General features: G+C 47.4%; 1 protein-coding gene across 1 annotated transcript; it reads right to left on the bottom strand.

Moving 5' to 3' along the window:
- Positions 1-37,721: 37,721 nt before the first annotated feature.
- LOC147666327 (uncharacterized) lies at positions 37,722-40,494 on the bottom strand. The gene has a single exon (XM_086949129.1). It carries the CDS (start codon positions 40,288-40,290, stop codon positions 39,265-39,267), a length of 1,026 nt encoding a protein of 341 aa, XP_086805255.1. The 5' UTR covers positions 40,291-40,494; the 3' UTR covers positions 37,722-39,264.
- Positions 40,495-72,089: the final 31,595 nt, after the last annotated feature.

The following is a 72,089-nucleotide window of genomic DNA, read 5'->3' as shown; positions in this document are numbered from 1 at the left end:
GAAGGGGTTGGTTCTGCTGCAGTCTGCAGCAAATCGCCCAGCACTGCCACTGCCCCAGACTCGACTCATAACTGCCAAGATTTCAGATTGCCATGTGTGACATTTTCATAATTTTAGTGTAATTATGAGAGACATTTCAAGGACTATGAGTAACAGTTTCTCCCGAGCAAAATCAAGCAATGAAGACAAGGGAAACATATAAATATCAGAAATTACTCCCATTTGAGCAAAGAGAAACTCTACCAGCTGCAAAGCACCAGAAAGGAAGGGAACTTAGATGCGCCTGCAGCGGTGGAGAGAAGCAGCGCCACATCTTACGAACATGGTACTAAGGGGCAAATTCACATGCTGAAATGTGGCATTAAACAAACATTGCTAATGCTTCGCTTCGCCATTCTGAAGAGGCAGGGATGCACCGTATTCACAAGAATGCGTTGCACCTCTGGGTTTCCCCTGGCGCTGGTGCTAAATCTAGCTGCCTAGCGCCAACACAGGCAAACTTGAACCATTGTGCAAGGGTGTCTACATTGGTGGGAATGTCTGTTTATGTGCAGGAAGGTGTCCCTTCCTGCACATAAGCAAATCGTGATTTGTAACTTCATTATGCAGCACACAAAGAAGTTGCAAATTGTCATTTTCTTTAAATGATTCGTGGTGTTTTGCAGTTTCTATGTGTGCCGCACAATGCAGTGTGAAATGGGGTCTAATTTACTAGATGGCTTTAAGCCAAGTTCAGTTGTTTAATGCCGCCTCAACTAAGGGTTTATCGCCACAGGAATGTTGGAAAAAGTGACATTCCGGGGCAATAAGGGCTTGTAAATATGCCCCTATGTTCCTCTCTCCCTTTGATGCAGCGCTTGTTACGTAATTTATTTTTTTCATTTTTCCCCTTTGTACATGTTTCTGTCCCGGAAAAAGTTTAATCTTGCAAATGTGTACTTGCCCAGATACCTCCCTGCTGCCAAAGCCATGACTGCTTTATTGCTATGCCATTCTCAGTGCTACGTCAACTCACAGGCGCGTTCTGCACCCACCCCTCCACCTACCACCATCCCCTCCCGTCCCCTCAGCTTGCCTTCCCAGATCTCCCCACACCAGTCGTTATTTCTCGTAGTGCTTGCGGAACGCCAGCTGCTAATATTGTTCAATGAAATCGACACTGCTAATTTAACATTCACAGCCCGAAAGTACAGCAAGCCTGCACCACGAGAGTCCCCTTTTAAAACAAGGAGCAGGTTGAAATTCGCCTTAAATTTGTTTTTCACTAACACTGTTTATCAAGGCAGCTCTGCAGTGTTGCACTGGGAGTAAAATAGACCCAGGCCTGAAAATAAAAAGTTGCCCCTATAGTAAATCAAAAAGCTAAAAAAAAGTCTCAGAAAGTTTGCAAATTGGGACACTTTTAAAGTTGGTAAAACACGCTGTGTGTTCTGCAAGATATGGAAGACTCTTTGTGCTTTCTTAAGACCAAGTTTATGCTACTGTCAGGGAAATCAACATTAAAAACCGGCTCACAAGACAATAAAACAGGACACAAACATAAAAAGACAGCCCACACATGGACCAATCCGACCAGACCATTGGGCACTGCCAGAATGCCCTATAGGCAGGGCCACTGAAATTGGGCTATTGTGCGGCCACAGCAACTTTTTCATATTTTAAATTTGCCATGTTTGCCACACAGTCCATCATCTTCCGCATAATCTGCAGATTTTAACAAAATTTGTTTCTTGCTTAAATTTTTCAAAAGCTACTAAAAATGTTGTGGCGTAGTGAAAGTCCCTTTACAAAGCAGGAGTGGCCACCTTCCTATTGCTTATTGCTATATTTGGGTAGTAAACTGGTACTAATGAGGTGTAACCAATGCCTAGACAGTGTTACCAATTTTAAAAACTATAGAAGTAATACTATTACAAAATGTGCCGCATAAAGCTGTATAATTTGCTTTGCCGCAGAATTTAGTCAACCTTGCTGCATAATTTGGCCCTCTCCTGCCACCCACACAATTTAAGTGGCCCTGCCTATAGGCCAGTCCGATCTTGCAGCTATGAAATATTGACTCAAGTTATGCCTCGGGTAAAGTTGTGTGACCACCCCAGCAGGACTGCCCCTCAGCGTATCCCCTCTTTCAAGGCTCCCTCTTGCAGGGCCCCCCCTCCCAGTATTCTCTCTTCCAGGGCCCCCGCGTACCCTTAATGAATATGCTGGTGGTAAATTACAAAATTGGCCCTGTAGCCAACTGCGCACATTATAAACCCGATTGAGTACACTAAAATAAAAACCTGTTGAACAGCACTTGGGCTTAATGCTTGAAACTTACTGGAATACAGAAGAATAGGCCCTTGCGGACTCACAGTAGCTGAATGGTACTGACTACAGAGAAGTGTTGGTACTTTAATTACTACTGCACCTCGGCCGAGAATTGCAGGTCTTCACACTTGCGAAAGAAAGCCCCGAGGGCACTCGGCACCTGCTTATTTAAGCACTGCTTGTGCAAGTACAACAAGGTGTCTGCCTCGCTGACTGCCCCTCCTGTAGGCGTCTACCCGCACCCAGGACCGAACCTTCCCAGCTCCCTTCACACACCCCCCACCGCCCTCTGGGTAAGTTCCGCTCTTGAGGCAGGATACTTTTCCTCCACCTTCCCCGAGCACTAGTCCAGAATTTTTACCCCACTATCAATAGGCTGGTGGAACTTACTTGGGCAGAGTCCGGAGGAGTGTGGCGGTGGCGCTCCAAGCATTGCCTTACACACCGTCGCTCAAGGCAGTGGCTGCTGCATGCTTTGACAATTGCCGGCCGCCTCGTAACATTTACCCTCCAGGCTTCAAAGGTGCAAGTTTGCCACCCGCCTCCGGTGATAGCCGTGCTGACGGCCGCGCAGCCACGCTCACGAGAGGCAGGGCATGACGCGTCATTGCTGCCGTGCTGCTGCGCTACATTTCAGCGTGAGGGCTGGCCAATTATGCCCAGGGCCGTCATTGGTAGCACTTTGGCGCGCTACAAGACTGACGGCCCTGGCACGAGAACCCTGAGTTTGCTTTCTTTTCACGCATGGGCAGCGGCCTTTATAATTTATTTGGAGACATGGACACTACTGTAGAAACTGACAGTAGTGTCAGTAAGTGTCCAAATAAATTATAAAGGCCGCCGCCATGGGCTGCCAGTGCCACGCGGCCACCGCCCGTGCAATAGTGCCGCCTGGGGCGGACCGCCCCCCGCATCCCGTAGCTACGCCACTGGTTTAACACAAGGAACCTAGGTGTCTGAGCAAAAACAAGAGTACACAACAAAGTATTCAGCAAGCTCCCCATCCTAGAGAACTCACACCAGTTATTCAGCAAGCTCCTTATTTCAGAGAACTCACACTCTTCATCCACACACAAACCCCCCCCCAGACTGGTAAAACAGTTTCTACCGTCCCTGATTTCTCAACCTGACCACCACGTGGCACAGGTACCATTACTCCGTGAACGGGGAATGGGACGTTCACATTCATCCAGCACATCACACATTCATCCCCAAACCCCTCTCAAGACTGGTAAGACAGTTTCTACCGCCCCTGATTTCTCAACCTGACCACCACGTGACACAGGTACCATTACTCCTGGAACGGGACGGGGAACACATGCACTGGACACACTTATGCTGCCACCACTGGATCCCACCCTTCCTGGGAATCCAGAAAACTCACACTGCACTTAGGGGATGATCTAACCTTCCAAGCTAGGGACACCTAACTCACAGTGCACAAGAAACACATTTCCAATGAAATGACATTTAGAACAAACTTAAAAACAATAATTCCCTTCTATGTGACTATCTAAAATGCAGGGTTTTGTAGTGGAGCCAGTTATTGCCGTGGTACTGCGCAAACACAAATCCGGATCCCTTCCGCTGCCACCAATGTTAGAAATGGCGATTTCCGAGTGGCTAAGGCTTGAGCCAAAGCCACTCAGAAACCACCACTCTAGTCAGGGCAAGGAGCTACCCACCAAAGATAACCCCTGCTCACCATCTAGGTAACGTGACACGAGCAGTAAGGCTGATCCCGGAGGCATTGTAGGTTAAGTATTTGCGCACGCACCCACCAGCAACAACATCCCAGGCCCCCCGCAAAAGGAACTCCACACAAGGAATATGTAAAAATAGCCTTTGTATTACAAAATACATTAGATAGTAAACACACACTTTACAATGTGCGATAGGAATGGGCAGAATTTACAGGGGATTATGTACATGGGACAGGGCCACGTGGACCACTGTCATGAATAAGCACTTTAAGAACTAGCTGTTGGTAGAATTAGCACTTTGTAGAAGTAATACTTTTAGAACATAGAACATATAATAACTGAAAACGGGTACGGACCGTGCCTTCCGTTCTGGTGGCGTGGGACAATGCGAGTGACCTCCTCGGCAGACCGGAGCGGGCGAGAAACGCCCACACGCGGGCTTTTTCAGAGGCTGGTGCAACCCAAAGGTGTGCGGCTCAGAGGAGGAGGGGGGCAGGGTGCGGGCGGCCCAGCGAAGTGGGCGGGGCTCAGAGGAGAGCGGCGCGGCTCGAAGCGGGGGCGGCCAGGCACGGGCTGCAAAGGGGGGCGAGCGAGGCACACTTCAGGTGGGGCTCCAGCGGCACCGGGAGGTCAGACAAGTCCCAGCAACTAGGCAGGGAAGGCACAATAGAGTCCACTGGTCCAGGGACTCTGGTCAGGGGGCGAGCTCAGTATCAAGCCCTTGGAGATAGTTTTAAAGCACCAAATAGCAAATGTAGCACACAACCGGTAACCACAGGTAAAAGGTAAGTACCACCTACGCAACCCTACCCACCTTAGGAAAATATTTCACAGGGAACCAAGAACTCACTAGCATAACTATACTAGGAACATCAACTACCTAAGCATAAAAATACATTTAGGGGTATAGGCCAGAAGCTTCACACATGATGCATAAAAACACATTCAGAGGTGTCAGAACACAGGGTGCACAAAACAGACTACACACAGTACATTTCCTAACACTCAAAGCATTAGCGCAGGAATCATAATAGCCCATAAATCACATTTAGCGCAGAATTACATTAAAGTCCAGGTTGCGCCACTGCGCCAAAACCTCAATGTAGTAGCTGCCCACTACTTGCTGGGCAGCTGAGGACAGGGACAGAACAGGGCCTAAACGCTGCAGCTGGCACTAAGTGCTGCGCAGCTGTGGAAGGCCAAGGTAGGGATGATGGAGTTCAACTCACTCCTAAGTCCAAAGTACATGTCCCTAAGAAGGAAAACCTAAACTGTGCAGCTGCCCACTACTTGCTGGGCAGCTGTGAATCAGCAAAACTGTGACAGGGCCCTCACTGGCCCTAGGACCAAACTGCGCCAACTGTTGGAGCCCTCTAGGCTCTGGACATACATATTGCGCAAAAACGATGGAGCCCTTCTAGGCTCTAAAAGTAACTGGGGCCTCTCGGGCCCTTCACAGGCTTTTGAAATAACATGGCCCCCCCCAAGCCCCTCACAGGGACTTCCAAACAAATATGGGCCATCGTTGGAGCCATCTGTGCTCTGGGAACGTGGGAGCGGACCGCTGCCTTCCGGGGCCGCTCGGGAAACTGACACCACTATGGTGCCTGGGCAAGTAGCGGGGCACGGGCCCTGTAAACAATTATGGCCAAAGCGAAACTTGCCCCCGTTGAACTGTGAGGCATATGGGGGCCCCCAGGAGATAACTTCACAACGTTGGAGCGGCCCACTGCTAGCAGGAGTCGCTCTGACTCTGCCTCTCCCCGCGCACGTCACACTCACCGGGCTCTTGATGCTGCCGGTATCCTCTCCTACTTCCGTTGCGGCGGGGACAGGCGCCAGCATCTATCTCTGAGGAGGCTTCTCTGGCGGCATGCGGGGCTCTCCCATCTCACGGGAGCCCCGCTTCAAAAGGTGCCCTGCTTCTCCCGGCCCCCCATCTCCGGGACGGGACTTAGGAATGGAGCCTGCGAGGCTCCGGGCGCAGTTTTTCTCCGGGGCTCCCCCTCGCTCATGGGAGCCCCGCAACTAAGGCAGACAATGGCTTCCCCCAGGCAGGGGGAAGCGGAAACAACGTCCTCCCGGCCCCGCCCACAACCAGGCGGCTGGCCGTACTTCGGCTTCCGGTGCTTCTCCCGGGCCGCGGCGGTAACTAGGGGCACAGATGAGGGGTGGACTCCCTCTGAATTAAAAATAAACAAGGGGGTGGGCACCCGTATTGAAAATAATTAAATAAACCAGTTAGGCACCCGTGATAGCTACAAAGTAGGAACGAAGACGCAGGGTGGGCACCTGCACACTGGGCAATCAACCTACGCGGGCATAATGCAGGGTGGGAACCTGCAAGGAAACAACAACTAGCGGCCATAATGCAGGGTGGGCACCTGCAAAGTACAACGAGGAGGAAAGTAAAATAAAAGCGCCCGTCCAAAAATAGGCGCAGGAAGGCTGTCTCAAGCCTGAGGAAAAATCCACAAAGGAGGAAAGGGGTCCCAGAGGTCCTGGGCATAAGAGATGGAGTACAGCACCTCCTAGCAAGGCAATTCCTCCAGCATCCAGGGGCTGGGCAGTGCCCAGGGAGGCAAGCCTTCCCCTGGGCCCCAGCAGCAGCACGCCCCTGGTAGTTTCAAGTTGGCAAACAAGAACATTTGACAAGAAGTCACAGCCTCTTTTTATACAGAGAAATCCTTTGTCTAAAGGTGCAGGCAAGGGGCGAACCAGATACAACTGGTTCCTGAGCACTTTGTTTTGCTCGGCCCCTCTGCCTATTCACAGGATGGGTCAGGGACATCAGACACACCACAGGGGGTGGAGCCAGCATTGTGGAGGGAAAGCCCAGCCCTATTCAGGTCCCAGGTGCACTCCTCCCCAGCCATCAACATGCAGATCTCCCATTCACCACCGGGGCAGACCCATCCTGACTCCAGTAGCCTGGCACACCAGCCAGCCCCAGCCAATCACAAGCCATCACATTCACTGCACAGACAGGCCAACTTCTAGAAGTGGCATGTCCACACTATACACAATAACGCCACACACATCATCGCGCAGCATTTAATCACACGAGTCAGCACATACCAAACTCGCATCTGTACTCCCCACGCATCAGGAACTACCAGGGACACACATCTCCCCTATGAATTCCTATGGGAGGGCAGGCCATTCTCACACACGCACTCAGGGAGCGCACGCACTTTACACTGCGCCACAGTGTCAAAGTGCGCAAAGACCAGAAATCACTATAATTATTTAATAATACCAGGCAAAAAGTTCAGGGGTGAACCTGCCAGAAGGGCCAAGTCCAACACCCAATGAATAAATCCTGGATGTAAGTGTGGTTATACCATTGTCAACCACATCCAAAGCCTTTTCTCGGTTAACTCTCTCAATTTCATGCAATCTCTTCGCAGATTCTGGTTTGATTTGCAAAACTTTGTTGTAAGTAGCATATAAGAAGCGTTTACGACGTGGTTTCTGGGGACCTAGCAAAAAATTCCTTAAATCCATGCCATCTGACAGTAAGGACAAGTGTTGTTTCACCTGGGACAGTGTTGAGTTTCCCAACCAATATATGCATAACTTCCCAATAATATATGATGTCACCACCCCAGGATGTTCTTGTTGTACATATCATAGGTCAGACCTATGGATACTAAACCCTTCGGTGGTACCCTTGAATCTTGACTGCTACCTATTTGTGTTGATAGGCCAAACTAAGCATCCCTTCCAATTGGGGTCTAATTAATTGTATGAAACCTCATACATGACATCAGTTAGCGTACACTCACCATGTTATAGGTTGCCATCCCTCAAAGTGTGAAAGCAAGGGAATACGAGGTGTGCTGAAGTCCTTGATCTTGGCAAACCCAAGTCAGGATATCTGTTGCATAGTGTTGTTCAAGAAAATAACTTGCTACTATATGAGGTACACTCTAAATAATGCCTCAGTTCCTTAAACCTGCCCTTCTTTAGTCCCCAATACTGATTTTATGTCTATCATGTCTTTTCATAAGTCGAAACCCTGTTCAGACAGTTGAGAAATAAAGGAAGCAGAGTATATGTGTTAGAATTGGGGGTCTCTAGTTGGCACAGGTAGGTACTTGTGACCAGTAGGGACCCTCTCCTCTAGTCAGGGTAAGGGTGCACCCTCCTAAAATAACCCCTGCTCACCTCCTTGGTAGCTTGGCGTTTGCAGACAGGCTTATCTCAGAGGCAGTGTGTAAAGCATTTGTGAACACATACAGTAATCAAGTGACAACACTACAAATGGACACCACACTGGTTGTATATCAAAAATAGTTCGCTTTTATATAAAGACTTAGCACAAGACCAAATAACAACAAAAATAATCCACAATACTATCAGCAATAAAGAGTTCTTGTTAAAATGCTTATTTGTAGAGTTCTGTGCGATTTGTACCCTTTGTCCGGCTCTCACGGTGATGCAAAGAACACAAAGAGTCTAACAAGCACAGTAGACGCTTCGGTCCGATGCATTCAGAATGTTGTGCGAGTCGTACACAGTATCTTTTCTTGATGAGTCCGGCATGGATGGTGAGCCGGATCCGGTGTGCTCTGCGATGTAAAAAGAAAGGGTTGTATGGTGCGTTGTCCTCCAGTCACGGTGCGAGCTACAGCTCGTTCACGTCGTCTTTACGGGTCGTTGAGCTCAGATCCGCATTGATCAAGGGGGACGGTGCTTGGTGAGGTGCGTCCAGCTTAAATTGCGGCGTACGAGCCGTACTTCGGAAGCAGGCTTTCTTGAACGCGGTGCAAGTCGAGCAGTGCGACGCGAACGTGCGAAGCGTACCCAACTCCGGTGTGATCGTAGATGCAAAATCAGCGGCACTGTACTCGTCGTTCCGACCAGTGCAATTCGATGAGGTGAAGTGTTGTATGTCGCGTTTTCTTCCTGTCACGGTGCGAGCTAAGGCTCGTTGATGTCATGGGTACGAGTCATTGGGGGCAGAGCTGGCGTTGATTGAGGTGGACGGGTGGAACCGCTCCTCTCCGCCCGCGTCTAAATTGGTTTGAACAGTGAGAGAGCGGCCTGATTCTGCTGAGCAAGGCCTCAGGGCCTTTGAAACGGCGTTTCTAGCTCTGCTTTTCACGAGGTCTAAACTGCGACACCATGGCATTTCAATTTTAGGCTCTGGTAAACCAAGAATCTATAGTTCACGGAATGTTTCGATTGAACTCGGTGCCTGGCCCAGCCCTGGGAAGTTATTTTCCAATTAGAGCTACTTTCATGCAAAAAGGGAGTTAGATAAAAAGTCTTGATGCAATGCAATGGTGAACGCGCACGCACCATCTGCATTGCATTACACGGGCACTCTGACAGCTCCTAATTAAGATTAATCACTCTGCGTGCTCGTTCGCGCACAGAATATGCCATGAAACTAACATCAATGACGGACGAAAAATAAATATAGCCTATCACGTCAAGGCTACTAAATAGACAGCACAGCGAAGACAAATCACTAGGTAAGGAATGTAAGGAATGTGTCTGGCCAGAGCCCTAGAGATACCTTTTTTTTCTTTAACATTAGGATCTCGGAGCTCCGCCTCCCCTGCTGACGCAGGGTTGACGAAGGCCGAGCCCTAAAAAGGTGTTTTTAATTGATGGATACCCAATTAGCATAAGTTAAATACATATAAGTCCCTAGTATAGGGGTACCTGGGGCCATTAAGTTAAAGTGTCTCTCGTGGACTGCAGCACGTGTGGCACCATGGGTGTGACAGAGTGAAACATGTCTCCCAGCCTCCTACTGCAGACTGGTAGAGCGGTTTGAAACTGCTAAGTCGACTTGCCATTTAAAGCAGCGGCAAAGCCCAAACCTTGCTCTTTAATTTGTATGTCATCCATCGTGAAAGCCTGTCGACTTCTAAGGCAAGGTGCTGCATATTAAAGAGTGGGGCATGTTTTTTACCTGTCCTAACAGTAAAAAACTCACATTGTCATGATTTTTTATTGTAATGAAGCTAGTTGCTTCATTGACCATTACAGGGTTAAATGCTGAAAACTCAGCTGTGCTGGAGCCTGGATGACACGAATAAAGTTGGTACTTGAAGGTATGAAAAGAACCGTTACTTAAGCCGGACTTGATGCCCAAGTTGAATTTAATGTAACTTTTTAGTGTGTAACAATTTTAGAAAGTTACCACTCCGTTACCCAAGTTTCTAGTTGCTGATTACAATTGCTGTCCATGAGCAGCCATCTTCCTCATTCAGGAGACCTATGAATGACACAATAGAGGTGTGCAACTGCAGGACGCCTAATCCCTGACATACCAACGACATAGCTTAGCGCGCTGCAGGGCGAGCTATCTACGAACGCGGCAGCGTTTTTTAAAATGACCCCTGTTGGCTATTTGCTTTCTGTTCATTTCATTTTACCTTGTTTTTAGCTACTACCGCGCTCCCTCACCTGCACTATAATTGGAATTCGCACCGCGCTTTGCGGGTCCCGGTTCCCTTCAGCTTTGGCCGCCATCTTGGGTGAGTGCTCTTACTCGCCGGGCCATTCGTGGGTAGTAGATCAGCTGTCGTAAGGACACGCTGACCAGTATATAAGGGGGCATTCTAGGCGGGCCATTCTATTACATCTATAACGGACGCCTAATCCCTGACATACCAACTACATAGCTTAGCGCGCTGCAGGGCGAGCTATCTACGAACGCGGCAGCGTTTTTTAAAATTACCCCTGTTGGCTATTTGCTTTCTGTTCATTTCATTTTACCTTGTTTTTAGCTACTACCGCGCTCCCTCACCTGCACTATAATTGGAATTCGCACCGCGCTTTGCGGGTCCCGGTTCCCTTCAGCTTTGGCCGCCATCTTGGGTGAGTGCTCTTACTCGCCGGGCCATTCGTGGGTAGTAGATCAGCTGTCGTAAGGACACGCTGATCAGTATATAAGGGGGCATTCTAGGCGGGCCATTCTATTACATCTATAATGGACGCCTAATGCCTGACATACCAACTACATAGCTTAGCGCGCTCCATGGCGAGCTATCTACGAACGCGGCAGCGTTTTTTAAAATTACCCCTGTTGGCTATTTGCTTTCTGTTCATTTCATTTTACCTTGTTTATAGCTACTACCGCGCTCCCTCACCTGCACTATAATTGGAATTCGCACCGCGCTTTGCGGGTCCCGGTTCCCTTCAGCTTTGGCCGCCATCTTGGGTGAGTGCTCTTACTCGCCGGGCCATTCGTGGGTAGTAGATCAGCTGTCGTAAGGACACGCTGATCAGTATATAAAGCAGCCATTCTACGCGCAGCGTTTTCGCGCAGCGTTATCGCCGTAGTGACGCCGGAGTCACGCCAGAGTCTAGCCCGTCTGCGCCCGTCAGCGTCCCAGAGGCGGTCGGAGCGGCGGGAGGGCTGGTTCTGGTGGCTCTAGTCCTTCAAGTGCTATTATGGTCTGCTATACATCCTCACAGCTGCGGTCCTTACAAAAGGTATTGTGTGCTTGTTTTCGGGTGTTCCCTGGACGTTATAGGGGTAAGAGGAGATGCCCGGGCTGCGGCTGGTCGCCAGATCATACGCCCCGGACTCTCCCCATGCGGGAGAGGGTTTCTGTGAAACACTGTTGCATGCTATTAAACACCAGGTCAGTGCGGAGCCATGCCCAGGAGCTCTTTGACCTCTTAACCTCGGAAAAAACGATATGCCTGATGCTCACGGAAACATGGCTGGGAGCCTCCTCTAATCCTGATATAGCCACGGCGATCCCTCCTGACTATAACATTTACAGGCAAGATAGGCTGGAAGGAAGGGGTGGTGGCGTAGCACTCGTAGTGAAGAAATCAGTCGCATGTTCTATTATCCCCATTGAGGCTATTAAAGGGTCTGAATCCCTTGCTTTCCCTCTATCACTGGCACCGCATCAGTCTGTGAAAGGGCTGCTAGTGTACAGACCTCCTGGTCCTGCCGGCTCTTTTTTTGATGAGCTCCAGGCTGTCATGTCATCGTTGGTCCTAAGAGCTGACCATTGTATTCTGGCTGGAGATCTTAACTTTCACATGGATGAGGCCTTGGATCCAGATGTGATTAAACTGTCCGATATCACGGCCCCCCTGGGCCTAGTTCCCTTTCTCTTTGAACCTACACATGATAAAGGTCATACTTTGGATCAGGTCTTCTCTACATCCCCTATAGAGGTGACAGCACTTCTACCGGTCCTGTGGACAGATCATCGGTTGGTCAAGTTTGACATCTTGGGTAACATGAAACCCATGAGTAGCACCCTCAGACAGCAAAGATCAGCGTCGAGGCCATTCCATCGGGTGACCCCAGAACTGCTGGCGCAGGCATTGCGCGAACATCCTTGTCCCATGACAGAGGTTCTGGATAGGGACCTAGAGTCTCTACAGGCTTGGTTTGTGGACAGGCTGAATGACTTGGCCCCTGTGAGGGCTTCGCGCTCACTGCCCAAACGGATGTCTGCTCCCTGGTTCTCTGAAGCGTTGCTTGCCTCTCGTAGGCAATGCAAGGTAGCAGAAAGAGCCTGGCGGGTCCAGTATGATCCGGCTGCCAAACTCGAATATAGAGCCATGGTCAAGGCCTATCATCGAGATATTGTTTGTGAGAAGAAGAGTTACTTTGCCAGGAGGATCGAGGCGGCCTCGAATTCCTGTAAAGAAATCTTTACGATTGTTAGGGAATTCATCGCCCCACGGTCGAACGCGACCCAGACTGCCCCTACCGAGATGTGGGCAGCGGATCTTGCAGGCTTTTTCACTACGAAGATTAAGCTGATTCAGGACTCTTTTCCGTTGAGGCCGGATGCTGTCTCCCCTTATCTCGAGGAAGAACCAGTTTCTTCGGTTCCTCAAGGGCCAGTCCTGACAGACTTTCCGCCTATTTCATCCTCTTCGTCGCTTATACTCTTGGCCAATCTTAAATCGGGATCACCGCTTGATCCTTGCCCGGCCAAAGTCTTGGCGAAGTTGGCGACAGTGGTGAATCCGCTGGTGAATCCCCTTTTGAACCTCTCTCTTAGTCAGGGAGTGGTTCCTCGGGCTTGGAAACAAGCCATGGTTATCCCCCTCATCAAGAAGCCTGACCTGGATCCCGAGGTCTTGGCCAACTACAGGCCCATTTCTCTTCTTCCTGCACTGGCCAAGATCCTGGAGAAGCATGCGCACTCTGTGCTCTCCAATTTTTTGGAAGCCCTGAACCTGCTCCATTCCACCCAATCGGGCTTTCGCCCTAATCTTAGCACTGAGACAGCACTGCTGGAGGTGTCTGAAGCCATCAAGGAGACATTGGACTCGGGGGGCAGAGCTATGCTGATAATGTTGGATCTGTCGGCGGCCTTTGACACCGTCCCTCATGAGGGTCTGCTTGTCAGACTCCGTGAGATCGGTTTGAGGGGGACGGTGCTCAGCTGGTTTTCATCTTTCCTGGCTGGCCGCCGACAAACGGTCTGGGTCTCCTCTAGCTCTGCCGAGATGCCGCCATTGGGAGTCGGAGTCCCGCAGGGCTCTGTGTTGAGCCCGACTCTTTTTAACATCTTCATGACCCCTCTGGCGGCCTTGGCGGAGTCTTTCGGGGCCCAGATTGTTTCCTACGCTGATGACACCCAGCTGCTCTTTACCTGCCGGAAAGGAGAGGATTTTGACGGAGAGAGTATCCGTGAGTGCCTTGGGGCTGTTTTTAAATGGCTCCAACTGAACAGCCTCAAGTGCAACTCAGATAAATCGGAGGTACTCTTCTTCGGTTGTCAGTCCGATCCACACTGGCGGGTATGGTGGCCCGCTGACATGTCTTCTCCGAAGTGCTCGTCTCAGCTGGCTAAGAACTTGGGGATCAAAATAGACAACGGCCTAACCTTAAGATCTCAGGTCCTTGCCCTCACTTGCACCTGTTTTGGTCTCCTTCGTATGCTTAGGAAGTTTCTTCCTATGCTATCTGAGGACCACAGGAGGACTACGGTACAGGCCTTGATCGGTTCAAGACTGGACTATTCTAACGTCCTTTATCTCGGCCTGCCGGAATATCTCCTGCAACGGATGCAGGTGGTCCAGAATGCGGCAGAGAGGGCTATTTTTGGCCTGCATAGGCGAGTCAGAGTCTCTGGCGTGCTGCAGTCCCTTCATTGGCTGCCTATCCGGAAGCGGATAGTTTTTAAAACTCTAACCCTGGCACACAAGGCTCTTTATGCCGCAGGGGCTAAATACCTTCAGAGTAGGCTTGTTTTCTATCGTCCATCACGACCCTTGAGATCCGAGTCGCTGTTTCTCGCTACTGTGCCCCGAGTGAGAAAGGCCCGTATTGGAGGCCTCTCTTTTATGTCCCGGGCTTCACAGCTTTGGAACTCCCTGCCTCTGTCATTGCGTAGTACCTCAAACCTGCTGACCTTCAGGAAGAGCCTGAAAACTTGGCTTTTTGCCCGCTAGACTTTTTCCTTTCCGTTGCTTTAGTCTCTCTTTTAAAATATATGTGTTGTGTTTGTCTTTTCAGGCTGTCAATAAAGCGCCGGGACACTCTTTTGAGTAGCCGAGCGCTATAAAAGACCCTAATAACATAACATAACAGGAACCCGCACAGTGGAACCCCAAAGGTGAGCTTCAAAGGAGAAGACTCGTTTTAATGGCAAATGGTGAACATACACTAAAGGGGCTGCTCTTTTGTTGAGGTAAGAGGGTTGATGTCGGTGAGAGAGAGGGGAGATCAGTTGCCAAACCTTTTTTTCCATCAGCATTTAGTCCTTAGGTAGCCACACATCTAGGGTAGGCTACTAAATTCTACACACCAAGCGAGGGATTTGGCCATCTTGGGAGTGCGCAGAATAGTGCACTCGGGGACGGCTAAATGCCACACTTCACAGGACATTGTGATCAGGCGGGAGGGATCCACGTAGCCCATTGGTTAGTGACTGTGACATCCAGAGGGCTCTTTCTGGGCATAAAGAGGGCACACCCAGCCCCAAGATCTCGACTCCTAGAGAAGAGATCTGAAGAGGGACTACCCTGCTGATCTTGGACTAGGCGTAGGGAGACAGCATGGAGGTTGGAATGCATCTGCTGGTTCTTGGGCTAGCAAAGAGAAGCTTGTGCCTGTGAAGGACAAATAACATGTCATGCCATTGAATCTCAACAATCAAAACCTGATTACTCAAGATACAGGCATTTTATCAATTCTGCACAGTCTTAAAAGGGAAGATGCAATGGAGGACACCGATGATGAATATACATTTTTAGAACGCTCTAAAAAACTCAGATTGGAGCAGGCATGAGTAATATAAAGGAGGAAACTAAATTCTGCCCAAAATTACAAGACAATGTACTAGTCGTGAACTCTTTGGAAATTCACAGAAAGATACCTACCACAATTAAATCTGTTTTTGTGAGTGAGAAAGGTTTCTATGTTGAAAATGGAGTCCTGTAACGCGTTGTAATTCTTCAGTGGGAAATTAACAATATTGCTCCAAAGAAGCTTCCACAGTGAAAGTAAAGTTTTGAAAAAATGTAACTCTTCACTCATCCTTATGCTGTTTTGAGACACTGCAATATTTTTAAAAGCTAATGTTTACCTAACATTGGTACTTTTTCGTACAGCAAATGTGTCTTTGTTCAGTGAACCTTTCACAAAAGTAGGCCTCATGCACAAAGATTCCTGATGAGAAATTTTAAATTGGGACTAATAAGAATGTACGATTTCTTATCAGGAATGCACTACATTTTTTGGGTAGAAGTGTTTGCACTTTGTGCACTTTCTACTGACTGCATTGGTATTTTGAGGACTGACCTATTTATTAATAGATCAGTTCGGAAAGTACCAAATCGTAGTGGGTAGTGAGAGAGCGCAATTTGAATATAAAATATATCGTAGCCATATCTAGACGTATATGTTATAAACGTAGGAATGAAACGCATATCGTAATGTAAAGTTGACAACTATAGCATAAAGGCCAACTAATGTGATAACATGGTATAGGAAATGTGAATATATTTACGTGTTAAAAATGCATTTGATTTAGAAGGCCCGTATACATAATGGGTAAACATAGGAATGTGTAGAAATGCTTAAGAAATGTAGAACGTGCACAGTAGAATTCGTGTACGTGTGTAACTTTAAATAGAGAAACGTGGAGAAATAACGTGGATAAAATGTATAGAGAACTTACATGACGATGTAACCAAGGAGAATGCATAAGTTATACTCTACGCAGCCGTATTCTATGTATTATATATTCGATGAAAAATGTATTCAAGTATAACTAAGACTATTTGCTAAAGTACGAAAATATAAATGTATGCCAAAGGTTATACTGTGTAGAGGTTTCTGTAGGAATGCTGGAAGGGTTTAGGTCATTTGTGATTGTAACCCGACTGACCAGGAGTTCGAAGGAGCATAGTCAAATGTATGTAATTTAGAGGGCTTGTAAAAGTCGTAAATAGCTTGATGTGGACGTGAGAGCCAAGAAGTCTAGCACTTGTTAGATTTAAGGTGACAATGCCGGACGGAGCTTATTGCTCGAACGTGAGGAGAGACACTTTTGAGGTGAACTATGTTTTGACAAGACCATTCACAGGATCTCGAAGGTTAAAGAGTTGTAGGTATAAGTTAAAGTTTTGTCTAAGTTCATATGACATTCGATCTGAAAGAGTCAGTAAAAGTCGACGATGTGATGATGAAGATGACATCTAAGGAGAAGGGTCAACTTAACGAACGACGCAAGGAATGGACCAATGGAAGAAGCAGGAAGTTGACATCATCGGGGAAAGTCCGTGGTGGGCGTCAAGGGGCGTTCCACCCACACTGTGATTGTGTATTTTAGGGACAGCACCCCGGGGAGGAGGTAGCAATGAGCAATTGACAATCAGGAGAGGGCAATCAGAGAAGGGCGAATTGCTCAAAGCGAAGGCAAGGGTAGATGCCTTGAGCAGATGCGCTGAGAGATCAGAGCGCAAGGGAGCAGTAGGCCGAGGACCCTTAGAGAGAGCGGATGGGTAGGCAGATAGGGTACTGCTTCTGAAACTTAATATTTCCTTTAGAGGCTAAGAGAGTTTGAACTTCTTTGGAAGTCAAACTGCTGACACCTTTTTAGGGAAGAAACTTGCAAAGTAGGGATGTCACGTAGAATAGAGTAGGGACAGTTTAACTTGATTATTTTATCTTACTGCAGATGACGCAGAAGGAACCACTTCACATCGAAGCTTAAAGCGGCTGATATTGTAACTGATTTTGTATTTTTGTATACTTTGAAGTTTTATCCCGAGTGGATTGTATTGCATTCAAAATTACTTCATATAAAACTCTTAAAACTTTATCAGTTGTAAGTGGTCCTTCAGAGTGGCGTCAGTTAATGGGGTTTGTCTAACCTATGCGGGGGTTGTCTTTTACTCAATGACAGATACAAATCGGTCCGAATTTGACGAATGAGATAAATTATTAAATTGATCATAATCATAAATTGATATCAAATCTCATTCCCCGCAGTTGGTAGCAGAGTATGATGGTTATCTTCTTGAGGAAGACGACCTAGGCCAGGTTAGTTTACCCCAAGGTCCCTAGTCATCGTCGACCAGAAGAAGAATTGCAGCCGAAGACGGTGCTGACGGTGCGTCGAGAGAAAAGCAGCAGAGTCGGTCGAGAGTGAGTATAAGGGTCATGCGTTGTAAGATTGCGGTGTTTTATGTCGTTCCTGTGTTGTAATGTCAAGCGGAGTTGAATGCCTGTAGTGTGATTGGGGGAAGGTTGTGAGCGCGCGCAACCGGATGAAATCTTATGTCCAGAGGACTTAAGTGGTTCGGGTGTATCGAACACCCAGAGTAATTTGTCTACCATTGAAAGGGGGTCATGAGGTACCATTGATTTCCCGACAGACCGATGATAGGGGGAGCGTATGTGTGAGTGAATGAGTAGCGGACGCTGGTCGTACGTTTACTGTGTGTAAGTAACCTATCAGTTGAGGCAAGTGTCCGACCGTAAGAGGAAAGACGCTGTGCCAGTTGAGGTAGCAATTACAGTTAGACTGTGGCCGTACAGTCAGAGAAAAGTGATCGCTTGGACGGAAGTAGTCATTTTTCAATATATGAATGAAAACGCATGTGAGATCGTGAGACGAGTTGAGAAACGAGGGAAGCTGCTGAAGAAGAGAGAAGTGACGTCAGCGTAGAGCCGCGCTGAGATTGGTCGGTTGGTGTAGAACCGTGCTGGGATAAGCTGATTAGCGAGAGTCGTACAGAGATTGGTGGTTGTTATCAAGACGCAAACAAGGGAAAGAATTAGCAAGGATCAAAATGAAGTGTTTCAAGGGTTTAGGAAAAATCTTTAAAAGAAAAAGGAGAAATTTATATGCCGGAGAAGAAGCTCCACCAGAAGGCACACCAGCATATCATATGGCAGTCAATGTAGGCTTACATTCGATATTATGGATCTCCGAGTGGCATAGGCTAACTGAAGGGCAAAAAGAACTGGCGTTTCCGAGATTCGGAACGTTTAAATTAGATGTGTTGAACCAACTGAAGGCGACGATGCTTTCAATGAGACCTCTACCGAGGCCAACACAATTTGAAGCACTTGGTGTGTGGTTTAGAACAGCACACGAAAGGAGCGTAAAGAGGCGCCAAGAAAGAGTGAGAAGATCGGTAAAGGCAGTGCAGGATGCTAAATGGGACGAGGAAGCTAAGAAATGGAGGGTGCAGAAGATAGAAGCGGACAAACTGTTCACCATGATAGAGGCCACGGGAGAAAGGAAACCTCTAGAACAAGAAGATGAGGAAAGCGAGTCGGAGGAGGATCTAATAGAAAGGTTGTTAACAGATAGACCACCTCCATACAGCGGTGAACTTGCGAGTCCCATATTACCGCAAACAGACGGAGCTAGGTGGGGGGAATATAAGTCGATCCCGGTAACGGAGTGGGACGCTAATAAGACTGAGGAAATACCCCAAACTAGTTCTGAACAGAGAGTAGTGGGAAGATTTGTGGTCCAGAAGGTTCCAGAGACGCAATGCGCAAGGTCGTACCAAATGCCAGACGCCTTGCAAGTTCCGGTTACCATAGGCCCTATTGTGTCAATCTATAACCCAGAAGGGGTCCAGCAGGAGGAACAGGCACGATGGGACAGTGAAGGAGCAGAAGTGGAGAATAGGAATGCCACAATGAATCCCCACAGGCAAATACGAGCACCAATAAGTCGGAGTACCCCATTAGATTCAGCAACGGGTCCCAGGATAGAACAGGGAGGTCAAAGAGGGCCAATGGATTTGAGGGGTCCTAAACCAAAGACTTTTAAAGATTTAAGAGAATATTTGAAGGATTGGGACACTGCCGAAGAGGCTCGGAATAGAAGTTTAGAAACGGGATCCGAGTGGAGAGAGCAGGACAACAGGATTCTCTCTCATTGTGGAGCTGGCGAAAGCAGCCCCGAGTGGGAGAGAGGAAGTCAAGAGAGCAGAAGAGATACTTGTCCTACCAATAGCGGCAATAGGCTAATGTGCGAAGACAGAAGTGCAGGGTGTGGCGAAGTGCCTCGTGTCACCTTCAGTGAAGGGGAACGTAGGACACAGGAGTACCGGAATACCTTTAGGTGCACACACCATGCCCCAGGTGAGGATGTGAGACATTGGAATCACGGAAACACGGAGAGACGCGAAGCGTCTCGACATGCATCCGGTGATAGTGGACGGAGTCATGAGAATCTAGGGAGTCGCGAAACGTCTCGCCATGCATCCGGTGATCACGAAAGAGACCACGGGAACATGGAAGACCGGCGAGGGCCTTTCATTTTACTAAGTGACACCAGACAGCAAGCGAGTTATAGTGGGTTAGAACAGAACGGTGGATCCTATCTCACATCTAGAGAAACCGAGCCGAAAAATCGAAACATAGGGTTGGGGGACGGAGTATTATTCCACCATACCCCACGTGGAGATGGAAAGGCTTGGGATCTAGAGGGGTGGGAACGAAGAGAAGGAAGCAAGGCTCCTCATAACTCACCTGTGCTCAGGCGTAGGGCGCATAGTGGAGGTGAGAGGGATATGAGAGAACAGCACCGGACTGAAATGCTGAAGGCTGAAATAAAAGCAAAACGACTTGACGTGATGAGTTTGAAGTCAGACTTGGATGAAATAATTGATGGCACAGTGTCACTAGAGAGATTAGACTTGTATACACCAGACGAAATACTGTTCCTATCCAAGGATACTACTCGAAGAGCGAGGTCAGCTCATGAGAACTTATCTAATTTGGCAAACAGGTACATGGTAGACCTGTCACGAACTAAGGCTTTACAGAGCAACCATAGGCTAACTTGCACAGATCCGGATCTGGATGAGCGTAGAACGATCGCGCTGAAGGTACACATAAAGGAATTGATTTTAAGCATCAGAATATGGAGAGATCTGGATAGATGGGAGGAAAGATGGTCCAAGAAGGGCTCCGTTAGACGGAGTGTGCTTGGGAAGTCCCAGGACGCAGACTTGATGCGAATGGAAGCCTTCCCTTTGCGAGAAATCGCGAATGGAAGCTACGTTCACGTGCCCAGGAGTAGGGGGGATTTGGCGGCATTTACCAATTCCTTCCCAAAGCTTAGAGATAATCCCGTCGAGTGGTACAAGCAGGTAGAAAGATTTGTGAAGATCTCGAAGGTACTGTGGATCGATTTGAACACGCTGTTTGATATCGTAGTACCCGGAGACTTGTGGACGGCGTGCAAGCTTAGTGTTGAATGGCCTACTTGTGAGCCAACGAGAGACGCTCGGACGAATGGTCCATCACTTAGAGTCATGGAAAAATACGAGAGGGTAATAACATGGCTAAAAGAGAGAGTGCCAGTGCAGGACATAGACTGGGTAAAGATAGATCGAACTACTCAAGAGCCGAAGGAGACAGTTCATGAGTTCTATGAGCGATTGCTGAAAGCATTCAAGCAGTACAGCGGGTTAGATGTAATGGATCCCAAGGACATTGGACAGTTTGTTTCAAAGTTTGTCCTCGGATTAAGGCCAGAAATATGCCTCATGATCCAACAGCATCTGATCTGTTGGCAGAACAAACCTTTAGACGAAATTCTGAGGTATGCAAGGTACTGTAGTGACGAGATAGACTCTAAGGCAAAGAAGCTTAAAGAAAAGTTAATGCTAGTGCAAATGCAAGCTGCTGGAAAGGATAAACAGCGGCAACAGGGAACAGGAATGCAGGCAAAGAAACAGAACAATCAGAGCAGAGATGAGGAAGAAAGACCGAGACCGAGAATGGATATCGCGACACTGAAGAAGACGACGAGATGCCATCAGTGTAACGAGGTGGGACACTGGCGACGCGAGTGTCCTTATAATGTTGAGTCAGGGGAATTAGAGCAGGAGGAGGAAGAGGTTCAGAACAACGTGGTTAAGGGAGCCACAGTCCCGAAGGGTAAGTTTGTCAAAGGGGGGACTCAGACTCCTCGAGCCCCGTTTCCTCAACCACCTCGCATCTCAAACGGAGGGAAAACCTACAGACAGATGCCATTGTTTGTAGGAGGAGAAGAATGCTACTACGTTGATCCACTTACAGGGCAGCGGGCGAATAGGGAGGAAGATTGTACTCTAGGAGCCGCCTTGGAAGTAGATCAGAGAGGACCATACGTAGAGGCTGAAATAGCGGGATGTCCTACAACCTTTTTGGTGGATACGGGGGCCACTCGATCCACGTTGAGATCTGCGGTAGTCCCAGGTCTGCCAATATCAGGAGAAATGGTTCAGGTGGTAGGAGTCGCGAACAAAAGGATGACGAATCCCCTGACCGAACCAGTGTCAGTAAGGATAGGGAATTACAGTGACGAACATCAGTTTGTGATCTGCGATTCTAGTCCTGTGTGCTTACTAGGGAGAGATTTGCTGTGCAAACTGAATTGCACGATACATTGCACACCAGAAGGAGTAGAAGTGCAGACCAATGATGAGGATGCTGATTTTAAAGTCATAAACTCAAAGGAGTGTGTGGAACTATATCCTACCTTAACAGAGGAGGAGCTTCCGCAAGACTTGAGAGAGAAAGTCTCAGCTGAGGTATGGGATTTTACTGGGGAAGAGATAGGATTGATGAAGGGAGTAGAACCGGTAAAAATCTTGGTAAGACCCCATGCTGAGTATCCAAGAACACCACAGTATAAGCTAACGCCAGAGACGATTGCAGGAATAAAGCCTGTGATCGAATCCATGATTAAGCAGGGAATACTGAAGGAGATCGTGGGTAGTCCATGTAACTCCCCGATCATGGGTTTGCAGAAACCTAGTGGAAAATACAGGATAGTGCAGGATCTTCGAAAGATTAATAACATTGTTGTCTCATGTTGTCCAGTGGTACCGAATCCATCAGTGATATTATTTCAGATACCGTTCCAAGCTGAATGGTTTACCGTGATAGATTTGTGCCAGGCTTTCTTTTCGATACCGTTAGACGAAGAGAGCCAGTATCTTTTCGCTTTCAAGCTGGAAGATCGCGTCCTAACATGGTGTCGTATCCCTCAGGGGTATACAGAAAGCCCGTCGATCTTTAACCAGTTATTGAAACGAAATCTTGAGAGTCTAGTACTGCCCAAGAATTCAGTTCTGGTCCAGTACATAGACGACCTCCTGGTTGCGTCAGAAACTGAGGAAGCTTGCAGAGAAGACACCATCACCTTGTTAAATCACTTGGCCGAGAACGGACACAAGGTGTCCCCAAGTAAATTGCAATATTGTAAGACTGAGGTGCAATACTTGGGCCATAGGATCGAAAAGAGAAAGCGGAAGGTGTCTCCAGACAGAATAGAGGCGATTATGAAAATGAACGCGCCTACAACACAAAGAGAAGTCAGGATGTTTCTAGGCATGGTCGGTTATTGTCGACAGTGGATAGCAAACTTTTCACTGAAGGCTAAACCGTTATTACAACTGACGCACAAAGGAGTAAGTGATCCGGTACCATGGGACAAAGAGTGTTTGATGGCATTTTTGCAGCTGAGGGAGGACTTGTGTCGCGCCCCGGCTTTGGGAATGCCAGATTACACCAAACCTTTTTTGCTTTACTGCTGCGAGAGAGAGGGATGCGCTTTAGCGGTTTTAGCTCAGATCCACGGAGATGCGCGCAGGCCAGTGGCGTATTTTTCGGCTACATTAGATCCAGTAGCCGCAGCGTTGCCCGGATGTCTCAAATCCGTAGCTGCAACGGGTGTCAGCATTGAGAGATCGGAGAGTGTAGTAATGGGACACCAGTTAGTGGTGTATGTGCCGCATTCTGTGGAATTGTTAATGACTAGGACCAAGACTCAGCATCTGACGAATAGCAGGCTCACACGCTACGAGCAAGTCATACTGGCTGCCGAGAATGTGACTCTAAAGAGATGCTCTGTCGTGAATCCTGCAACTTTGATGCCACTTCCGAATGAAGTGGACGATGAAAATTGTACAGATCATGACTGCCTCGATGTGACTGAACTATGTACCAAACCGAGACCTGATATCGTAGATGAGCCATTGACAGACCCAGACGAAATTTTCTTTGTTGATGGTTCATGCGTAAGAAACGATGTCGGTCAGCTGAGAGCAGCTTATGCAGTATGCACGATTACCAGAGTTATAGAAGCCGCTTGCCTGGAAGGAGTACACTCCGCACAGGTAGCTGAAATTGTTGCTTTGACTCGTGCTTGCTTAGCAGGCGACAAACTTCGAGTCACCATATACACCGATAGCCAGTATGGTTTCGGGGTAGTTCATGATTATGGGCAGTTATGGTCTCAAAGAGGTTACATGACCTCCTCGGGTTCTCCCATTAGGAATGGAGAATTCGTGAGACTTCTGTTAGAGGCTTTGCAAAAACCTATGGCCATAGCTGTGGTCAAATGTGTTGCGCATACCAAAAATGTTGATTTTGTATCACTAGGAAATAGATATGCAGATGAAGTAGCGCGTTACTGCGCAGAGCAGGGATATTCTCACACTGATGTAAAAGTGGGGGGAATCCAGGAAAGAACTGAATTGACCATGTTACTAGATACTGTAGATACATGGGATGAATTGAGAGCAGTACAGGAAAATGCACCAGATGATGAGAAAAGGAGCTGGGAAACAGCAGGTTGCGGAAAAAGTGAGATGAATTTTTGGGTTTCTGCCGACGGAAGGGCAGTATTACCAAATGAACTTGTTAGTCCAATGGCGAGGAAATTGCATGGATCAGCACACATAGGAAGAGATGCTATGGTGAGAGTATTCAGACAGACGTGGTTCAATCCTAAATTTAGAGTAGCGGCAGAAGCAGTGTGTCAGCGATGTGCGATCTGTCAGCAACTAAATGTGGGTAAGAGAACACCAGTTACATTGAGTCACATTGGGAGGTCTGGGGGGCCTTTCAATAGGATGCAGATTGACTTCATAGAAATGCCTCCATGCAACAGACTCAGATACGTTTTAGTGATTGTCTGCATATTTTCTAGATGGGTTGAGGCTTACCCTACACGTAGGTGCGATACACTTACAGTAGCAAAATTGTTACTTAGAGAGTTGATACCGAGGTTTGGGGTGCCATCCTCCTTGGAATCGGACAGAGGAACTCATTTTAATAGCGAAGTGGTGAAGATGCTGTGTTCAGCTTTGAATATCGATCAGAAGTTACACTGCAGCTATCGACCAGAAGCTTCAGGGATTGTAGAGCAAATTAACAGTACTATCAAGTCCAGACTGGCTAAAGTTTGTTCATCGACATCCCTGAGTTGGCCAGACGCACTTCCAGTAGTTCTTATGAGCATACGTAGCACACCAGATAGAAGAACAGGTCTCTCTCCACACGAAGTGCTAATGGGGAGAGCTATGAGATTGCCATCGGTTCCGACTGCAGCGCTAGTGAACATCACAGACGATTTGATCTTGGACTACTGCAAGGGACTATCTGATGCCGTTAATTCTGTGTCCCTCCAGGTCCAGGCTGCAGAGGTTCCATCAGTACAAGACTTGTGCCATGACCTGAGTCCAGGAGACTGGGTCCTGGTGAAGAAGCATGTCAGGAAGAACTGCTTAGATGTGCGTTGGCGAGGACCGTTTCAAGTCATACTTGTAACGAATACCGCGGTGAAGTGTGGAGGTCTGCCAAACTGGATACATGCCTCACACACCCGAAGAGTGCCAACACCTCCAGAAGAAACAGCTCCTCTCTCGGATGAAAATCCGACGGGAAGCGGAGAAGCCATAGAGAGGGAAAGCCAAGCTGGGGAGGTGATCGAAGAAACTGAAACTGTGTTGGAACAGGACGACGAAGGTCAGGACACTAGTGGGACCGAAGTTGTCTCAGGAGAAGAAAGTAATTGGGAGTCCGACACAGATATCGAGCAGACTGAGAGTGACCAAGAGACAGGTCCTAGAACAAGGAGCGGAAAGACAAAGAGTGACGAAGCCAGTTGGCCGGAGAGAAGGAAAAGGCCAAGTTCGGAAGGAAAGAAAGAAAGAACTCTTGCCCCGATCACTGAAGAATCGGATCAGGAGGAAGAAACGACAGACTCAGGAACGGAGAGTCCACGAAGATCGAGAAGGGTACGTGTGCCCTGTAGAAGGTACGCCACCCCAGAGTGGACTTATCTAGCAGATGTATTGGGGACAGAAATCTGGGAGAGTGAAGAGCGTGAAAGTAATCGATCTCGATCCATTTGTGGCAGTGGAGATATGGATGTTGGCGCCTGGACTCGAGACTGAGGGGTTACTGACTTTCACACTTCCCATACCCCCGCGTTTGAGTCAAATTCAAGATCTAGTGTTAAAAAGATTACAATTTCCAACATTTGGTCAGCAAATGTCAGAAGAAGAAGAAAAAGTTATTCGCTTTGAATTATTGATAATTGTTGTGAAAGCTGCAGGTCCGAAAATAATTGTTGATGCATAAAAGACTTTTGTACGTATGTTATAAAGAAGAAGATAACCTAGCACCGAGTGGAAAGAAGAATAAAATTAGGGATTACATTTAGAGGACGGAGAAGGGCTAGGGTTGTCTGCTGCTAAAAAGAGAAATGACATTTTTGTGAAAGAGAGACTTTGTTGATAAAAAGCACTTTAAAGACTGTGAAAGCAAACAAGCAACCAAAGACTGGAAAGAGACCTTTTGCTAAAGAAACGAGGTACGCTGTTGGATAACATGGAGAACGGCAACCCAAACAGAAAAGCTAGATGTATAGTAGGTACGCTTATAGCAATAGTGATATTTCTCATAATCATAGTAGTAACGATATCTTACATGACAGGATATGAGAATGATAAAGAAATAGCGAATGTAAAAACTGTAACGACTTTGAAACCTGCTCTTGTGGGAAAGAAGGAGGAGAGCACTGTTGTACGTGAAAAGGCGTTACTTGCAGATGAAGCTCGTAGATTACACGTAGACGAGTCACAGGGAAACTTTAGGTCAAATGCGTATGCTAAATTATTGTACGAATATACTGATGCCATGGAGGCCAAAGATTGCTACGTTTGTATGCAATTGCCGGCTTCTGTAGACGAAGGCATTAGATATCACCATCTCCCATTAACTTATGGGATAACATGTAGTTTACTGCTTAGTATATTTTATGGTAGAGAAGGATTTGAGTACTACTTTTCAAATTATGATTCGGTACTGCCTGAAGTTCCGAATTATAAGCAAATGAATAAGTGGGACTATTACAAAAAGGAGGATAGACTAGCTAAATTCTTTCTTCCTTGGGATACATTAGATACATCATATGCACGTAGAAATAATCTGACTTGCAAAGTATCAGAGGTAGAGAAAAGGTTTATAGCACAAGTAGATGACCGATGCAGACGGCAGAGGATTCTAAAAATGTCGGGACAATGGAAAACAGACTGGACAGAAGAAGAGAAGGCACATAAAAAGAAAGGTAGCAATGGTCCAATAGCATTGGATAGAACGCAGAAAGGAAAGCTATGTTTAGCTCGAAGCAAAACGTATTATGGGAGTGAATTTGTAGGTGAAGTTAGTTGCGAGCACTCTTTTAAACTGGAGTACTACACGAAAGATTTTATGAAAGGGATGCAAGCTATTCCGAATGTGTATTTTGTATGTGGGAGAAATGCCTATGTAAAACTACCTGATAATTGGTATGGTTCGTGTTACTTGGCAATTGTCTTCCCCAAAATATATCATGCAAAGGATTTGGCGATAATAGAAGGAAAGGCTTCGACGAGAACGAAAAGGGAAGTAGGAGATGTAGAGGTAGTAGGAGATGTATTTGGAGCGATGTTTCCATTGTTAGGTTTGATTCTTAACGATGTTAAGATTAGAAGGTTAGCGACAGTCGTAGATAGATTGTCTGCCAGTACTGCAAGATCATTAATGTTAGTAGAAGGTGAGATGCAGTCGATTAGAGCTATGGTTTTACAGAACAGACTTGCTTTAGATGTGATATTAGCAAAAGAAGGCGGAGTTTGTAAAGCTTTGAAAGTTCAGGAATGTTGTACTTATATTCCTGATAATTCAAAACCACTTGAGAAAGTCATACGGAACATTACACAGATTCATCAAGAAATCGAAGATTTATCAAAAACAAATGTTTGGGAAAAAGTAGGAAATGGAGTGGGAAAAGTTGGAAGTTGGTTTGCTAATCTTGGCAAAGGTATAATATGGTACATATTAAAGCCTGTATTAATTGTATTAATTTGTATAATTACGTTATTAGGATTAGTAAAATTGTATAAGTGGTATAGGTCGAACCAGTTACAAAGATCGATGAGAGACCAGGAAAGGAGACTGGCTGTTCTACAAGATCAACAGTATAAAAGTCTGAGAGCACTTGAATCGATGAAAAAAGGAACTGATGTAACTAATTCTGTATAAAGGATGTATTCAAATTGCTTTTAGTGATGACTCCTAAAAGTCATCAAAGGGGGGAACTGAGAGAGCGCAATTTGAATATAAAATATATCGTAGCCATATCTAGACGTATATGTTATAAACGTAGGAATGAAACGCATATCGTAATGTAAAGTTGACAACTATAGCATAAAGGCCAACTAATGTGATAACATGGTATAGGAAATGTGAATATATTTACGTGTTAAAAATGCATTTGATTTAGAAGGCCCGTATGCATAATGGGTAAACATAGGAATGTGTAGAAATGCTTAAGAAATGTAGAACGTGCACAGTAGAATTCGTGTACGTGTGTAACTTTAAATAGAGAAACGTGGAGAAATAACGTGGATAAAATGTATAGAGAACTTACATGACGATGTAACCAAGGAGAATGCATAAGTTATACTCTACGCAGCCGTATTCTATGTATTATATATTCGATGAAAAATGTATTCAAGTATAACTAAGACTATTTGCTAAAGTACGAAAATATAAATGTATGCCAAAGGTTATACTGTGTAGAGGTTTCTGTAGGAATGCTGGAAGGGTTTAGGTCATTTGTGATTGTAACCCGACTGACCAGGAGTTCGAAGGAGCATAGTCAAATGTATGTAATTTAGAGGGCTTGTAAAAGTCGTAAATAGCTTGATGTGGACGTGAGAGCCAAGAAGTCTAGCACTTGTTAGATTTAAGGTGACAATGCCGGACGGAGCTTATTGCTCGAACGTGAGGAGAGACACTTTTGAGGTGAACTATGTTTTGACAAGACCATTCACAGGATCTGGAAGGTTAAAGAGTTGTAGGTATAAGTTAAAGTTTTGTCTAAGTTCATATGACATTCGATCTGAAAGAGTCAGTAAAAGTCGACGATGTGATGATGAAGATGACATCTAAGGAGAAGGGTCAACTTAACGAACGACGCAAGGAATGGACCAATGGAAGAAGCAGGAAGTTGACATCATCGGGGAAAGTCCGTGGTGGGCGTCAAGGGGCGTTCCACCCACACTGTGATTGTGTATTTTAGGGACAGCACCCCGGGGAGGAGGTAGCAATGAGCAATTGACAATCAGGAGAGGGCAATCAGAGAAGGGCGAATTGCTCAAAGCGAAGGCAAGGGTAGATGCCTTGAGCAGATGCGCTGAGAGATCAGAGCGCAAGGGAGCAGTAGGCCGAGGACCCTTAGAGAGAGCGGATGGGTAGGCAGATAGGGTACTGCTTCTGAAACTTAAGATTTCCTTTAGAGGCTAAGAGAGTTTGAACTTCTTTGGAAGTCAAACTGCTGACACCTTTTTAGGGAAGAAACTTGCAAAGTAGGGATGTCACGTAGCATAGAGTAGGGACAGTTTAACTTGATTATTTTATCTTACTGCAGATGACGCAGAAGGAACCACTTCACATCGAAGCTTAAAGCGGCTGATATTGTAACTGATTTTGTATTTTTGTATACTTTGAAGTTTTATCCCGAGTGGATTGTATTGCATTCAAAATTACTTCATATAAAACTCTTAAAACTTTATCAGTTGTAAGTGGTCCTTCAGAGTGGCGTCAGTTAATGGGGTTTGTCTAACCTATGCGGGGGTTGTCTTTTACTCAATGACAGATACAAATCGGTCCGAATTTGACGAATGAGATAAATTATTAAATTGATCATAATCATAAATTGATATCAAATCTCATTCCCCGCAGTAGCAATTCGACTTGCATCATTAATATGCATGAGGTAGGTCGTGATTGGCTGTATTCACCGGCATGATGGTCGGTTGAGGCCGGCAGACCAGCATGTCTGTGACTGGTTTCAAATAAAGCAAATTTTCTTTTAAATGCAGTTTTTTTTTAATGTTGAGTTTTTAAACAAAAAGAATAAATGGCTGTTAGACCTGGCAGTGTTAGGGTGGTCTTCCCCCAAATTCTTGGTTGCCTTCCTCCATTTTCTGATCTAGTTTTCCTGGTTTCAGGACTCTGCACACTTGACCAGTGCTGACTGGTGCTAAAGTGCTCCTCATAACTGGTAACATTGGCTTAGCCTCAATTGGCACATTCAATTTATTTATAGGTTCCAGGTACAGTGCACTACATGTGCCCAGGACCTGTAAATTATATTTATGTTTAGGGAATTTGTTAAGCGCTCGTATACCGAAAGGTCTCTTGGCGCTAATTGGAGGTTGGGGCCGTCCAGCGTTAAGATCTAACAATAAGCATGAGTGAACAGCCAAGTTTTCAGTTTTTTCCTGAACTTAATGTAGTCCAGCGTTACTCTAATATCGATGGTGGTGCAGCGCCTTGTGCAGTGGGGTCGGGGCTCAGGAGTGGGGTGTGGCGCAGTGCCTAGTGCAGTGGGGGTCACGGGCTCAGGAGTGGGGTGTAGGGCAGCGCCTTGTGCAGTGGGGGTCGCAGGCTCAGGAGTGGGGTGTGGTGCAGCGCCTTGTGCAGTGGGGGTCGCAGGCTCAGGAGTGGGGTGTGGCGCAGCGCCTTGTGCAGTGGGGTCAAGGGCTCAGTAGTGGGGTGTGGCGCAGCGCCTTGTGCAGTGGGGGTAGCAGGCTCAGGAGTGAAGTGTGGTGCAGCGCCTTGTGCAGTGGGGTCAAGGGCTCAAAAGTGGGGTGTGGCACAGCGCCTTGTGCAGTGGGGGTCGCAGGCTCAGGAGTGGAGTGTGGCGCAGCGCCTTGTGCAGTGGGGGTCGCAGGGTCAGGAGTGGGGTGTGGTGCAGCGCCTTGTGCAGTTGTGGTCTGGGGCGCAGGAGTGGGGCGTGGCACAGCGCCTTGTGCAGTGGGGTCAGGGCTCAGGAGTGGGGTGTGGCGCAGCGCCTTGTGCAGTGGTGTCAAGGGCTCAGGAGTGGGGTGTGGCGCAGCGCCTTGTGCAATGGGGGTCGCAGGCTCAGGAGTGGAGTGTGGTGCAGCAAATTCTGCAGTGGGGTCAAGGGCTCAGGAGTGGGGTGTGGCGCAGCGCCTTGTGCAGTGGGGTCACGGGCTCAGGAGTGGGGTGTGGCGCAGCGCCTTTTGCAGTGGGGGTCGCAGGCTCAGGAGTGGAGTGTGGCGCAGCGCCTTGTGCAATGGAGTCAAGGGCTCAGGAGTGGGGTGTGGCACAGCGCCTTGTGCAGTGGGGTCAGGGCTCAGGAGTGGGGTGTGGCGCAGCGCCTTGTGCAGTGGGGTCAAGGGCTCTGGAGTGGGGTGTGGTGCAGCGCCTTGTGCAGTGGGGTCAAGGGCTCTGGAGTGGGGTGTGGTGCAGCACCTTGTGCAGTGGGGTCAGGGGCTCAGGAGTGGGGTGTGGCGCAGCGCCTTGTGCAGTGGGGGTCGCAGGCTCAGGAGTGGAGTGTGGCGCAGCGCCTTGTGCAATGGAGTCAAGGGCTCAGGAGTGGGGTGTGGCGCGGCGCCTTGTGCAGTGGGGTCAAGGGCTCAGGAGTGGGGTGTGGCGCGGCGCCTTGTGCAGTGGGGTCAAGGGCTCAGGAGTGGGGTGTGGCGCAGCGCCTTGTGCAGTGGGGTCACGGGCTCAGGAGTGGGGTGTGGCGCAGCGCCTTGTGCAGTGGGGGTCGCAGGCTCAGGAGTGGAGTGTGGCGCAGCGCCTTGTGCAATGGAGTCAAGGGCTCAGGAGTGGGGTGTGGCGCAGCGCCTTGTGCAGTGGGGTCAGGGCTCAGGAGTGGGGTGTGGTGCAGCACCTTGTGCAGTGGGGTCAGGGGCTCAGGAGTGAGGTGTGGCGCAGCGCCTTGTGCAGTGGGGTCAGGGGCTCAGGAGTGAGGTGTGGCGCAGCACCTTGTGCAGTGGGGTCAGGGGCTCAGGAGTGAGGTGTGGTGCAGCGCCTTGTGCAGTGGGGTCAGGGGCTCAGGAGTGGGGTGTGGTGCAGCACCTTGTGCAGTGGGGTCAGGGGCTCAGGAGTGAGGTGTGGTGCAGCGCCTTGTGCAGTGGGGTCAGGGCTCAGGAGTGGGGTGTGGTGCAGCACCTTGTGCAGTGGGGTCAGGGGCTCAGGAGTGAGGTGTGGCGCAGCGCCTTGTGCAGTGGGGTCACGGGCTCAGGAGTGGGGTGTGGCGCAGCGCCTTGTGCAGTGGGGGTCGCAGGCTCAGGAGTGGAGTGTGGCGCAGCGCCTTGTGCAATGGAGTCAAGGGCTCAGGAGTGGGGTGTGGCACAGCGCCTTGTGCAGTGGGGTCAGGGCTCAGGAGTGGGGTGTGGCGCAGCGGCTTGTGCAGTGGGGTCAGGGGCTCAGGAGTGAGGTGTGGCGCAGCGCCTTGTGCAATGGAGTCAAGGGCTCTGGAGTGGGGTGTGGTGCAGCGCCTTGTGCAGTGGGGTCAGGGCTCAGGAGTGGGGTGTGGTGCAGCACCTTGTGCAGTGGGGTCAGGGGCTCAGGAGTGAGGTGTGGCGCAGCGCCTTGTGCAGTGGGGTCACGGGCTCAGGAGTGGGGTGTGGCGCAGCGCCTTTATGGATGTTGTCAGTGTTCCTTCCAGCGCTGGTGGTGCCCAGAGCTCTGCTTTCCACCTCGCATCTGGCGCCTCTCATCGTGTCCCATACCGGCCCCCATGCATGAGCAGTGTCGGATTGGTAACGCGGGCATTCGGGCAATGCCCGAGGGGCCGGTGTCCGAGTTCTGCTGTGGGCTGTTTTTTTGAGCAGTCTGGGGGCCGAATTGGGCGCTGTCTCTATTGTTCTAACAGCCAGCGGCCCAGGCGGTGTCTCAGTGGCCTTTCTATAGGCAGATGGACGCTCATTACCTCCTGTTTAGAAACAGGCAGAGGTATCACTCCCTTTGTCTCACTGTCCGGCCCATTACCATGTGCACATTCTGAGCGGGGCAGGGGGCCCGAGTAGAAGGGGCCTCACTTGTTTCCCGGTGTATTTCAGCAGTGTAAACTAACGTGTAAATGTTTTTTACCACGAAGCAGTCATTTGAGGAAATGCATTATGCAAATGTGGGTCGATTTTTTTTGGGTGGCCGGGCTGATTTTCAATCCCAATCCAACCCTGGGCATGAGTGCGGGGGCCCCTCCCTCAGTAGCGGTCGGTGGTGGGAGTGCTGTCAGGCGGTGACGTGGGACGGGGAGGGGCAGGGTGGAGGGTAGTAATCTACGGAATGTGGCCAAGTACAGGTAAGTAAACTGTTGGACTTGGCCTTCTTGGCAGGGTCATCCCTGAACTATTTGCCTTCCTCCAATATTCTCTCTGACCTGTTTTTGTTGTTTTAATGACTCTGGGCACTTTACCACTGCTGACCAGTGCTAAAGTGCATATGCTCTCCCTACTGAAAAGTGTACATGTGATTGATGTCCATGATTGGTTCATTGGATTTACTGTCAGTCCCCAGTAGAGTGCACCAGGAGTGCCAGGGCTTGTGAATGCCAATACTGCTAGTGGGCCTGCAGCACTGGTTGTGCCACCCACAGAACCAGCCTTAAAATGTGTCTAGGGTCTGCCATTGCAGAACCTGTGTGCAGTCTGGTACTGTCATGGTGGCTGGGCAAGTGCACACACATGCCAGCCTCTAAACCTTCCCTTTGCTTCATGTTAGTCACTCCTATGGTAGGCCCAAGGTCAGGGTGCATTGTAAGCATAAGGTAGGACAAGCCCTGATGTGTGTGGCATGTCCTAATAGTGAATTACAGCCAAATTCGTTTTTCACTATTGTAAGGCTACCTGTTCTCTTAGGCCAAGATGGGCTGCTGGAATTATTACACTCAGTTCAGTTCAGTTCAACTTTTTTTCGGCTAATATAGCCATAAAAGCAGGAAGTACAAGACAAGGAAAACATTTACAGACTAATATATAAAATGACCTTGACAACAATTAATCACATGAACACATTACAATTAATATAATGGGGCAGAGTAACAATTGATTCAGTAACAAGTAATTTTATATTACTACATAAAATCCAGATAAGACAATAAAAAAGGTTATTTCCTGGTTAAAAAGCCAGACTAAAAACCAAAGTTTAAGATCTTTAAAATCATGCAATTTTTACAAAAAGTGAACTCAGTGCATTCTGCATTATTTAATGCTATATAAAGGAAACTACAGGTTCCAATATTGTATTACAATTTGTATCCAAGTCGTTTTCTGATGAGATACACATTGAATAAGAACCTGCTTATGCAAAAAACCACCAATTGTGAAGTATTAGACTTAATGATATGCTCTGCCTCTTTATACAACCTGACACCCATATTTTTACAGAGGGATCTTATCCAACGGTGTCTAGGTAACTTATAAGCCGAACAAAAAAACAATAGATGGACATCATCTTCCTTTGTCTTTAATGAGCAAAGGGTACAGATACCATCCTCATTTTTAACTCCCCGTCTACATGTATGAGCATTAGTCTGTAATACCCCATATCTAAATTGCAAATATAAAGTTTTTGCTAATGGTGGTCTTATCTCATCCATAAATGGTTCAAATGCAGCGTTATCTTTTATAGTCAGAAATTTCTGAGTCAATGTGCCAATAGATGGACAGTGGGATGGCTCATCCTTGACATAGGACCAATAAGTAGATTTTAGAACCTTTTTACACACCAATGTCATATTCTGGGGTTCGTCCAAAAATGGGACAGCCCTAACCTGGTACACCAAAGTTCAATGTGTTTTAACCATGCAATTTTCTTGTACTCATCAATCTGAATAATTTCTATCAGTCCACTTTTATAGTTACACAACTCCGGGGTTGTCCATAACCTTACCCAATACAGCAATGGCCTAAGAGCTGCTTGGTAATCTGTCCGCTTAAGATCCAAATCCAAAAATACTGGAACTAGGGGGGTTCTAGTTGGTAAATTTAGTAACCTGCGCAAAAAGTGGTTTTCTTCCCGTTCAAAGTTGTGTTTACAGCAATGCCCCCAGACCTCAGCACCGTAAAGTGCAGCTGATTGGGCCTTTGCCTTGAATACTTCCAGTGCTGGCGTAATGGCTTTAGAATAACTAGCTCCGTGCACTTTTAGGATGGGCATCGAGTTTTGCTTAAAAGCCAACCTACTTTTTGTCAGTTGTCCCTTCCATGAACGGTTACTATCCAACGTAATACCTTGATAGTTGAAACTCCCCACATATTCCAATTTTTGATATTTAAGGCCAAGTTCTTCCTAAAGGACTTTTGCGGATTGCAAGTGCACACAATTGCCAGCCTCTAAACCTTCCCTTTGCTTCATACTTGTCACCCCTTTGGTAGGCCCAAGGGCAGGGTGCATTGTAAGTGTAAGGTAGGACATGTCCTGATGTATGGGGCATGTCCTAATAGTGAATTACAGCCAAATTCGTTTTTCACTATTGTAAGGCTACCTGTTCTCTTAGGCCAAGATGGGCTGCTGGAATTATTACACTCTATAATCACAGCAGGCTCAGGGAACATGGTAGAAAGTCAAGTTTAGTATGCCTGAACTCAGAATAATAAAATACTTCTTTTAGTAAAGTTTATTTTAATATCCTGTTTGCAAATGCTACTTTTAGAAAGCTAGCATTTGCTTGCCTAACCATTTCAGCCCGCCTCTGCTAGGATGTGACTGTCTGGGTTATGTGAGTGACAGGGCTGGGGAACGACAGGTGGTGAATGCAAGGATTACACCTTGGTGGGAGGTGGGAGTGCCCCTGGACTCTGAATAGGGCTGTGCTCTGCCACCACAATGCTGGCTCCACCTCCTGGAGAGCGACTGATGACTCAGCCCGACACCTGGCCCAGGAAGGGAGAAGCACTGTCAACAAGGTACTCCTGGCTGCCCCTATCCACACAATGCTGGCTCCACCTCCTGGGGAGCGTCTGATGTGCCTGCCCCTCACACTGAAAGAAGAGACCAGAGTACACCCAACAAAGTGCTCAGAGACTGAAAGAAGTTATGCAGAGGCCCCTCTGGCCTGCAAGAACAAAGAAAATGCTGTATAAAAGTAGGAGCCCTGCTCCTTGTAAATCAGAATCCTGTTTCCCACAAAGAACCTCTTTCCAACTAGAAGGAGAAGAAGACGCTGGAAGGACTGGCCTGCTGCTTGCCTTGCTGAGGAAGGAGAGGAAAAGACTTGCTGAAAAGACTTTGTAAACTTGTGCTAGAAACTTTCTCCAAGGGCTTGACTGAGCTTGCCCTCTGACCTGAGCCACAGGATCATCTGGCTCAACCTGCTCCCTGCTCGTCTGCAGGTGAACGTGAGGATCCCTGTTACGCCGGAGCCGTGACCCTGGTGCCCCCCAGCCCCTCTTTGAGGCAGTGACCAACTGTCTTTCACCATCCCCGGCGAGGGAGAGTCCCGCTCCGCTGAGCCGCTCTCCCCCCGCCGAGTGAAATCGCCGTGTCACCTCGCCGCATCTCTTTGAGGCTGTGACCAACTGTGTTTCACCATCCCCGCCGAGGGAGAGTCCCGCTCCGCTGAGCCGCTCTCCCACCGCCGAGTGAAATCGCCGTGTCACCTCGCCGCATCTCTTTGAGCCCGTGACCAACTGTGTTTCACCATCCCCGCCGAGGGAGAGTCCCGCTCCGCTGAGCCGCTCTCACCCCGCCGAGTGAAATCGCTGTGTCACCTCGCCGCACAAAGGCTTGCTGCTGTGCCCCCCCCCCCACGCTCCCGCTTGAGGCCCCCACCGGACCAACAGACCCAGAGAACAGACTCCGTGAAGTCTGGACGCCTCGGGTGCCAGCCTCGCTCTACCCAGGAGCCGCTGTGCACCTCGCCTCCACCTTCGCCGAGAACAAAGCCAAGGTACGTCTCGCTCACAACGGGCTTGGGGCCCACAGCGCCTTCTTTCCCCGTGGTGCTTTTGACCAGAGTACGCCTCGCACTGCATAAGAGACCAAGTACGCCTCGCATTGCTTGGAGAGCGGGGTACGGCTCGTACTTGTGGAGGTTGCCCGTACGCGACGTACGCTGCTCACGCTAGATGCGTGAGTCGCGGTAGGGTCTAGTCATTTTTATCTGGGAGAGCGCGCCAGAGCGCTACGAAGTGTCCCGTGAGCTAGAGAGGCCTTCAGGGACTAAGAACAGTTGAAAAAGGAACCATTTTGAACAATAAACAAAGAGAACACTTGTCTATTTACAAACTGTGGCCTAAGCAAAACGTTATTAATGGTCTTGTGATAAATTCTTGCCTGCATAGATATATTTTTATATAAAGAAGACATATTTTTACATATCTACAGCCTGGTGTCCATTTGTGGGGGGATTGGTAAATTTACTGTGTGTGTTATTACAAATGCTTAACTCAGAAACGCCTGGAGAATAGCCTTGGCTGCTCACGCCACGCACCTAGAGGGTGAGCAAGGGTAATTCTAAAGGGGTCATCTTTCGCCCTGACTTAGAGGAGAGGGTCCCTGCTTGTCACAAGTGAATACTTGCGCCAACCAGAGACCCCCAATTCTAACATGAACATATAAATAAATAAAACAAATTTTGTTCCGCACACTGCATCCCCAAATGCGATGCAGTGCGCCCAACAAAATTATTCATTTATATGTTTACTTACCTGTATTTGGCCGTATTCCGTAGTTTACTACCCCCACCCTTCCACTCCCCGCCCCACGTCACCCCCACTGCACTCTCACCACCGACCGCTACTGGCGTTGTAAATGATAATGGTCACTTGGGTCATGGAGCCTGCAAGCTGAAAAGGGAAGACACAGTTCTTCTGTGCAGCAGCTTTAAGAAGGCCAGTGATCCCCAAAAGCCCACATCTGGAATTAGCTACAGACGCTGATCTGACTCGAGGTACAGAAGCCCTGCATCTGCAGCGCATAATACCAAAACAAATTCATGAACACTTAGTTCGACTGATGCAGGGCGCCCAGCCTCGAACCCGCGCCACTACCCACGCGGCTCCATTATGAAACTTTTTAAACCTTTTAAACTGACTTCTCTCATAATTTTTTCAACATTTTAATCAAATCCTTATCCATTTTTCTCCAGAATTCTAACGAGTTGCACAATAGGTATTCAGAACTTCCATGTTTTATTCACGTTGTAATGTTCAAAAATGGTGACAATCCATGATAGATTGTTCCTCAAATTGTGACATCATACATGTCATACCCAATGCATTTCGAGAACAATCTCTTCTTCAGGGGTCACTGTAAAACATTAGGAAAGAACGTCCCATCAGAAGTAGCATAGTTTAATCCAAACTCCCCCTGGTTTAAAACCCCTTTTTGCATTAATACTGGCCGACAAACAAGTGCTGCCACTCTCAGGCAAAATATATGCAATAAAATATATAACTACAGATGCTTCCTGAACCTTTACTCTCTGCCAAAACAAACATACCGCTTTGTTCATTGAATGTGATCATTTTAACCCTTCCTAGTGCATGTGCACAACAAAAGTCTCCCACCGCCAAATCTGCCGAACGTGCCCCTCCGTTCACATCTTTCTTAGAAATGCCTGGCCCCACCCCACACCTCTGAACGTCAGGATAATTAATGCCTCATGAACCCAGCCCTTTTCCAACAGTCAGAAAATAAAAAAATAAGGAACCATGAAGTCTGCGAGCCACGAATAAATGACTCCAAATAACACCAAATGAATAACTCACCCACCCGCACGAAAGTGAAAAATGCAGACCTCGCCTCACTTACAAAAATAAAAGAGTGAATTTATAAGTGAATGTCCATGTAAAACATGATTTAATGCACCAAGGGTTGCCAACGTTCATCATTTGATCAAGCTCTTCCTAGAAGTTCGAATACCAAAGTCCAGTACTTAATTTGTGCCGGTGCTCAGCACCGGCATTTAATTGCCAGCACCGGGGCTTATGACTGTCTGCCACATGAGAGTGGTGTCGGATGTATGTCAGTACAACGCAATCTTTTAGATCGCGGTACTTGACATCGCGGGCATTACAACGCAAGTCGTTACAACGACTTGCGTTGGAGGGCGCGGATTTTGGAATATTATAATTTTATATTCCAAAACCAGTCCACGTAACAGTAGGGAAGGTGTTGGAATATAAAATTACAACATTCCTTGTCCAACAGCGCCATCCAGCGCAAGTCGTAGTAACAACTTGTGTTGTAATGGCATCGTTGTAAAGGTACTGCGGTGTAAACACCGCATTGTAAACGATGCTCCCCGTGGTGTCTGCCAATTTAGGTACGAGCACAACAACTTCTCTTTATTATTTCAATTTACATTTCCAATTATTAGCATTTGCCTCCAAAGCCATTCTTATAGCTTTGGGGGTCTGTAATAGTATGAATTGTTACACTTTTAAGAGTGTGATGATTAGTAGTGAATTTGTGCGGTCATTGGCAGTGCTGCAAAGTCCAAGATGTCGGGATCCACCGCCTCTTAACTCTTCAACTACACGTGTGGCGCGGGTTCGAGGCCGTACACTCCGCATCAGCTGAACAAAGTGTTCATCGGTGCGTCCTTGTATTATTCAAGGCGCACGGGCAGAGCGCGACACCGGTGCCGAACATTGCAGTTGAAAGCTTGGTGTATAGCATAAGGATTAACAGGGTGTGCATGCGCCCATCAATGCATATCTACAGGCGCATGAATCAAAAATCAGGCCTGACTTCCATGATGCAGGCACCGACCTCCCTTTTGGGCAGTTTCCATGCTTCATCATAACAATCTATCACATGCATCCAGCTGCTCTGTTTGCTCAGTAACTTTTCCATCTCTCCTGGGCGCTGTGACCCCTTGGCGAGCTCGTCGGGAGTGTAAAGGATGATCTGGTAGCACACTCTGTTCTCCTCCGTGGTGTTGAAGCTCCCCGGGGCGCTCACACTCTCCGCGCCGAGGATGGCCCTCAGTTTGTCCCTGCCGCCCTGTAGAGCTTTCTTGTCCTTCGGGTTCTTCTTCAGTTCGATGTAAAACCCGAGTTTAGTCCGTCTGTCACCGATGGCCAGGTCCACGCGCTGCCCCCGCGTGGCAGCGGACGCGTCTACTTCCGGGTCAGGATCACCCTTTGTTTTGGTGCCCTTAGACCCATGCACTTCCGGGTCAGAACTATTTCCGCCTCCGCCCAGTTGCATTACTGGCTTAGGGGCTCCGCGGGGCTCTTTATTGGCTCCTGTGAACTGTGCCAGGTACCCGCGCCGGACCCGGAGGCGGTCCCAGTGCCGGCCCTGCAGGAGGCCCATGATCTCAGCGAAGAGGCTCTGGCTCAGGCTCCAGTCGTCGGTGACGAAGGCCGCCAGCTTCTCCTCGCGCAGGTCCACCTTCTGCATGATGCACACCACCTGCTCGTGGTTCGAGTAGTTAATCGATCTCTTGGCCAGGGCCTGCAGCACGCCGGGGGGCAGCTGGTCACAGCCGCAGGTCTCCGAGAGCAGGCGGGCCACCTTCTGGGGGTCTCGGGGGGCCGCCGAGCTGTAGAATCTGTTTATCAACTGATCAGCGCAGCGCTGCACCCCGTCACAGTCTGACTCTTTGTCCTTCTCCGTGGGACTCTCCTCCGTGGGCAGATCCTCCTCCCGCAGGCGCCGTAGCAGCCGCTCGCAGGCCTCCTCCAGGACCCTCCTCATATACACCCGGGCGCCGTGGTGGTGGGCCGGCATCAGGGGGGTCGCTGCAGCCATCCCGTGGCTCCCCCTGTCCCAGTCCGCAGAGAGAGGCGCTTTCAGCTGAGCAGGAAGCCTGAGGAATGAGAGAAGCTCTGCCTCAGCAGGCTCAGCCCGCAGGCAGAGGCAGGAGGCAGGCTCAGCCCACAGGCAGAGGCAGGAGGCAGGCTCAGCCCGCAGACAGAGGCAGGAGGCAGGCTCAGCCCACAGGCAGAGGCAGGAGGCAGGCTCAGCCCGCAGACAGAGGCAGGGGGCAGGCTCAGTCCACAGGCAGAGGCAGGAGGCAAGCTCAGTCCGCAGGCAGAGGCAGGAGGCAGGCTCACTCCGCAGGCAGAGGCAGGGGGCAGGCTCAGACCGCAGACAGAGGCAGGAGGCAGGCTCAGTTTGCAGGCAGAGGCAGGAGGCAGGCTCAGCCCGCAGACAGAGGCAGGAGGCAGGCTCACAGACAGAGGCAGGAGGCAGGCTCAGTCTGCAGGCAGAGGCAGGAGGCAGGCTCAGCCCGCAGACAGAGGCAGGAGGCAGGCTCAGTCCGCAGGCAGAGGCAGGAGGCAGGCTCAGCCCGCAGACAGAGGCAGGAGGCAGGCTCAGTCCGCAGGCAGAGGCAGGAGGCAGGCTCAGCCCGCAGACAGAGGCAGGAGGCAGGCTCACAGACAGAGGCAGGAGGCAAGCTCAGTCCGCAGGCAGAGGCAGGAGGCAGGCTCAGCCCGCAGACAGAGGCAGGAGGCAGGCTCAGTCTGCAGGGAGAGGCAGGAGGCAGGCTCAGTCTGCAGGGAGAGGCAGGAGGCACTCTCACAGGCAGAGGCAGGAGGCAGGCTCAGTCCCCAGGCAGAGGCAGGAGGCAGGCTCTGTCCACAGAGGCGTCTTCAGCCGAGCAGGAAACCCGAGGAGTGCGAGCAGCTCTGCTCCCTGGGCTCTGACCCAGGCTGGGCGTATCGGCAGATGCGGGGTGGGGCATGGTTTATCCGGCCTGTACTTGAACAGCTTGTTTTTTAAAGGGCCCCTCACCGGTGACTCGCCCTCAAGCATCCAGTTGCTTCTGGCTTCACTCCCGCCTCCGGAGGTCACGTGACTCATACAACGCCAAGAGCTCAAACTTTCGCAAATGGGAGACCTATTGAATTGCAAATGCTTTTTTTTCTATTGTATTTCCTATTGTTAATCCTTCCAGTGTCTGTAAAGTGTGAATAATAACATATTTAGTGAGCTTTTCTGAGATGCTTTGTTTCAATCATCCAAATAGAGGTGGATGAGGCAACAAATAACAGGTAGAGCCGAGACGGATCCGAGCCACGGGTCCGGCTTCACTCTGTTTCCCAAACTGTGGGTCCCCACCCCTTTGTTTGTGGTGAGATGATTTTTGGTTGCCACAAAAGTCTGTCCTTTTTTACTCCGAATGAGTACACAGCATACAATCAGAGGGGCCTAACCACAGGGGGCTAGTCTGATTGCCTGAAAGCAGCAATTCAGAATAACCTCCTGAGAAGGCTGTGCTGGGACCCTTCTGATTGGCTTGTAAGAAGTTGTTCACCCTAGCACGGTCCTTGCTCGACCTCTCACAGCTTGTGATTGGAGGGATGGGCAGGTAGTCCCAGAGCAGTTCATGGATTACCATAGGATACTTTTAGTTGTTCACTGTTTTATTTTGGCACAGAGAAGAGTAAACCTGAAAAGGCAGACTTGGCTGTGAATTCAATTAAGCTGACCTAAGAAAATGAACCCAGTCTTACCAGCGAGGACTTCAAGATATGTTTAGGTTTCTCCAGGACAATTTCACGATCACTTCTTTACATGTTTTCTATGATCATCACATTTACTGTCACAGCTTAATAGCATGGGCTTGTTAGATTAGAACCATTAATAACACCATTGCGCTCCTTTTAATCCTGCCTCCTTTTGTCTTTCATTTTGATCTTTGTCCCTCCAATCAAGTCATTCTGTGGACGGCAGATGTTAAACTGTAAGTGCAGGGGTTAGCACCACCAATGCAGGGTTTGTGTTGACAAAGTCAGTGTGTATGACTGCTCAGGATACTGTGGTTGAGTGTAAGTAAGCCTCCAAGTGGTTGTGTGAGTGGTTACATGGGTGCTGCAGCTAAGTGGTGGTGTGATTTAGGGATGCTTTAGTGGGTGACTGGTCTTGTGGTGGTGATTTGTGTATGCAGCTACTGTGGTTCTATCAAATGATGTGAGGGGCCACAAACCTTTGAGGGAATAAAGAGACAATGTTTTGTGGGGCTCTGGGACCTTTGGAGTGGCTCTCGAATGAAACTTCAGAGAGGTCTGAGACCTGCGGAGGTGCTGATGTAAGTGCAGGGTAGCTGTGGTTCAAATGGGCTGAGAATGATTATATGATCTACGTAGAAGGTAAGAACTTTTGGGCGGTCAGTGATGCTCTGAGTGACTGCGGGTGACTCGTGCAACGGGGTTACGCCACAATGAATAGTGCCGTGAGTGTGGTGTAGAAGGGGTGGTGTGTGTGAGAAGTTGGCCTGATATGCAGTGCTCACTATTCTAGTGATCACTATGTATCAGTCCAAACAACCCTTATTGATGATTGGTTGTAAGTCAACCTTATAGACCAGCTATCCTAGTAGCGTGGATACGAGCAGTCTTCGGGCTAAACTCTAGAGGGCGTGTTAAGCCAGCTGTTATACCATCACATATACCCCTTGAACACCAAGTGAAAGGACACCACACAAGTGTTATGAAAATAAACAGTGTATTTATTTAGATCACAACAACCCTGGACTCTTTATGAGGACAGGGTACTAAGCACACAACAAAACTCTTACGAAAATACTTTAAGTTGCGCAATTTACACAAATGCCCGAGGGGCACGAAAAACCATATACTCTAAAAGTGGAATGCGAAATTACTAGCAGGTAAGTACTAATCTCATAGGGTTTGGAATCGCTAGGACTGGACTACTGAACCTTCAGATTACTAGCAGGAGGCCTAGGGGACTCGGGTGCAGAGCGTGTACTCTCACGCGGGATGCGGGACAAAGTCTATGGAAGCTAGATTTTGTAAAGTTAGTGTTATCGGACGAATCCGACTAGGTAGAGCTGAAACGAAAAAGGATCTGGACCTTTGGATAGCAAAGCTATGCTGGAGCACCGAAATGCTGAGTTTACCTAGCCCAGGGGCTGCGGATGCATAGATCTGGAAAGACGTCGGGAATCCTCGTTGCAGTCTATGGAGCCTGAAAGAAGAAGTTGCTGGCAGGCGACCAGTGAAGATAGTTCGATGGATCCAAGCCTGGATCGAAGATGGAGGACACCTGTAAGCAGAGGAGACCAAGTTCTGAATCACTAGCCAGTGATTAGATGGGCACCAGGATGGCACCGGATGGAGTCACCTCGACCAGGTGAGTGGGCGACGCTGGGCTCTGCAGTCTCACGGACCAGGAGGCGTTGTCGGTGACCAGGATGGAGGTGCGAGCTGTCCCACGATGGTATCTGCTATCGACATCGCTGGACCCAGGATTGGGGCAACAAGTCTTGGCAAATACAAGCCCACGCAGTGGACTTAAAATGGCATCTGGAGTGGACCAGGAGGGTCCGGGGTGCTCCTCTCTTGGAAGGGAGCAAGGGCCAGTCTGGAGCAACCCGACCAGCTGTTGAAGTGTCGTCGTTCGTCGTCAAGAGGGCCACAAGCCAGCAGGCAAGTAGCCGGACAACGCGGTGAGCAGCAAAAAGCAGAAGGGCCCCACGCCGATCGTGGAGACGCTGGGAGGCTGGACTTCGGTGCTGGAGCTGCTCAGGGTTGGGGCTTCTCGGACCCCAAAGCACTCACTCGAGGATCCCTCGGCGGTCGTGCTGGATAAGCGTCGTGCAGTCATGAAGATGGCCGGTCCCTCGAGGTCTCGTCGCACCCACGGTTCTCAGCTTAGCTGTAAATGTAGGTAGAGGTCAGAGGTGCCAGGGAAGCCGGGTCTTGTTGTGCTAGTCAGTCGGATTCCGGAGGAAGGACGTGCAGCAAACCGCAGTGTTCTTAGATGGTGCCTGCGGATGCAGGGTGACTACTCCTTAGTCACAAGGGAGAAATCTTGAGAAGAAGTCGAGAGTTCCTTTCGTAGAAAGTAGTTTCAGGATTCAAAGATGATCTAATTTGGAAGGGTTCCCGCTCCTGCCTTTATCCTAAAGAAAGGGGTGGGTACGCGACTAGGTCCTGCCCTAGGGGTGGGACCAGGAAGGGGGGTGGTTACACCCCTCTCCCCTGCCGGACTTTCCCCAGCTCAGGGGCTGGTGTGCCCCTGGAACTGGTTCAAGCCGGCCTATGCATAGTGAGCACCGGGGTGCCACTTGCAGTCACCTTCCTGTAAAGCCCTGCCTACCCAGGATACACAAAACCCTGTTTGGGATGGTGCTAGCACCGCCCCTGACAGGAAACCCTTTGTCCAAGCTCCCCTCGCTGGAAGGACTCCCAGCTGCAGGGGGTCAGACTTGTGTCTGTGGTGGCATCATCCATTTTGTGATGCTGAGGCTCGAGTTAACTTTAACCGGGGTTCACAGTTACATACATGTCGTGTCCCTCTAGAAGGGTGGAATGCTAACCCTGTCACCAGAATTGGCGAGGGGTTAGTATCCCAATTCGTATGACACCTTACTCGACATGTTTTGATAAAGCGATACCAAAGTTGACAAATAACCGCAAGGATTATAATGCACTTAAGAGTATATGGTACGTGTTATCATAGAACAGCTATTAGGACTTGGTTCCGCAAGCTGCAGACGGGCTCAGCTCATGCCAGAGCACCATCTCACATAATTCCAAGCACTCTGCCTTCAGGATTGTCAAGGCCTGCCATAGGAGTGACTTATAGGAATCTATGTGTCTATTTTAGGGTTAGATATAGGAATACTATATCTACAGCAAGGGGTGATTACACCACCTTGCCCCAGCTGTTGTGCAGCCAGTTGTGTCAGATTTAGATAGCCAGCCAGGGGTGGCATAATACATGCTGCAGCCCCTGGTAGGCCCTGAGTACACCTATGCCCTGAGTTACAGGGTCTGAGAAGGTGGCCCAGTACCAATTAGATATGTACCTAAGGTACATGGAATCCATTTTACAGAGAGAGCAGTGGGCCTGGGGTCCTGAATAGCAGGGTCCCAGGTCAACTAAGTCAGAAAACCAGCAAAACACCAGGCAAAAAGTTGGGGGTAACCATAGTCAGGTATTTACCTTCCTACAGTGTGTGCTGTTAATGGTTGCAGGAATGTAGAAAAGGAAGTGGCAGCTGAGTGTAGAGCATTGCAGGGCTGGTGTAAGAGGACATGGGGTGGACCAGCAATGCTGGGCATGAGGTATTAGTCATGCTCTGAAGGACTTTATCAAGAAATGAGTGGTGTGGGCTGCAAGTGCTGTGAAGCAGTGAATGAGTGTTGGAAGTGGCAGAGTTCTGAGTGATGCAGTCTGGGATGTGAAAGAAAGGTTGCCAGTGGCTTGGTCATGCTGTGAAAGGCAGGTTAGGGTTACGCATAGATATGGGTGAGACATGACTAGATGTCTCATGCGAATGATTACATGAGTGAGCGGTGTGTAATATAGCGGAGATGAATGAATGGTGGGGCCAAGTTGGGCAGTCTGCAAGTGGCGGCAGCTCATTGCTGGTGTGAGTGAAGGGTGTAGTTGCGGCTCGTGTTGCTGATCTGTGGTGGGGCTGACGGGTGTTGCTGACCAGCTGAGAATGAATGATGCATGCAGTTGAAGGTGAGTGATTTGATTAAAAGGTGTTTACAGCTGTTCCAATTGAGGTTTCAATTAATTGATATCAAGAGTTATTCTGAGGAGGGGTGTAGGTGCTGACTGGGAAATGACAGAGTGAGCGGCTAAAGCAGGGGTGTGTAGTGAAAGTGATTTTGTGACTGGTGATAGATTGTAATTTTCCTGCTAATGATGTTGTACATATGTTAGCCTAATGTGTCATAAATTAATATGCAGTTACAGCCTATTATTCATGTGCTGCAACCCACTGAGCTATTTTTCTTTATATGCAAGCTTCATTTGGATAGAACTGTTTCTGTAATGGTTAAGCTTTTGTCTTATTTTTGCCTTCCAAGTTAGAAGACTTGCTGTAGTACATTGCCTTCTATCTGTTAGGGTCCCATTGTTGATAATTTTGTATACTTTCTTATAATAATAAGAAGCTTGCCTATGACAGGCAGATTTCTAATGCTGACATTTGCTCTGCAGCACAATGTCTCATGGTACAGTTTTCCCCCCTCCCTTATAAGCAGAAAGTCCCTGTTTCAGCATTTCTTTCCTCAGAGCTTCGGCTCTGTGGCCTTGAGGGGAAGATAACAGTGTTGCCTTCGCAGGTGCAGATGCCCAATGTATGAGCTAATTGTTCTCCCTCTGCTGAGCCCAGTACTTTTCCAGTCTGGGCGTGTTTTCACGCTGCCATGCTCTGATATGTTGTATTGCTGTGAGGAGAGTCCTCAGTCCTCTCAATGCACTCTCTGGGGTGTAGAACTGACAGGGCCCATCTGCAGATGAATATTATTTGAATAAATATGTGTCTAACTCTTCTCCACTGCCTGGTTGGATTATTTAATTGTTAGTGATACATGAGTGAGGTAAGTCGCTCAGGTGGATTTGAGCCACACTTATCAGATGGCGCCCGGAACAGGGACCCCGCGATAAAGATCTTTCTCACCCGTAAGGGGGTAGCAGAAGACCGGGGACCCGCTGGTCGGCACGGTGGGCCCGGGTACCCATCTGATGCCGAGCTTGGTTCTCGCAGCGCTGCCCCACCCTGCTGATCGGGAGAGGTCCCGGTTCGGATCTTACGCCGGGGTCCAGAAGGCAGGACCTGGAGCTGACCGTGTTGGTCCCAGCAGCCAGCAGCCGGCGGTGGAGAACAGTGGATGTCGGGTTCCGCGAACAGGAGGTGAGTGGTCCGACTGGTTATTGAAGGAGCTAGGGTGCTCCAGGGACTAGTGTGTCCCCAGTGGTTAAGAGACCGGTGTGTCTCTAGTGGTAAAGGAGCCGGTGCGCTCCTGGGGCTAGTGTGCTCCGGGGAACTCAGAGTGCGAGTGGTGCTCTGACAGACTTAATGGAGGTTGGGAGGACATTTGTTTTTGGTCATCCGACCGGGTGGTACTGTGGTGGAGGCGTGGCTCATTGCGGGTGGGCTCCGGAACTCACCCCGAACCCCTCGGGTGGCGGTTCGGCGGGAGTGGGTCCTGGGTCCCCTGTGGTAAAGTGCGCAGCGATCCTTAGTGCCACCCGGGTGGCAGATGTGTTCTCCATCCTCAGAACAGTTAGTGTACTGTTCGGTCTGCGGTAGGGTCCAGGTTCCCCAGGACTTGGTCGACGGGCCTTGTCCCATTATGGTAACACGTGTTTGGCAGGGACTTAATGCATAGGATGTATGTGCGTGGGCGAATGTAAGTGGCTGTGTGTGGAGATAGTTGCTTGGTCTTTTGTGTCCGGGTATGTGTGGGTTCCTTGGCGGTATCTGATTGAGTGAGTTTGGTGGTGTTTGATTGAGGGTGCAAGATGCCGCGTTTCAGTAAGTTGCAATGTTTTAGGTGTTGCTGCAGTTCAACTGATGTCAGATTGGCCGAGAGCCAACCCGCTCCTGTAAAAGACTCTTTTAATTCTAAGATGTATGTGAATATAGATTTATCCTGATTTTGTTTAATATTCGCTATGTACAGCTGTCAGAGAATGTTTAATTCCTAAGGTTGTGGCAGAGAGAGGTTCAGATCCACACCAACCCGAACACCACCCTCAGAGGCACCCTGATCTACCGACCCCCTGGACCACGCACACAATTCAGCGAGGACATCGCCGACCTCGTCAGCCCACATGCCCTCCCCTCCGCTGACTACATCCTCCTGGGAGACCTCAACTTCCATCTGGAGAACAACAACGACCGCAACACCAGCACCCTGCTCGACAACCTCGCCAACCTGGGACTCAAGCAACTGGTGTCCACCCCCACCCACCTCGCCGGACACACACTCGACGCTGTCTTCTCATCCAGCAAGGACATCGACTTCAGCCACGCCACAGAGCTTCAATGGACGGACCACAGCTGCGTCCACTTCACCTTCAAGAAAACAACGACCCACCACCACCAGCAACAGGCCGCCCGCAGAAGCTGGAACAAGATCACAGCAGACCAGCTCGCCACCTCCCTGAGCCAGCACCCTCCTGCCAGCTCAGCGAACCCCAGCCAGGCCGCCGACAACCTCACGAAGTGGATCAGCAACTGCGCGGACGAACTCGCCCCACTGAAGACCCCGCCCAGCAGACCCGGCAGCAAGAAAGCCCCATGGTTCACCGACGAACTCAAGAGCTCCAAGAAGAACTGCCAAGCCCTCGAGAAAGTCTGGAGAAGGGAACCAACACCGGACAACAGGACCTCCTTCAAACTTGCCACCCGGAAACACCACCAGCTGATCCGCGCCGCCAAGAAAACAGCATTCAAGGACCGGTTGGACAACAACGCACACAACTGCAAGGAACTCTTCAACATCGTGAAAGAGCTTTCCAACCCCAGCGCAGGAAACAACGACATCACCCCATCGCAAGACCTCTGCAACTCCCTCGCTTCATACTTCCACAACAAGATCGCGGACATACACAACAGCTTCAACAACCAACCAACGCACACCATGACCGAACAACCACCCCCCACCACCACCCTCCACGCCTGGACCCCGATCAGCACCGAAGACACCATCCGCACGATGAACTCCATCCACTCCGGATCACCGACCGACCCCTGCCCTCACCACGTCTTCAACAAGGCCGACGCTATCATCGCACCCCACCTGCGAGACATCATCAACACATCCTTCGACACCGCCACCTTCCCTGAGAGCTGGAAACACGCCAAACTCAGCGCTCTACTCAAGAAACCAACAGCGGACCCCACCGACCTCAAGAATTACCGCCCCATCTCGCTCCTCCCGTTTCCAGCCAAAGTCATCGAGAAAACCGTCAACAAGCAGATGGCCGCTTTCCTCGAGACGAACGGATCCCTCGACCCCTCACAGTCCGGCTTCCGAGCCACCACAGCACCGAGACCGCCCTCATCGCCGCCACCGATGACATCCAAGCCCTGATGGACAACGGAGAAACAGCGGCCCTCATCCTCCTAGACCTCTCCGCGGCATTCGACACGGTCTGCCACCGCACCCTAGTACGGCGCCTCAGCAACGTCGGAATCCAGGACAAGGCGCTGGAATGGATCATCTCCTTCCTCGACGGAAGAACACAGAGAGTCCGCCTACCACCGTACAAGTCAGAGGCCACCGAAGTCATCTGCGGCGTCCCCCAAGGATCATCTCTGAGCCCCACCCTCTTCAACGTCTACATGAGCCCCCTCGCGGCCATCGTACGCAAACACAACCTCAGCATAATCTCCTACGCCGACGACACCCAGCTGATCCTCTCCCTGACCAACGACCCCGCCGCCGCCAGAGCCAACCTACACGAAGGGATGAAAGAGGTAGCCGAGTGGATGACGACCAGCCGCCTGAAACTGAACTCGGACAAGACGGAGGTCCTCATCCTGGGCTCCTCTCCCTCCGCCTGGGACGACTCCTGGTGGCCTCCCGCCCTGGGCACCGCACCCAAACCGACAGACCATGCACGAAACCTGGGCTTCACCCTGGACTCCTCCCTCTCCATGACCAGGCAAGTCAACAACGTCTCCTCGGCATGCTTCAACATCCTACGCATGCTACGGAAGATCTTCTGGTGGATCCCCACCGAGACCAGGAAGACCGTCACCCAGGCCCTCGTCACCAGCCGACTGGACTACGGCAACGCCCTCTACGCCGGTACCACCGCCAAGCTCCAGAAGAGACTCCAGCGGATCCAGAACGCCTCAGCCAGACTCATCCTCGACATCCCACGAACCAGCCACATCTTCGGACATCTGAGAGACCTTCACTGGCTCCCCGTCAACAAAAGAATCACCTTCCGCCTCCTCACCCACGCACACAAAGCCCTACACGACCAAGGCCCGAGCTACCTCAACAGCCGAGTCAACTTCTACGCTCCCAAACGCCACCTCCGATCAGCCAACCACGCCCTCGCCGCCGTCCCCCGCATCCGAAGAGCGACTACAGGAGGAAGGTCCTTCTCCTACCTGGCCGCCAAGACCTGGAACTCCCTCCCTCCCGACCTGCGCCTGACCCAAGACCACCTCTCCTTCAGGAAGAAGCTGAAGACCTGGCTGTTCGAGCAGTAGCGGCTCCCCCCCCCCCCCCCCCCCCCCAGCGCCTTGAGACCCTACGGGTATGTAGCGCGCTTTATAAGTGTCACTGATTGATTGATTGATTGAGCAAAGACAGATATGAGGACTTATGATAGCCTAGAATATGGACAGATCAACAGTTTAGTTTTAAAAGAAGACAAAATGTGTATATTTGAAAGGTGCAAGGCGTTCCTATTTAAATGTGCTTGTATGGGCTCAGGGGCAATGTGAGCAGTGATTAAGAGGATTCGGTATGTATTTCATGTAATATGATTTGGTTATAATTGATCCGGTTTGAGAGCAGTCTGTGGGTTGCCTTTTGTTTGTGTAAATGTTTGTTTGAATGAAGTGAGTGCATCTTTTTGCATGAGTTAATTGTCTTAATTGTCTGGTCCTTGTGAGCTACCTGAGATGGTTGCGCCTGGCTATCAGTGTGTTTTTTTTTTATGTAGTGTAAAAGTGCATGCAGGGCTGTGCTCTATGAAAAAAAAAATGTTGGTTTCTTTCATCCCCTTAATTTGTGAACAGTAGAAGATGAAGAAAAGAATGAGGATTTGATTACCAGTAATTAGAATGTATATTAATAGAAATGTAGAAAGTGTGTAAAGTTAGGAGGAAGAGAAATGTATTTTTTAAAATATGGCATGTCGGAAAAGTTAGGAAAGGCTTCTTGGCTTTGTCAGCGCCTGAAAGACGAGCACAGACTGCGAAGCAGATTTGGCCTTGGTGCTGAATGCCAGGGGGGGCTAGGAAGGCTGGCGAGCAGCCTAGAATTCTTAGCTCTTGGAAGATGGTCGGGTGGAGTGTGAGATGCATTTTTCTGAACGACAAAGGGAGACTTTGAAAAAGAATTTGGGACTCTGGGCTAGGAAGATTTACTATGGCAGTGTGTGAATTCTATTCCGTTCTGGAAGGGTTAAATAGAAAAATGAAGAATGTGAGCAAGGCTCTTGTGGAGATTTAGACGAGCAGAGCAGCGGTGACCTTGTGTGATAACAGCATTCCAATGGGTTCGCAGAGCACAGACAGAAGATTATGGGGGGGCTAGGAGGCCCAGCTATTGGCACGGACAGGCAGAGATACACAGATGGAGCCATGTGAATTGTGAATTTAGAGCAAGTCTGCATAACTATTAGTGCAAAATGCTGGTTCAGACTAAAGTATGAAGGAGTTGTTCAGAACACATGTGATTTAGTATCAGGAACAAACTTATGAATAATTTTCAACAGGTTATTTCATTTGGACAAGTCTGAAAAAAGAAGGATTGTCTTGAAAAAAAATAATTTACCAGATATTTTGTTTCAGTGTTGGTCCATGTCATGGTATACAGGTTTTCTATTTGAATAAATACTGAGTAGGGGGGGTCTCTCATGGGCATACTGATTAGTGTTTTTGCTAGTGGATCCCTAGTGGAGAGAACTGATCATGTGAGGGTAGGTATCTATTATTGATTGTGTTGCTCATAAAAATGGTCTGGTGGGAATGTATATATGCATGTATATATTGGATTTGTATAAAAGTCTTTGTATGCAGTTTGTCCATAGGACACCATTGCAGTGGGCACAGTGCCCCACCCGAGTAGAGGTCCAGAGTGTGTTTGTGCAAATGTCAAAATGTTAACATGACCCATTTAGAGCTGTTATTTTATACAGAAGTAAGGTGTCTGTGCAGAACAAGGGTTTGGTATATTTAATAAGAAGAATAAGAGTCTTGCGCATGGACCGTAAATTTATATCTTTTTTTCTTTTTGATGCTGCCTTAGATGTAATTATAACTTAGTCATGTGATTTTCAATACTGCTACATGCTTTGTTCTTTTGGCTGGCCATTGGGGATTCGTCCTGCCTAAGACAACACAGCCGAATAGGTTTCTTTTTTTACATTGAAAGGATGTGAGGGTGTGAATGAGCTCTGAGAATGGATTTAAGGTGAGTATTTATACAGGGTATTTTTTACTAAGTGGTTGCTTTTTTGGTCCAATATTTTGTGTGTTGTTTTTTTTGTGGTTTGATTCGTTTCGTTTCAGGGCAATGGGAAATATTATCTCTGTGTTATGGTGAGTATTGATGCAACTTTGTGTTAAAGATGGATTACATGTGCACTAACACCACACCGCATGATGCATGACATGCATGAGAAGGATATAGTCCTCTGAGTAACTAATATTGTGTTTCCCTTTTGTGGTTTTTGTGTTTGGCATATGTATTATTGCGTATTATTTTATGATATACGCATGTGAATATTGTGAGTTTTATGCTTTCTTTGGCTCACTGTGCATTGTTTGTTCTGTTCAGCGTGGTAGGTATGTTGATGGACTTTAAGGCTGACACAAAATGCGTACTGGGTTTTGAGCTGCATGCATGGCATTGTGTTCTGTGTCACAGCTCCTTTGCATGTGTGGCTGGGACTTGTCTATGTTTTCTGTGCTTGGCACAGCCACTATACTTGCTGCTTTGGTATGCTTGTTTCTGTTTTGTATTGTTTTGACAAATTCATTTTTGATAACAAGTACAGGTCCCTCAGTGGGGAATTTGTTCTGGCCCTCAAATTTTTTAAAAAGCACTTTTAGCAGTGTATGTCCATTTTGTTACATGGTTGTTCCTTTATAGATTTCCCTTTTGCCACCATTTCCCTAATTAATTTTTATACTTTCCCTTGTCCTTACTCCTTAATGGGAATAGAAGGTCTCAATAGAGGTTGTGTGTTTTGCAATGGATACATGATGAGAGTGAATTCTCGATATTAATAGGAACACACATTATCTTATGGCAATGACATTCGTACATGTGTTTCTAGCCCTCTCAAAAGTGCTATGTATTTCCTACAATTTTGTTTCTGCCCAGTGCTACACTCAAGGGGGGTTGATGGTTTTGACTGAAGAGAAATACGTTTCAGATTTCCTTCTGTCAAAAATGGGGGAGGTAGCTAGCGTTCCGCTTGCTCTCCTATGAATTAGAAATAGGTAATGCTATGATAGTCCCTCACCACCCCTTGTTGTAAATATGAATTAGAAATAGGTAATATGTATATCGCTCTCTCCTCTTCTCCAGTTTTTATTAGCCTGTTCTGTTTTTGCTCTAAAAGGGGAATTTGATGTGGGTAGCTTTGTTTTACAAGTGTTGTGTTTTAAAGTCATGCGGACACACTGCTAGTTCTTTATTAGCTAGTCTGTGAAAATAAACTGATAGTCTTTATTAGAGAAGACGCCCCAGACTAATGTTTCCTTATTTGACCTTTGAAGGGAACAATAGTTCTGTACTTTTTTTCTTTTATTTTTCAGAAAGACACACATTCACTGGATGATGTCATGAGTGATGTCATTGACCACGTCATGAGTGATGTAATATGTGATGTCATCAGCAGTGCATTGCAGGCGCGCGTGTTATAGTTAGCTGAACTAACTATAACGGGGGGAATTTCAATAGCTTTGTATGAGTGAAATATTTTTTAGCTAGGATAGCTACTCCTCTTGTCCTATTATCCTGATTTGTATGAGCAAGAACATCATACCCCATCTGTTCCAGCATGAATTTATCCTTCCCCATAATATGATTGGAGACATACCACGTCCAGCCTTAACGTCCTTAGCATAGCTGCAGCAGTCTGCCTTTTCCCTCCGTTATTCAGTCCACATATGTTCAAAGAGGCCACCCTTAACGTCATGTATATTTACAAGGATTTTCCATACTACCTGCCAGCTTGAAACTCTCTTCTCTCATTATGTATACCCAAGCTTCCTCTTCTTGATGTGTTTTGTCATTTTGTGCTGTTTTCTCCACCCGACCATCACAAGACATGGTCTACATAGTGAAAAAGGTGAAGGATGCGTGTGATCCTCAGCAAAATATCCTCAGCAAAATATTTTTTCTGTTGCAATTATAGCTTTGTAGAAGTTAGTTTCCTGCTGCTTCCCATAGTACATGAGCATGGTCATGAGTATAAAAAAAAAAAGAGTGAATATTAGAAGTGTTTGATCTTTTGCACAACAGTGAGGGTTCACAAAGTAGACGCTGTGTGCATGCTATAGGAATAGCGTCTCAAGAAAATGTTTTGCGGGAATACAACATGTCTGTGTTGTCTTATTTTTTTCTCTTCTCTTAGAATAAATGCATACGTCCGACCACAGGTAAAAAAATTGAAAAGTCAAACATGTACTATATTACATATTGTTAGTACAAATTTATTGACAGGCCTGGGATGTTTTTTTCATTCAAATTCACACCGCCCAGCAAATGTTTGTGGCGCTTTGAGATAAGAAATTGTTTTGACCCTTTGTATGCTTTGACTAAAGATATTCGTTCTACTCATCAATAGGTAGCAGACACCCTGAAGCCGTTGCCGGAGGGGCCTGAACATTTCATCGACCAGCGGAAATATTGTTTGGAGCCCAGATGATTGGAACAACGACGGGTGCTACTGACGATGTGTACGAGTTGAGGGCAGGAAGACGTGGACCCATGCGTCGATGTGTCGCATGCCGAGGAGGTCCCCCTGCCGTTACGCTAATTCAAGTAGGTAAAAGAGGGTGTTGCTGATGAAGAACACAAGCAATTGCCTAGCCCGATCTCTTGATCCAACGCCACACTGAGGGGAGGGGAGCGAAAGGTCACGTGCAGAGCCAAGTGCACCACAGAAGACAAAAAGAAAAGAGGAAGATTTACAAGCTCCGATACTCCCGTTGATACTAGTGGTCAGGCGTTAAAGGGTCCAGTTCATGTTACAGATACACCCGTTTTGTTCACTGACCCTGAAGTGCGAGGGAGCACTCCCTATAGTCTGCGGCCCCAAAAAAGGTAAAGGTGTACGGGACTGAACACTGGAAGAAGGGCTTAGTGGAGATTCTGTTACAAAAGAAGATTTAGTGATAGGGATGGACTTGTAAGAGCCCTGGTGTTTAGCCGAAGATTCTGTTCTATGAGACTATAGAGTGGTGTGGGGGGCCCAGACTAAGTGCTCCTCTGTTACAATTGCTGTGTGTCAAGCGACGTGGGATTAAGGTATAGACGGTAAAAGCCTGCCTGTGAGGCTTTGAAGGACACAGGGAGAAGATCCCTTTTAAGGGTTGAAGAACCCCTCTGGCCGGTTAAGGACTGTCTGGGACAATTTTTTTAGAGTATCTTTCCCATTTTTTTATTACACATTTTTGCGATTTTTTAATATGTACCCTTTTTGGCCGCCCCATCCCGGATGAGGAGCAGCCCTTTGCGGCTCCTCAATGACCTTTGCCCACTTCCCCCTGGTTGGCCTCAGTGTGAACTGTTTTTCCCTTAGTTTACTTTGGTCTTTTAGCTAGGAAAATGAGTCCCTTTGAATGTTCCTTTTCCCCAGGAGGAGCTGCCTCTGCGGCTCCTTGTCCAGATGCCCCTGCCCATATTTGGTTCACATGGTATACAAATGTAATAATGTGTTTGTTTTTTTGGAAGTTCATTAGGATGATGTAGTATTCTATTGTTGCACAAGACACCTGTTACTTATAGTATTGCAGATTATTGGGTGTGGGTCGTTGCCTTCAAACACACAAGGGTGGAAAAAAAAAAAGTTGCTTTTATTCTTGCCCTATGGAAGTAGCTGTCAGGGTTAGTATACTTTGAGTAGTCTAGAGGCAAGTGAACACTGAGTATATGGTTCAATAGGGCGTTTTCTCTGATCAATATTATTGCATTACTTCCTGCTCATGACTTGAACTGTGATGTCTTTTTAAGTTGTCCAATAATGACATAATGTTATAGAGCAATGGTACACCGGGAGAATATGCTTAGATTAGTCAAAAAGGAGGGTGCCTCACACCCAGAGAATAATAATTGTTTTAGTAGGTATTGCAGGGGTTGTTCTTTATTAGTTGCCTCTGCACTTCCTGTCCTATAGTATGCTGCGCTACCTCTATGACTATGCTCATCCTAGTATTTCCTTTCCCGACATTTGATTGATGTGTGATGCCGTTCCCGTTCTCTCCTTTAGAATTGCACAGTCCCTACTTTGAGTAATAAAGGATGCACTTATGTTAGCCACATTAGGCTAAAAGGAGGGTCTGATAGATTGTAATTTTCCTGCTAATGATGTTGTACATATGTTAGCCTAATGTGTCATAAATTAATATGCAGTTACAGCCTATTATTCATGTGCTGCAACCCACTGAGCTATTTTTCTTTATATGCAAGCTTCATTTGGATAGAACTGTTTCTGTAATGGTTAAGCTTTTGTCTTATTTTTGCCTTCCAAGTTAGAAGACTTGCTGTAGTACATTGCCTTCTATCTGTTAGGGTCCCATTGTTGATAATTTTGTATACTTTCTTATAATAATAAGAAGCTTGCCTATGACAGGCAGATTTCTAATGCTGACATTTGCTCTGCAGCACAATGTCTCATGGTACAGTTTTCCCCCCTCCCTTATGAGCAGAAAGTCCCTGTTTCAGCATTTCTTTCCTCAGAGCTTCGGCTCTGTGGCCTTGAGGGGAAGATAACAGTGTTGCCTTCGCAGGTGCAGATGCCCAATGTATGAGCTAATTGTTCTCCCTCTGCTGAGCCCAGTACTTTTCCAGTCTGGGCGTGTTTTCACGCTGCCATGCTCTGATATATTGTATTGCTGTGAGGAGAGTCCTCAGTCCTCTCAATGCACTCTCTGGGGTGTAGAACTGACAGGGCCCATCTGCAGATGAATATTATTTGAATAAATATGTGTCTAACTCTTCTCCACTGCCTGGCTGGATTATTTAATTGTTAGTGATACATGAGTGAGGTAAGTCGCTCAGGTGGATTTGAGCCACACTTATCACTGGTCAAGGGATACAAAGGCCAGAGTAATGTGGCAAAGGGTAAAACGAGTGGTTGAGATGTGAAATAGTTGTGTACGCAAGTTATCCTTTATGTGTGCAATAGTGTAAGTGGTTGGTGCTGAACAGCCAAAAGGCAGGTGAACGGAGTGAGTGGCCGATGCAGTAAGTGGCGCTGTGAGCATGTATCATTGTGGTGTTCGGAAGGGATGACTGGTGTTGTGTACAACTGATTGTGTACTGTGAGGTGTCTGTGAAAGGGTGATGAAAGCAAATGATATTGCAATATTGATTGTAATTTGCGACCAGTGTTTTGCGAGCAGTAAATAGTACACGCAGCCCCTACTACTTTTAATGGTAGACTACTGCTTTTAATTTTCTCTACTGTATACATATCTTACCCTTCCATCCTATGGCCTTTCATGAGAACAGCGCGGGGATCACCAACCCCGCAATTCATACAGTTAAAAAATTGAAGCAGCCCAGACGTAAGGTTACGTGGGACTGACAACAGTCTTAGTAGCCAATCAGGTACTAAAAGAGTGTGTCCAGCCAGGGCAGAGTTGGCATCTATCACCGCCTTCTCCTGAGCCCTGTGACCAGGTGAGATAGTCAACGAATATGGCTACTGGCACTGGTGATTGACCCCTGGTAATAGATCATTCGAAGCTGTACTTCTTGGTGTGAAATGGAAAAGAGCATACAGAAGTCATCACAAAGAAAGTCAGTAACCATGCCCTCTTAAAGGCTACGGAACCAGGTATGGTGGCACTCTGGGTTCACAGACCGGACCCAGCAGAGTGGCACTTACCCTCTACAATGTTAATGACAAGGCACAGGACGTGTCCTGTAGCCACCCGGTAACATGTCTCCAACATGCACCAGCTCCTAAACTCTGCAGTCACACTCTCCAGGCCGTATTTATGAGGCCATGCGTCACTTTTACGTCGCCGGTGCGTCACTTTTTGTGACGCACCAGCGGCATAAAAAATGTGTCTTGTTGCACCATATTTACAAAGTGACGCATCTAGGTAGATGCTTAACTTTGTAAGCCCCTGCTCCACCATATACCTGCGCCAGGTATAATGTATGCGGGGGGGGCGTTCTGATGCAAGAAAGGGTCATAGAAGTGAAGCAGTGAACTCTCTAAGATTTCACTGCACCACTTGTAGGATGCAAATGCGTCAATATCTTACGCCTGCCTCACAGCAGGCGTAACACTGATGCAGGCCCTTTCACATGGGACTTGCCCCATGTGAAAGGACACATTGCTGGAGTTGTGTCATTTTTGTGCAGCGATGCGTTGCGTCACTTCTCATAAATGAGGCCCTCTATCTTTAAATGTTGCAATAGAGGCTTCTCTTTTTTTTAAATGCCGCTTTAACTTTGTATTGAAAAGTGTCGGATTTGGAATTTCTTTTTCATCACGGACGGCAACTGGATTTTTTCTTCTACAAATGAGCATTAGAACCCATCAAAGTGGTCAAGACTTCACTGATTACACGCACTGTCCTGCACACACCCCGTTCATCCCTCTGTCAACCATCCCTCCTGCCTGTTTGCCCACTCCCTTGTAGCCTCCCATCATCAATGCCTGCCCTCTGCTGCCACCAGTACTGCCCAGTTCTCATCAGTCACTCCAGTCCTGCCTCGTCTGTCCCTCTCCTGGTACCCAACAGGCTCCTTTCTGTCATTCTGTGGGAGACTGTTGGGTCACCATTCTGTGATCCTGTCTTGGCACCAAACCCACTCCCCTATTAAAATGTGTCCCTTCCTGTGAGGCATCCCTTCTCGTACCCTCTCCTGTGTCACCCGACTCTGCCTTCCCCTGCCCTGTATCCACTCCTCCCACCTGCCCCTGTTCTCAACCATCCCCACCTGCACCTCATGTCCTTTCCTGGCACTTGTACACTACACCTCCTCTCTGTCACCAGTCTCCTTTCACTCCCTCCTCCCCTCCTCCCCATCCGCCATCAGCTACAACATACACATATTCCCTGCTCCCACCTGTGGCCCATCCCATGGCTGCCCCTTGAGCTTGTACCAAGGACTCACAGCCCTCTCATAATTCATGAGACATTCTCACAACCAGCTGTGTCAACCCATGCCTTCTCTCCTCTGCAATTTACTCCTACTGGGGGCACTTGCTGCAAATCGCGCCGTGAGGGGAACGGCTCTGAGGCTCTAAGGCTTCACAGGGACACCATCTTCTCCCCTACCTTCCTGCGCCGTGAGGGCAGCGGCTAGCGGCCAAAACTACATCTCGGTCGGCACGGGAGCAGCGGGAACTACATCCCCCAGCTGCCCCGGCCAGCGCAAGAACAGTGACGCCACACCAGCGCTCGGAGGCGCTACAAGGGAGAGGGGCGCCGAGCGTCCAGGCGGGGCACTTGCTGCTAATCGAGCCGTGAGGGGAACGGCTCTGAGGCTCTAAGGCTTCACAGGGACACCATCTTCTCCCCTACCTTCCTGCGCCGTGAGGGCAACGGCTAGCGGCCAAAACTACATCTCGGTCGGCACGGGAGCAGCGGGAACTACATCCCCCAGCTGCCCCGACCGGCGCAAGAACAGTGACGCCACACCACGCCCGGAGGCGCTACAAGGGAGAGGGGCACCGAGCGTCCAGGCGGGGCACTTGCTGCAAATCGCGCCGTGAGGGGAACGGCTCTGAGGCTCTAAGGCTTCACAGGGACACCATCTTCTCCCCTACCTTCCTGCGCCGTGAGGGCAACGGCTAGCGGCCAAAACTACATCTCGGTCGGCACGGGAGCAGCGGGAACTACATCCCCCAGCTGCCCCGGCCGGCGCAAGAACAGTGACGCCACACCAGCGCCCGGAGGCGCTACAAGGGAGAGGGGCGATGAGCGTCCAGGCGGGGCACTTGCTGCAAATCGCACCGTGAGGGGAACGGCTCTGAGGCTCTAAGGCTTCACAGGGACACCATCTTCTCCCCTACCTTCCTGCGCCGTGAGGGCAACGGCTAGCGGCCAAAACTACATCTCGGTCGGCACGGGAGCAGCGGGATCTACATCCCCCAGCTGCCCCAGCCGGCGCAAGAACAGTGACGCCACACCAGCGCCCGGAGGCGCTACAAGGGAGAGGGGAGCCTCCCGCCTCGCGGGACGCGCGCGGGCAGCGCCGGGCTGAGCCCGGGCAGAGGGCGGGCCATCTGTGGCCGTCCGGGGACGACTAGGGACGGGACGGGCCACCCCCCGTGGCTTTGCTGAAAGGTACTGTAACAGACTGGATATAGAATTGTAATAATTGCATTCTGGGAAAACGGACAGAACATTGCTCTGGTTATAATTACCCTGCTTCGAACTGCGTAATACAAGATAGCAAGAGGGCTTGAATTATTAATATAGCTACTTGTAAAATTATGGCGACTAGGCCCAAAACTCGCTCGGCGAAGAGTAAAGCTGGAACACCTCTTAAACGAAAAAATCCCGACCTGGGCCCAGGTGAAACATCTATCCATAAAGCCACTCCAACGGTCATTGACCTAATGCTACGAAAGGTCGCTGGGGATATTGAGCGCGCGGAGAGACGCATATCAATGACTTTAACTTCCCTGCCACTTACACCAACTCAAACTGAGGATGCAATGCAAGGTGATAGGTCACCTGAAGGGACCCGTGAAAATTCTCTAGACACTATCCCATGTGCACAAATAGTAGCGGAGGACCAAGCACCTATAAATATAGATACAAGTATAACACCTAAACCACCTTCCAAAAAACGTCAACACAAAATCAGACAAACAAGGGCTAAGAAAAAGAACAACAAATGCAATAAATCGAAAGATATAGAGGAGGAAGTTCTAATAATAGAAGGTGGCTTGACCCTATAATTCTAGAGCTACAAAAGCATCTGGAGACATTTATAACTAGTTTAATCAAACCACTAGTAAGTAAGATAGATAAAATAGCTAGCGAATTGCAAAGACAGGGCAAGGCAAGGGAAGCCCCAATAACAACACAAAATGGTAAAGGGACTTTAACAAATAATATTCCAGCCCAACGACCAGCACCATCCAATAACTGTGTTAGTCATGATCAATGCACCATTGCCCAGGTTCATGTTGCGACTGATGGGGCAATAGCAGAACGGGGTGGGAGTGTTAATACACATGGAAACTCGGACAGAAATAACACTCAAAGACAGGGCGGGGGAGGGCCAAGGCAGACAGACAACATCGGCACCTCATATCAGACAAAAAATCAACACCATTTCACTGAGCAAAATACTAGAGCACGAGGCCCACTCCCATGGGTAAACCTTCCCCCGGAAGCAAGCCCTTTTGTCGTTATCTTTACAGGGGTCCCAGAGCTAGGACGAGGGCAGAGAGAAACTTTTACAGAATTAAAACAAAAGAGCTCAACCTGGTTAAATATTCACAGACCCTTAAAGGGAGGAAGAGGGGGGGAGATTTTAAATTTAAGGAGAGCACTGTGGGTGGGAACCAGAAAGAAAGAAACAGAGGGGAACTGTGTCATTGCCAACTTCAGGGACGCAAATCTTGTGGAGTATATACTAACCAATGACAATAGAAACACCACTAGCACTATAAGGACCATGCCTTTAGCATATTTTTACCCGAGGAAATTGATGACATGCCAACCAAACTTTCACTTCATGGGGAGAAATAGATTCACAAAGGGATACGACCCTAGGCCCATGGAGTACGGCATGCAAAATTCAGCATACCAGGGAGGTCCCCAATGGACAAATAGATACAGCCCCTTACAATACATGGATGAAAATGAATGACTGAGGGAAGTAGAGAAGGTTAAGGGAGAAAAGATTGTAACACTGGCAAGAGGGGAGGGGGTGGAGGAAAATGAAGCCACCCTAAATATGGCAGAAACCCCAAACTCTGAAGCAATAGAAATAGGTAGGGCCGGCAAGGAAACAAGAATTGATCCAAATCATATCATAGGGATTGTGAATAGTGGTGAAGTTCAGATACGAAAAGTGAATATTCTGACATGGAATGTAGCGGGGTTAGCAGATAAATTTGATAACCCTGAATGGAGGAATGAGATCCGGGGCTTTCATATCCTGGCATTTCAGGAGACATGGGCAGTCAGTGCGGCGCCATACCAAATAGAGGGATATAAGTGCTTTTTTGTGCCCGCACAAAAAGACAGGCCGGGAAGAGCAAGAGGAGGGTTGGCGCTCTATGTTGATCTAACACTAGAAGGCAAATGGACTGTACCATCTTGGACATCATTTACCTTGCAATCCGCTATATTCCAGAGCAGAGAGTTGAGGGTGCAGTTTTTCAATTTTTATAATCCGGGGCCCATAGATGGAAAGAATGGTGCTCTCAGTGAATTAGACGAAAAACTTACACATGAGGCTGAGCTAAAGAAGGGGGGGGGTTCCAATGACGATAGTACTGGGTGACTTTAATTGTCACCTCTGCCCAGTTTTGCTTCAGTACTATCCATATTGGGACGCTTGCCCCTTTAATGAGGGGCCTCACTGGGAACATAATCAGGAGGGCACACAATTAAATGAAATGATAGAAGCCCATTCATTAGTACATACGATGGACCTAATAAACCCAGAGGTAGAGGGGACATACGTACCAACCTTCAAAGGCAGAGGGAGTTCTACCATAATAGACTCCATACTAATAGCCTCCGTAGCCAAAAATAGAATTGTGAGGGCTAAAACTAAATGGAGCCCCTTTAGTGACCATAACCCTCTCGTTGTGGAAATAAGTCACACCTGTGGGGCGGGCAAACCCAAAGGGGGGGGGGGAAATTAGCCTCCAAACAACAGACCAGGGAAGGCGACTTAAGTGGGCAAGGGTAGACGCTCAAGAGTTCTATAAATCCCTTGTACAAAATGGAAGAAAAGAGATAGGAGACTGTCTGGACCCCCTAAAAGATGGTCCAGAATTAACGGAATCCTTCATAACCCTTACAAGCATAGTGGACAAAATGCTGGAAGTCAAAGGCCTGAGGAGAGAGCAGAAGAACCCACGCTGGTTCGATGACAGCTGCTCCAAAGCATTAAGGGATCTAAAAGCCTGTCTTAAAGTTAAACCAAGGAATAAGACAGACGTGGCCACTTGTAGATTAAAATACAGAACCAAAGTAAAAGAGCGGAAGAAGCTGCTTCAAGCAGAAGTGTGGACAGATCTGAGAGAGGCGGGGGAAAACAGGGATTTTGCAGAATTCTGGAAAATTGTAAATCGACCCTGTTTTAATGAGAATTCTGCCCCGGTGATTAGTAATAACATTCTCCCAGAGGAATGGGTCAACCACTTTCAAGGGTTATACAATAAATCACACCTAGCAATTCAGGAGGGCGAGTGGCAGGGTACTCGGAGTGATAAAATAACCTTCTCGCTAGGTGAGATAATAAATGCAATTAGTGGATTGACCCCAAACAAAGCCCCTGGTCCGGATGGTACCCTACCGGATCTATATAGAAGTAATATAGATCTATGGGCACCAATCTTAACAAGGGTGCTAAATGCAGCTATCAAATCTGGCTTACCACGCTCTTGGTCCACGGCACTGATTGTACCCATATTTAAAAAAGGGTCCAGGGATGACCCAAAGTGCTATAGGCCGATTTCGCTCATAGATGTTTCTGCTAAAATTATGGGGCGAGTGATTTTGAATAGGCTTATGGAGTGGACGGCAGAACATCATACATTGGCAGAAATACAATACGGGTTTAGGGAGGGTAGATCGACAAGTGACCAGTGTCTAAATTTGTATCTCCTGACAACTAAGTACACGAAAGCAGGTAGGGGCACGGTCTACATGGCATTCATGGACCTAGCCGCGGCCTTTGACAATGTCAATAGGTCTAAACTATGGACCATGATGCATAATTTAGGGATAGAAGAGGGGCTGATTAATATCCTGAAAGAGCTGCATTGGAACACCACGGCTAAGGTCCGTTTCAGTCCAGAGGGGGGGCGAACTGATCAATTTCTATGTTCAGGGGGAGTAAGACAAGGGTGCATATTAGCCCCTTTTCTTTTCTCCCTTTACATTAATGCCCTAGAGAGTGCCCTCACTGCCCTAGAAGCTGATTCCCCCAAAGTAGGACCGCGTCATGTCCCAGTACTATTGTACGCGGATGACGGGGTCCTGCTGGCCAGGACCCCAAGGGCTCTGCAACTCCTGGTGGACGGATTCGTCAAGTTCATGGGGGACTTGGACTTGTCTGTCAACCTAACAAAATCCTTTGTCATGGTGGCCGGTAAAAAACCTACTAACAAGAGCGTGTTCAAAATTGGGTCACAGACTCTGGGCAAAGTAAAGACCTTCCCCTACTTAGGGCTGCTAATGGATGGGGACATGTTATTTAATCACCTGCTTGAGACCCATTGCACCAAGCTTGTGTCCTCAAATGGGGCTATTTTGAGCTTTGCCCGTAGATTGGGACGCTGGTGCCCAGAACAGATAATGGCACTATTCGCCTCAATCAGTACAGCTAAGGCCTTATATGGTGCTGAGATATGGGGCTTCAGGGACTGTAAGCAACTTCAACAGCATGAAGACAAATTCTTTCGGAGAATCTTAAAAGTTCCACAAGCCATCCCTGCTGAAATTGCCCATGACGAACTGGGGATGCCATATATCTCTGACATTGTTAAACTAAGGCCAATTATGGCATGGATGAGAGCTTGGACTAATCCGGAGGCAGCTTTGACCAGGGAAATAATTACAGATTGCTTACAAAGAGACAAGGCCCTACAATCCCTTGGTTGACATATGTGAAAGATTCTTTAACAAGTATTGACCAGGGACAGAATTTTAATGACCCCTCCTTGATTGTAAATAGTTGGAAAATGAAGATAAAAAAATTGCTTTTAGAAAAATATGCTGCTGATAGAAGAAGTCGTGGCCTGGCAAAGAAATCTCTAGCAGCCTATGACCTTGTAAGAAATGGAGGGGGAATGGAATCATATCTGTTTCTTATGTACAGCCGAAATGATCGGTTTTTAATGTGTCGTTTTAGGCTCAACTGGTTACCAAATTGTTGTATTCTTATTTCAGGTTGTATTCCTTTAAGAAGCTTGGTCATTGTCGCATGCCACTGCATGCGACATGTTTCCTTTCAACAGAGCTCTACATTCCACATGCTAGTGGAACTTACATGTTGCTGTTACAGAAATCAGTTGTAGCTGTACTCTGTAACCTGTGGATGGATGGCCATGCTGCTAATAAATACATCTCAACTTTACTATCTTTTCCATGATTATTCAACAAAATATGGCGACGAGGGACATCACCACTAAGCAGCATGGATTTTGGTGGTGTTGAACTCACTTTTTATTTATTTTACTGAAATTCTGGTATGTACTGTTTTCAGATTACCTTTATACATGTACTTTGATTGTACCTGCGGCTGAATTTAATTATTAACGTGCTAAGATTGCACCTGCGGCTGATTCCTGTGTTCATTTTTCCTATTTACAAGCGTTTTATTCATATTTTACAATTTCGAACTTCAATTTCCACTACGATACTTTTTGTCATGTTTTTTCTACAAGCGCTGCTTTAAACCGTCATTCAACCAAAAACGCCACTCATTTATTCCTTTTCGTTTCCTATTCATTAACTTATTTACCTGTTTACAACTTTCATTTCAAGCGCAAACATCCGATGTCTTCAGCTCGAGCGCACTCGGAATTGTCAGCGCATGCGTGTTGAACACTCTGACGTCCAACGTCATCACGCGCGCGTCATTTCCAAAGCCTCCGTTAAGCGTTTCCTTGGCAACGCCACAAAACCAAGCGATTATTTCAAGAATTAAAACGCTTACAAACCTCGTTTTTCTACGCGACCTCCAAAAACACGTTGAAGTAAGTCATCCGCTCATTTTTTTATATTTTGGGAAAGTATCAAAATATTTTTCTTCAAATTCAATTTTAAGACTATGCCATGATAAAAACACAGCGTCTGAGGTATTAAATCGTTCTTTATCCTTACCTGGAATACCTGCCAAAACAACTTACTACTTCAATTTATGTGCATATTTATTTGATACTGTGGCTTATTGACATACAGTGTATTTATAATATTATTGTTGTTTTATACATCTTCAACTGAAAGCGTAGAAAGGAAAACAAAACAATTTTACAGAATTTCAGCATTGTCCATCTACAATTTTTATTTAATTTTACAAACTACTTATCTACAATGCAATTCGATCCTCCTGCTAAATTTTTGCAGCTAAAAGGAGATCCACCCATGCCGTGGACTAGGTGGAAAGAAGAATTTATGACTTATATGAAAGCCATTGATGGTGAAAGAATGGGCTCAGAGAGAAAAAAAAGTATCCTTTTACATTGCCTTGGTTCAGAAGGACAAGTTATTTTTAGATCCTTACCACAAATTACTTCTCCAAGCGATGGTGGTGGAGATTCCATGAATGTTTATACTGAAGCTTTAGCGAGACTTGAGAAAAGATTCAAACCTACTGTCAGTATTGCCCTAAATCGTTTCAAATTTTATACTAGGAAACAGAAAGAAGATGAGACATTTGATGATTTTTTAACCTCTTTAAGATCATTAAGTTTACACTGCAATTTTGGCATGATGACAGATGAAATGATTCGAGACCAAATCATTGTACACGTTAAATGCAAAAAGATACAAGACAAACTTTGGGTGATGGGTGATCCCAATCTTACAGAAACAATTGCAATTGCGAAAGCACAAGAGCAATCTGATTTGTGGATGAAAACTATTAGAAATAATTCAGAAAAGAAAATTCCCGAGGAAGAAGTTTGTGCTATAAAAAGTAGACAAGATAACAGATTTGTGGCTAACCAATCTTTATCTAAATATGTACCTTCCAGATTTAAGACTAATGTTACACAAAGGTCCAATGAATATAATAATATGCAAGGAATGTGTTTTAGATGTGGAAACAAATCTCATTATGCTTCCTTTCCAGGTTGTCCAGCACTTAAAAAAGAATGTAATTTTTGTAAAAGAATTGGTCATTTTGGGAACATGTGTAGGGACAGGCGATTTCAATCTCATAACAAGGGTTCTGTTTCTTCTGTAGCAGAAGTTAATACTGATGAAATTGATAATCTTGAATCACATTCTTCTGGTTTTGTAGTATCCATCATTGATGAACAGACCTTGTTACGCCTTAAAGCACCTGATTGCATTTTCAGCATTGGTAATGTTAAACTGTCTCTCATGGTAGATTCAGGTTCGCCTTGGACTATCATCACCCTTGAGTTTTTCAATCAGATTTTAGCTAATTATTTAATGTTGAATGAAATTAATGAACCTGATATTTTTGCTAAAAATTTTTCTGGTACAAGAATTGACATTATTGGTTTTTTTCATGTAACAATTCAATTTAGAAATAGAAAGGCTGACATAAAATTATATATTTCTCTCAAGGGCGTTAACGTTTTAGGATGGTGGGATCAGTGGCAATTAGGAATCTTGATTAATCCACGTGCCAAAGTTCCTATTTCTCTATGTGATGACAGTCTCATGGGTACTGTTTCATTGATTGAACCATCCAATATTGCTACCACTTATACTGAAAAAGCTGATAATCTAGTAAAGTCTTTTAGTTCAGTTTTTTGCGAAAAATTAGGAATGCTCAAACATTTTTCACATAGTATTGTCCTCAAGAGGAACCATACACCTGTTGTACAAAAGCTTAGAGGTGTACCCATCAACATCAGGGAGGAACTTAAAAGTATGTTGAAAGAGTTGCTAGATGAGGGCATCATTGAACCAATTGAATCCTCCGAATGGGTTTCGCCAATAGTTTTAGTAAGAAAACCGGACCAAAAATTAAGGCTATGTGTAGATCTAAGAGCACTAAATGCTAATATTGTTATTGACTGTCATCCCTTACCCAATATAAACGAGTTAGTGTCTATGCTAGAAGGTGCAAAAATATTTTCTACACTAGATTTGAGATCGGCTTATCACCAGATCCCTTTAACAGAAACATCTAGGAAACTTACAGCTTTCATTACACCTCAAGGTTTATTCCAATATGTACGTATGCCGTTTGGGTTAGCATCGGCTGCATCCGTGTTCCAAAGGACAATGTTCCATATATTCAGAGATTTGGATGGGTACGTCAAATGCTTTCAGGACGACATACTAGTATTTTCAAAAAACGTTAATGAGCACGAATCGCATTTACAAGAGGTTTGCAGAAGACTAGAGTCAAATGGGCTAACACTTAAAGCACATAAGTGTAAATTGTTTCAAGAATCTGTGGAGTACTTAGGACACACGTTGTCGGGTGAGGGTGTTGTTCCTAAAAAATCAAATGTTGATGCTATTCTTAAGGCTCCTGCTCCAATTAATAAGGATCAGTTGCTATCATTTGCTGGAATGTGTGAATATTACAGTAAATTTGTAGTAAACTTTGCAACTAAGATGGAACCCCTGAGGAAATTGTTAAGGCAAGGTGAGGAATTCAAGTGGTCTACTACACAACAACAAGCTTTTGATACCATCAAAAGTGATATTATAGGTTCCCCTACCCTTAAGCCTTTCCGCATAAACAAGGAATGTGTAATTACGGTTGATGCGAGTTTGTATGGATTGGGCAGTGTTTTATCACAGAAAGAGGGTGATAATGAGTGGGTTGTAGCCTTTGCATCCAGAACTCTCAATGAGTGTGAGAGAAAATATGCAGTGATAGAAAGGGAACTTCTTGCTTGTGTCTGGGCGATTGAGCACTTCAGATTGTATGTCTGGGGTTCTAAGTTTGTCCTTAGGACAGATCACAAACCACTGGTCAACATTTTATCAGTTGGTGGTGGGTGGAACTCAACAGCCAGGATAGCCAGACTTTCCTCTAGACTACAGGAATACAATTTTGTCACTTGCTATGTACCTGGGAAGAAGAATGTTATGGCTGACTGTTTATCGCGTTTACCATGTCAACAAGATGTAGTGGGCACTTTACATGAAGAGGAGCATTTACATGAAGGGGATTTCGTGCTTACGGTTCAGGATGTTTTACAAGATTCTTTTCAGGATATTTCTGAATCGTTGTGGTTGGAGTGTGTGCAGAAGGATGATAAATGGGAGGAACTCAAAAATTATATCAATGGTGGTTGGCCTAACAAGGACAAAATTAGAGCAGAACTTTTGCCTTTCTATAATGTGGAAGAAGAGTTGGAACTAGAGTCTGGTTTTATTTTTAAGTCAGGCAAGTGTGTCCCTCCAGAAGGTATGCAGGATGTTATACTCAAGGTGGCACACAGGACCCATCCGGGAATTTCATCTATGAAAAGATTAGTTAGGTCGTATTTTTGGTGGCCTGGAATTGACCGATTCATTGATAGGATTGTCAGAGAATGTCAGGATTGTGCATCCAGCGATAGGATGATGAAAACCATTACTCCACCCCTCAAGATGGTTAAGTGGCCATTGGAACCCTGGGAAAAAGTTGCATTTGATATTTCTGGGCCTTTTCACATGTTACCAGAATCTTCAAAGTATGCCTTGGTCATGATAGACTACCATTCTAAGTGGCCGGAGGTTAAATTTGTACCCAAAGCTTCCACAGAAGCTGTGATTGGTTTTTTCAAAGACATTTTTACTAGAGAAGGTTGTCCATCAGTAATGGTGTCTGATAATGGGGTGCAATTGACCTCTGTAGAAATGTCCACTTTTCTTAAAGAATGTAATGTTGTCCACAGATTGACATCTTTGTACGAACCACACGAAAATGGGCAAGTGGAGAGGTTTAATCGAGTGTTAAAAAATTTCATTGTGGAGTCTGTCAAATTTGGAAGAAATTGGGTAAGTGCCTTGCGAGAGAGGTTGTGGATGTATCGCATCACGCCCCACTCTACTACAGAGGTGAGTCCTTTTAAACTGTTTAAGGGTCGAAACCCAGCTTCCACCGTTCTACCTTGGTGGTTAAAGGAAAAGTATAGCAAGGGTGTTTTGGATGGTAAGGAGAATATTGTTGAGGTGGCTAAACGTGTGGAAGGCAAACAGTTGAGAACCAAATCATGGTATGATAAGAAATGGAATACCAAACGTTTATTGTTTCAAGAGGGTGAATGGGTCAGGATTCTCAAACCTGGTCTTTTGCCTAAAGGTTCTAGCAAATTTACCGATCCAATCAAAATTAAAAAAGTGTTTACCAACAGTGTCATGACCCAAGACGGTAGGATTTGGAATATGTGTAGGTTGGCCAAGTTTTCTAAACCTTATAATGTGTCCAATAGTTTGCCTGATAAACATGATAATGTTGACCAAGATGACTCTATAGCTCATAGGGTCAAGGGTGGAAAACGGGTTGTCAACTTACCTAAAAGATTTTCTGACTGAATGTAATTCTGTATTTTTATTTTTACTTTCTTTATTGTTCAACATTGTACATATTTGTTCTTCTCCCTTTCTTGTTTGTTTTGAAAAGGGAAGATGTTGTATTCTTATTTCAGGTTGTATTCCTTTAAGAAGCTTGGTCATTGTCGCATGCCACTGCATGCGACATGTTTCCTTTCAACAGAGCTCTACATTCCACATGCTAGTGGAACTTACATGTTGCTGTTACAGAAATCAGTTGTAGCTGTACTCTGTAACCTGTGGATGGATGGCCATGCTGCTAATAAATACATCTCAACTTTACTATCTTTTCCATGATTATTCAACACAAATATTTTAGCTTACCCTGCTGGTTTTACTGTATCAATTGAGCAGAAGGGTGCCTGCGGCTGCGACAATAGGTCTCCGCAGGACATCCTTCATTTTGTACTTTTATGTTCATTTTATAGTAACCCCAGACGATTGTTTTTGGTAGACATTTTAAAGAAACAGAAATTCCGCCAAGCAAGAACTGCATTGTTGTTTTTACAGAAAGCCACTGATCCCCACACCTTATGTGCCATTTTAAGCTTTTTAAAAGTAGTAGTAAGATTGAGGAATACAAGAAATGAATTAGTGTTGTAAAATTATATGTGCCCCGTGAATCATATCCTCTCTTCTCTATCATTGTTTTTAACATGTAAAGTTCAGGAATGAAATCTAAATGAAATTTTATGTAATGTGCTTTTATGAGGAATTTTTATTCTTCGAAATAAAGATTTACTGAACTACTCCTCCTGTGAGCTGACTCTGCTACATTCTACTAGCAGCTCTCCCAACATCTATCCAGGTTCACTCAGTGCTTGTCCACTTCTGCCAATCAAATGACCACACTCTGCCACCAGCCCCTCAGTCCATTATCCTCCAATCTTATCGTCCATGAACCCTATATTCAAAATATCCAAACCCACTCTCTTCGGCCATAATCCCCTCTTATTGTTCTGTTGCATTGTCGCGCTCACTCGGCTGCCCAGACAGCTTGCTTCCTTCTGTCGTCTTGCCTCCTCCTTTTCTGACTGTGTGTGCATTTTGAGACCAAAAATATTTTTACTCTAAGGCAATTAATGTTTTTGGAGTGGTGCATGCCTGAAGGTTCCCTAACAATAAAGTTTTGCGAAAAAACATAAAAACACTGACAGATCAAAAAGGCTAGTGGTCATTGCCAAACCTATTGGCTTTGCCATTGTTTGTTTTGTATTCAGGAACATTAAAACCCAGCCAGGAAGATACGGTTTACTCAATAAAGTTACATATATGTTAATATTTAAAGACCACAGTGAGGGTGGTACCAGAAACACCATCAGCAGGTCACAGAGTTGAGGCTCAGCCTGGCAGCCATAGCAGGTGCACCCAAGGATGATTGGAAACTGCGAGAAATGCTACCAGGGCAAGGCCACATGAGATTCTGCCCAGCATGTCACGTTGTGGCCTAGCTGTGACCACTGCAAGGCAGTAACATCATTGTAAGTGAGCG

This window comes from Lissotriton vulgaris, unplaced genomic scaffold (genome assembly GCF_964263255.1).
Source record: "Lissotriton vulgaris unplaced genomic scaffold, aLisVul1.2 SCAFFOLD_4834, whole genome shotgun sequence".
In the NCBI taxonomy this organism is placed as follows: domain Eukaryota; kingdom Metazoa; phylum Chordata; class Amphibia; order Caudata; family Salamandridae; genus Lissotriton; species Lissotriton vulgaris.
This window is presented reverse-complemented; position numbering and strand designations above follow the sequence as displayed.

Coding starts and splice junctions, on each gene's coding strand:
- LOC147666327 (XM_086949129.1), bottom strand. CDS start 40,290: ATGGCTGCAGCGACCCCCCTGATGCCGGCCCACCACCACGGCGCCCGG.